This window comes from Trichosurus vulpecula, chromosome 3 (genome assembly GCF_011100635.1).
Source record: "Trichosurus vulpecula isolate mTriVul1 chromosome 3, mTriVul1.pri, whole genome shotgun sequence".
NCBI classification, from domain to species: domain Eukaryota; kingdom Metazoa; phylum Chordata; class Mammalia; order Diprotodontia; family Phalangeridae; genus Trichosurus; species Trichosurus vulpecula.
The window spans coordinates 402,464,674-402,525,621 of NC_050575.1; the positions used below are offsets into that span (position 1 = coordinate 402,464,674).

Sequence of the window (60,948 nt, forward strand, 5' to 3'; positions counted from 1 at the left end):
CAGGGAAATCCAGACAAAGGATTTATATCCCCAACCTAAGCCAGAGTAGAATACAAGGGGTTGAAGTTTCACCTTAGATTACATTCCTTGTTGTTGTTGTGTTTGTCCTTCATTTTCAAAGAAGATCATGACACCAGGGAAATGATGATATGACTTGCAGTTGACTTTGATTTGAATGAGGGAGGACTGTGCAAGGTCACCAGTCTCACTTTCTCCTGTAGAGTCATCTGGGTCCAGGGGCCTGATATTCATCAGGATGAATGGAGATGGCCCAGGGTGCAATGAGAGACCCTTAAAGCCTTTTAAGGTTCTCACTTTGAGTGAAGAAAGGCCCATTCAGTGAATAGGCCTCTTAAAGAAGTGAGTCAATGGACGGCCCCTTTAATTTAAAAAGAAAAATCAGACTGGGAGGGGAAGACCCAAATAGCTCAGATCTTATACCTGCATCTCACTGTAGTTACTCAGATTTAGTCCAGCATTAATCTTTTAAAAAGTCTACTTAGTTGCATTTATACCGATCATCAAACATGATTATAGAAATTTGCCATAAAAGAAGAACAGGGACATAGTTACACAGTAAGGGAACATCCCTAACGTCATGTCAATTCCAAGTTAAAGTTATATAGATAGCCAATTACATTGAGACAGAATTAGATTCAGCCAGGTGGGATATTTTCTATTCAAGAGGAAATGTCATACTGGTGAAATTGAGTTAGGAGAATCCTACTTCAGCCCATGCCAAGAGTTGTTCCCCCAACTTTTCCCATGAGAACTCTATCTGTAGTTCATGGATGTCAACCCCATAGCATTTCTGGCATCATGGATCATTGGCTTAACAGCATTCCTTGATAATCATACCTGGAATCAGACTTAGAATAATATTATTTATAATCCCATGAGGTCTAAAATAGCAAGTTCCAATAATCATAGCTTTTGGTGGATTCAGCTCTCAAGGATCACATTTCCCTGATAATAAGTATTGACTGTAATCTCACACTGGTAACAGTAAGAGATTCATCTTGAAAAATAACAATTTATCTTGATGTAACTAGTACTCATGGTAAATAAATGTTTTTCATCCCTGGGTTCAACATTATATAAATGATTTTGCTTTAAGATGCTTAACAACAAATAACAAAAGACTTGAGATGGGATGTGTAAATATAATCCAAATTGTATATAGAGAATAGCTTATGTGAAATGTCTATATTAAAACATGTTCAGTTAATAACCATGTTCAAATGGACATAAATATAGACTACTGCTCTCAGAATTCCTTTAAACAATGGAAACATCTTTAAGGTGACTCTTAAGTAGTTTGCCTGCATTTCAGGGCATGCTCTACACACAGGTTCTAATCCCAAATTAAATGGCAAACACGAGTAAAATCAGATTTCCCTTTAAGCTAACACAAGATAGCTCATAGCGTACAACTCTCCACTAACATAACTGACTGTACTGAAGTCTTCTCCCTTAAAACATAAACAAAAGAGGTTGCTGACTTTAACCTCACAACTTAGTAGATTCATATCTTTGTTTCACAAGCTTCTCTACCTTTGTCTAATTATACTCATGTCATTCTGGAAGAATGAGATACTTCAAAAACTGAATCTTACATATATGACAAATTCAAGCACCAATTTAACTCTTGCTTAGACCAAGGAATGACTACAAATTCAGATCAAAACAGCAAGATCTTTCCCACTTGAAGATTATTATAGTAATTCAGATGCCTTAGTATTAATCTAACAACCAATAGATCCCATATATTGCAATGGCAAACTTCCACTGCTTGCCCAGCCTGATAATAGAAATTTCCTGTGAGAGTTAGAAGCAGGAACATGGTTATAACAGCATCAGACATTTTTATATGTCTATTGTGGGAATTTATTTTCCTTGACTGTGCATATTTTTTGGTGGATTTTGTTTTTCTTTTTCAGTGGTAAGAGAGGTGGGGATAGGAAATAAATGCTTGTTAATTGAATAAAAATAAAAATTTTGAAAGAATAACTTGAATGTTTTACTTGGACCTCATTGTGCAGAATGATTTGTAAGATTGACTTTGAGAAACAAATTAAAATTATTTATAACTTACAAAGTCTAGTATAAAGTGTGGAATATGGTAAATACATTTTCAAAAAATACTCCAATTCCTCGATTCTATGGGAACTACTCACTATAGATTCATCCAATTTCATGTCTTCCTCATGTTCCATGTGAAGAATGGTCCTTGAATGCCTGGGAATGTTTTTGACTATTGCAGAAATTGTTAACATTGCAAGATGTGCTTGTAGACTTCACCCAAGAGGAATGGAGCCTCTTGGATCCTGCTGAGAAGGACCTTTTCTGGGATGTGATGCTTGAAAACTATGAGAACTTTGTCTCTCTTGGTAAGGATAGCTCTTCTCTCATGAATTGTCTGGCCATTAGAGTGACTTTACATTCTCCTTTCCTAAGTGTTATGGAATGTCTCAAGTGATTTTCTGAGCTCTGACTTGGTGTTTAGAGCTGTCTTGTGAATACATGTAATGTAGGAAAGCCCCTGTATCCTTTGGTGTAAAGAGGCAAGATGTTCCTGCTCCTTCTTCAGAGGAAAGGCCTTGGTTTTTGCAACTGGAAATCAGCTGCCTTATTATGGTCCTTCTGAAGCTGTACTTTAACTACTTTGTGCTCAGAAAAGACAAAAACTTCTCCACTCAAGTCCCTATTCCAATTACTCTTTGGAAACATGGAAGATTTCTATAGTCTTTGTAGGCAATGTGCTGAAATAAACTAATTGTGTTTGAACCTCTGTCAGACCCTGTCAGTTATCTTCCATATCTGATGTGATTGAACAATAATATATAGAATCCTAAGAGTTCCTTTCTAGACTGCTCTCTATTTTCCTAAAGAGAAAGAGGTTAAGATTGAATTCTTACATATCTCTCTGTTCTTAGCATGTTTCCAAATGTTTCCTCATGAGCAAAGACTTCCAGATTCCAAACCACTTCTGATTTCTCATTTGGAGAGAAAAGAAGCACCATGGCTGCCAGTGGAAGAAGTCCTAAAAAGCATTTATGTGGGTGAGTGAATAAAAATCAGGCAAATGGTTATATAAGATTGCAGTCTACATTACAGCTAATCAATAAGGATGCATTACATTTGGAATGTTAGATTGGACCTGATTTTAAAACACCCCTAAGTCTCTGAAGAAGAGTTGTGGTCATCCCTGTTTAGCTACTTCTTCATCTTATCTTCTCCTGATTATCCTGTCCTCATATTTTCCTATAGGCTCAGAAAAAGAGTTATTCCTTGTCTAGAAAGATATCTTGTAAGACTTTTTCAAATATATTGCTAAATATAGTCATCTGCTCTCTCCATCTCTCGTGCACCTCTTCATACATCTTAAAGAAAATGATCTTCATTGTCTACGTTCTGTACTTGTTAAATTGATGTGGCTTTTTTGGAATTAATACTTTTCTAAAAATAAGTGATTTTTTTTTGCCAGAGATTCTCTTTAGTTTAAGAAATCTATTTATTAGAAACAACCTTTTTCCATTTTCTGATTATTAAGGCATTCATGAAATCCTCTATAATTAGCTGTTCTGTTACTGGCTTCATACCCACCTGGGTTTCACTTCCTTTCTAGGAATGTTCTACCTGTACCAGGTTAATGTTCATTCTTCTTCATGAATGTAACAGCATCTAGAACTTAGTATGAATTAATTTTGTCATTGAGCATTGAATATTGACACCTTTTACCTTCCCCCCTCCCTTAGATTTTCTTCCTGAACATAATATATTTGGACTGAAATGCAGTGTGGGATCCATCCTCACTACACAACAGAAAATTCCTGAAAAAAAATGTGTCCATGAATATGACAATCTTGGGAAGAGCTTCACTCTGTTTTCAGACCTAAGTGAACAGAAAAGAATCTGCTTAGGAGAGAAACTATCTCAGCATAAGAAATTCAAGAAGTCCTTCGTTCACCATTTAAAACATATGTATTACCATAGGACATATCCTCAAGGAAAACAATCTAAACATGAAGAAGTTGGCAAGAATTTCAGCATCAATTTACAGGTTCCTGAACCTCAAAGTGTTTATAGTGGTGAGGAGAAAGTTTTTGAATGTAATGAAAGTGGGAAAACTGACCACAGTAAACAATACCTAACTGCATACCAAACAACTCATACTGGAGAGAAGCCCCATAAATGCAAAGAATGTGAGAAAATCTTTAGTTCCTGGATAAACCTTTTTCTACATAAGAAAATTCATAGTGGAGAAAAATCTTTCTTATGTAATGAATGTGGCAAAGCCTTTAAACAGAAGCGACACCTTAAAATCCATAAAATGATTCATGCTGGACAGAAGCCTTATGAATGTAATATGTGTTTGAAAGCCTTCAGTAATAAATGCTACTTAGACCAACATAAAAAAATTCATACCAGCGATATACCCTATAAATGTAATCACTGTGGGAAAGCATTCTGCCAGGAATCAAACTTTATTAAACATAAGTTAATTCATACTAAAGAAAGACCATTTGGGTGTAATGAATGTGGGAAGGCTTTCAGCAATAAACACTACCTAAGCAAACATCAAAAAATTCATATTGGAGTGAAACCCTTCAAATGTAATGAATGTGGGAAGGCCTTCAGCAGTAATAGCTACCTGATTCAGCATAAAAAAATTCATACTGGAGTGAAACCCTTCAAATGTAATCAATGTGGGAAAGGCTTTATGAGTAATAGCTACCTAATTCAGCATCAAAGAATCCATGCTGGAGGGAAGCCCTACAAATGTTACGAATGTGGGAAAGCTTTCAGTAGTAATAGCTACCTAATTCAGCATCAGAGAATTCATACGGGTGAGAAACTGTATAAATGTAATGAATGTGGGAAGACTTTCATTAGTAATAAGCAACTATCACAACATAAAAGAATCCATACTGGAGAGAAGCCTTATAGCTGTAATGAATGTGGAAAAACCTTCAGGCAGATGGGACATGTTGAAACACATAAAAAGATTCATACAGGTGAGAAGCCTTTTGAATGTAATGAATGTGGGAAAGCCTTCATCAGTAATCAACAGCTATCCCGACATCAAAGAATTCATATTGGAGGGAAACCCTATAAATGTAATGAATGTGGAAAAGCTTTCAGTAGTAATAGCTACTTAACTCTACATCAAAGAATACATCCTGGAGGGAAGCCCTATAAATGTAATGAATGTGGCAAAGTCTTTATCAGTAATAATAACTTAATTCAGCATCAAAAAATCCATCCTGGAGAAAACCCCTATAAATGTAATGAATGTGGGAAAGTCTTCAGCACTAATAGCTACCTAATTCAACATCAAAGAACTCATACTGGAGAGAAACCCTACAAATGTAATGAATGTGGAAAAGCCTTCATCTGTAATAGCTACCTAATTCAACATCAACGAATCCATACTGGAGGGAAGGCCTATACATGTAATGAATGTGGAAAAGCCTTTAGCAGCCATCAAAAGCTCACTCTTCATCAAAGAATCCATACTGGAGAGAAACCTTATAAATGTAATACATGTGGCAAAGCTTTCAATAGTAACAGCTATCTCATTGAACATCAAAGAATCCATACTGGAGAGAAACCCTATAAATGTAAGGAGTGTGGCAAAGCCTTCAGGCAAAGTTCATCACTTATGCAACATCAGAAAATTCATACTGGAGAGAAACCCTATAATTGTAATGAATGTGGGAAGGCCTTCAGGCAAAGTTCATCCCTTATGCAACATCAGGTAATTCATACTGGAGAGAAGCCCTACAAATGTAATGAGTGTGGGAAAGCATTCAACAATAATCAAAATTTATCACGACACCAAAGAACTCATACTGGAGAGAAGCCCTATAAATGTAACAAATGTGGGAAAGCCTTCAGCAGTAATAGCTACCTAACTCAGCATCAAAGAATCCATACTGGAGAAAAACCCTATAAATGTAATTCATGTTGGAAAGCCTTTAGCAGTAATCAAAAGCTCTCAAGACATCAAAGAGTCCATACTGGAGAAAAACCCTATAAATGTAATGAATGTGGGAAAGCCTTCTGTACCAATTCTAGATTTGAAACACACAGGGCAATTCATTCTGGAGAGAAACTGGTTTAAATATAGTGAATGCAGGAGAGGCTTTAGGTTTCAGACTTATATAGTATGAATGTGAAGCCATACTGGGAAGAAATCTTAAGAAATAAAATTAATGTGTGAAAGTGTTCAGCAAAAAGGGAAACCTTAATACACACAAGGAAACTCAAGGCTCACGAGAAAGCTTTTTAAGTGTAATGAGTATAGAAGACTAGATTGAAATCTTAAAGAACATGATTCAGTGATCCTAAAGGTGCATTGAACTTATAGAATATTGTAAAGGCTTCATATGGGCATCGGTTAGTACACATCGGAGTTTTCATACTGCAAATACATTCTGGGTAGTGAATGTGTGAAAACTTTCAAATGGAAGTATTATAAGATACTTCATACTAAAAAGAGGAACCTGTTAAATATAATGAATATCATAAAGCATTCAGGCTGAATCAGACCTGTGTACACAAGAAAATTATTATTGTAGAGAATTAAAATTTTTTTCCAGAAACCTTCTGCTAAAAACTTACAAATTATCTGATAATACTGATGAGATTCTTTATGAATAAAAAGCATAGTTCCTGAGAGAACTGATGCTAAGGATTAACTATGCATTTATTATAATGCAATGATGGTTTGAAAAAATTATGCAAAATCAAAATTTCAGAGTTAGAAGAAACCTCAGAGAACATCTAGTCCAAATTTTATCTTAACAAGATTGTGTCACACTCCATAGAAATCCTCACCCAGCCTTTGTTCTTAAATGAGGAGGAACCCACTGGGTTTGCTCCACTTTTAGATAGTGCCTGTTATTAGTAAGTTTTTCCTTATATCAAGTCTAAGTTTGCCTCTTTGTAATTTCCCTCCCTTTTTCCTGGTTATACTCTCTGTAGCCTAAGAGAACAAGCCAAATCCTTCTTGCCTGTGAGAAACCATCATATGCTTGAGGTCAGCTGTGATAGATAGCCTGTTTTCAATTCTTCAGATAAAATATCCTCAGTTTGTCCTCATATAACATAAACTAACACACCATTCACCATTTAGGTTGCTTTCTTCCAGATTCCTTAAACTTATCTTCCTAAAATATGGTATGCAAATCTGATGACAATATTCTAAATCTACCCCACATGAGATGCACATTCACAATACTGTCACTCCTGGTCTTACGCCTTTCCTAATGTAGCCTAAGTCTGAATTTGGTATTTTGGCTGCCCTTTCACCCTTTGACTCCTTAATGAGCCTGTTATCCACTAAAATTCCAGATCTTTTTCTGATGATCTATTTGTAGCCATCCCTCTACCTTGCACTTGTGAATTTGATATTTCGAGCTCAATTGTAAAATTTTCCACTTTTTATTTCATCCTATTCAGTTTCGCCCAATTTGGTCAGAAGTCAAGCTCTTTTGGAATCTTGGCTGTGATTAACTGCTCCTGCCACATCTGTATCAGCTGCAAATTTGATAAGCATGACACATGCATCTTTAGCTAAGCCATTAATTAAAATATTAAACAGATTAGAGCCTAGCACAGACCCCAGGAACATAGCACCAAAAATCTCCTTCCAAGATGACTTAATAACAACAACAACGGTAATAGCTAACACTTATCTAACGCCTACTATGTTCCAGACATTCTGCTAAACACTTTACAGAGAGCATCTCATTTGATTTGCATAACTCCCTTGGGAGGTGCATGCTATTATTATCCTTGTTTTACAGGTGAGGAAACTAAGGCAGAGAGGTTCCATGACTTGCCCAAGATCACTTAGCTAGTAAGTGTCTGAGCATTTGAATTAAGGCCATCTCAACTTCATGGCCAGTGTTGTATGTTGTTACTACAACACCTAGCTGCCTTCAACTTACAACCACTGACATAAAGTAGTTCTTCAGTATAGGAGAGAAAGTGTCTGATTTTGTCACTAGCTATAATATTGTTAGTTGCCTTGAGAGAGAAGAATGTCCATCTTTCTGTTAATACTCAGGTTATAATATCCTAGGTGCTAGAGGACATTAAATGAAACATGGTTTGTGGATCCATGTAGCTCACAGGATCCAGAGATGAGACAGGAGATGTGACATGTACAACAATTATAATATAAAATATCACATGAGACACATGTTGCCCGAGAAGGGAATTCAAGGATGTTGTTTCCTGAGCCCCAACTTCTTTTGTAAAAGAGAGGGGAATTTGACTTCCGTAGAGAGTATAATCCCATAATCAAATCTCCCAGACAATAAAGTAGATTTCTAAGATGGCAGCCACTTTGGGAGTTGCCATGTCATCAACTCTCAAGTTTCAGATTTCCTGAGTGAGAATTCCAGGCACTGAGTCTTCTAGAGCAGTTGTGTCAAACTTGGGTAGAAAATGGATCACTCAACAGTACACAAGGATCCCTGAAGGCTGCATGTTGACTTAAAGAAGCCACATGAACATTATGTTTTATTGTATTTTTATTTATCTTGTTAAATATTTCCCAGCTACGGTTTAATCTTGTTTGGGCAGCGGTGTGTTGTGGTGTTTTTGACATCTCTGTTCTAAAGGGAGAGCTGATGCATCTTACTGTTGGCTGAAGGGGAAAAAATGTCCCTCATGGTTCCTGTACAGCATCCTTCCCTATTTAGAGTGCAAAGTTGCGCTCCAGGAGTCAGAAGTGGCATCTACAGCCAGGCAGTGTGCAGCTACTGTGGACCTTTCTAATTTTGACCTTATATTGTAGAATGCTTACCCTCCTGATGCGACCTGTAATTGTGGAAAAGTGTACCCCAGGAAAGATGACTTGTTGGTCCTTTTCTTACCATTTTTTTTTTAGTAAATAGCTTTTGTTCCTTGACTAACAATTGAAAGGTAAACACATTGGTTGGGGCTTGTGAGCTATAGTTTTAGGAGTTCAGGATTCCTATAGAGTACTTAGAACCTAAGGTTACTGACCCCAAGTACAAGTTGGGAACGCCTGCAGGTGCATTCCTTCTCATGTCTAAACCTGTGATGCTATGATCCATGACTGGGAGATGCACATCTACTGCAGTAGTTTGTGTTTTGTTCTCAACCTGGCCCTATCCTACCTTTCCTATTTCATTCTATGGTTGATCCATCCTGACCTGCTTACTGTTCCTCAGACACAGCCTTCCACCTCCTCTCTCTGCCTTTGCACTGACCATCCCCCATACCTGGAACATTCTCCCTCCTGGCTTCTTAGACTCCCTTTAAGCCTGGGTTCAGATGCTACCTTCTGAGGACCTCAGCCTCTGGTGCCTTTCTCCCCAAAATTACCTTCTGTCAACTGTTTATCTTGTGACCACCTCTATATGTACATGTACTCTTTATTAGAATGTAAGCTCCTTGAAAGCAAAGATTTTTTATTTTATTTTCATCACTAGGACTCACAGTGTTTGGCACATAGCAAGAACTTAATAGATATTTAGTTATTCATTCATTGCTTGTTGTCTAAGTGGAGGAAGATCATTGTTTGGTGGGGAGATCGGGGAAGCAATTCATAGAAGGGTTTGCATTTGTGCTGGATCATAAAGAATAGCGGGAGTTTGAAGGGAACAAACATTAAGCACCTACTATGGGAATAAAAATATATACATATATATGTGTACACACACATAAAATCTAATTTATCCTCACAGCAACACTGGGAGTTAAATGATACTATCCTTACTTTACTGGTGAGGAAACTAAGACAGAGGTTAAGTGATGTACTCAGGGCCACACATCTGGTAAGGGTCTAAGGCAGATCTTCCTTATTCCGGGACTAGCATTGTATGTACTTCATCACCTACTTCCTTGTATTAGGATAGGTACGATATTTGGGTAGAGGTGGCAATGGGAAGGCCATTACAGATTTATGGAGCAATTCGAATAAAGTTGTAGGAGCAGGGCCGCATGAATATTTTTAGCAGAGATTATACTCAAATTTGGGTGGAGCATGGCACATGTGTAGACATAGTGTATGTGTGGGGAATGTAATGTGTACCATTGGTGGAGCTCTGAATTGGCCCAGCGATTCTGGAAAAGCATTTAGATTTGTGCCTAAAAAGTTACAAAAATTTTGCATGCCTTTTATCCCAGCTATGCCACTACTAGGCCTATACCCGAAAAAGATCAAAGAGAAAGGAAGAAAGTTCTACATGTATAAAAATATTTCTGGTAGCTCTTTTCATAGCCAAATGTGGGACCAAATGAATGTTCTCTTACTGGGGAATGGCTAAACAAACCGGTGTGTGAATGTCATGGAACAATTGTGCCATAAAAAATGAGGAAATGGACATTTTCAGAAGAAACTAGGAAGACATCTATGAACTGATACAGAATAAAATGAGCTGAACCGGAACAGTTTACATAATGATACCATTACAGAGAAAAGCAACTCTGAAAGACTTTAGAACTGTGATCGGTGCAATGGTGACCAAGAGTCCAAAAGAATATATATGAGATGTGATTCACATCTTGACAGAGAGGTGATGAACTTAAAAGGTAGAAAGAGACATTTTTTGACATGCTCACTGTGGTAATTGTTTTCTTGGACTATGCAGCACTAAAACATGCTGCCAAAGAGAAATAGCAAAAATACATTACATTATTTTGCTACTAAAATTTTTTTTCAGTATAATGCCTCATTGAGGTAAGGTTGCTATTATTATTATTATTGTTGTTGTGAGTGATTAGGGAGTATTTATTGAAAACACTGTGTTAAGTGTATAGATACCATTTTTATTTTTAAATCATTGTATTGCTAATTCACATGCTATATAACAAAATAGAATTTAAGGAAATAGAAAACTGTGTTTGAGAATTCTTCATATAGCCAGATAGTGAGTGATTCTGCTCTGTTAGGGTTAGTATTCCCTGCTGAAATGCAATGTACCCTACCACTTGGTAGGGTTTCTGCATAATTGCCACTTGTCAAATGGAAACTTTAGATGAGTAGTTTCTAGTCAATACTTTCAGTAATATTACATTATGGGAAGACCTTCCAGTTAAAATGAGACATCGGTTTTTGCATATGCTGCTGAAAAGTGTTAGGAACCCCAGAAATGAGTGGCTTTTACTTGAGATCTTCAGGTTACTTCAGGCTCTACATCTATTCACAGGTGAAGATTTCACCTGAGAGTTGCCTAGTTTATGGAAGGGCTAAGTGATTTACCTGCATAGAGCTAACACAGCCAGAGGCAGGACTGAAATTCAAAGGCCCGGCCTGCCTCCATTATGTCACCATTTCTTCACAGTCCATGGAAGATCCTATGCTTGTAGCTTCCTATTTGATAACAGGAAGGAGGATTATATGGTTTACACAGTTTGGAGCCAACATTGTCTCTGTTTTGCGATTTGTTTTGTTACTTGTATGAGTTGTCTTCATTTACCTTATTATAGTCATCCTATAGTTTTTTCTTCATTCTGTATTACTTGATACATTTTCCCTTGTGTCTGTTAATTCTTCATGTTTGTCTTTCCATACAGTGTACTAATATTCCATCACATTCACATAGCAGTTTATTCAGTTGTTCCCCAATTTTTGAGCCCATCATTTTTCAGATTTTTGCTATTACAAATAGTACTGTTAAGAATAAGGTAATTATGATGCAGAGTTAGATGAGCAGAACTGGGAGAACAATTTATACAGTGACAACATTTATAGAGAAAAACAACTTTGAAAGATACTATAACTCTTGTTGTGATGATAAACCATGAGTCCAATAGGATTGAAGGAGGGTGCCCACCTCCCGCCAGAAAGGAGGGGCCTTAAAATGCAGAATGAGACATACATTTTTGGACATAGCATGGGAATTTGTTTTGTTAAGACTGTACATATTTGCTGGGCAGCTAGGTGGCGCAGTAGCTAGAGGCTGGGTGCGGAGTCAGGAAGACTCATCTTTCTGAGTTCAAATCTGGCCTCAGACACTTACTAGCAGTGTGACCCTGGGCAGGATCCTGTTTGCTTTAGTTTCTTCATCTGTAAAATGAGGTGGAGAAGGAAATGGCAAACCACTTTAGTATCTCGGCCAAGAATATCCCAAATGGGATCACAAAGAAACAACTGAACAACAATATACATATTTGCTATAAAGGTTTTATTTTTTTATTTTCAAAACTTTAATGGGAGCAGTAGTGAGAGACAATAAATTATTATAAAAGTAAACAAATGCTCAAAAATAGTATTTTGGTACATCTTTGTTCCTTTATTTGCATTTTACAGTCTTTTATGGGCTTCTGTGAATCCAATGCATGTTGTGAATTTTCGAGAGACCTTTCCCAGTCCTTCCCACTGCTAGTGCCTTCCCACTAAGGTTATCTTTCATCTACAAGGCATATATCTTGTGTTTATATTGTCATTTGCATGTTCTTTCTCCCATTAGAAGGTGAGTTCCATGAAAGCAAGTACTGTGTGTTTGCCTTTCTTTGTATCCCCAGTGCTTAGCACTGTGCTTGGCATATTAAGTGTCTAATAAATGCTTGTAGATTGACTGAAATAAAAGCCATTCTGTACCAATATCATTTGTTACCATGAGTGCTTTAATGTGAGCTGGGAACCCTTTAACTGCACTTAAGGAAATCTAGACAAGCCATGTTCAGAGATTTCATAGAGTAAACTCTGGGTGGGAGCAATAATCTTAGTGTTATGTCCTAGATCAGACTTAGTTCATGAAAACCCATTGCTTGTGGCACACACCTCAGGTTCCCTTCCATGAAGAATACTGTGATTTAGAATCATTTTCCATGAAATTTTCTATTGGTCCACATAGGCTATTATATATAGCTCCCAAGGCAGCTATTCCTGACCTTGGAGAGGTGGGAAGCTTTATGGCATCATCTACCCCCTGAGGAACTCTCAGAATTTGAAGATAGGTAGTAGGCGAGGTACCAGAGACCTTGGTAGCAGAAGCCAAAAAGACCTGAGTAGGTCTGTTGGCTCATTTTTAGAGGTCCTCATAAAAATGTTCATTCTCCCAGCAGATTCCAGCCTCTCGGGATTGAGAGCCAACCTGTTATTCAGAGGGCAGCTCCAGACACTGAAACCCATTCCCTAAGAAGTGCTGATGAATGACTCTCAGACAATTCATCATGGGGCAGGGCCACTCCCTGACACTTAGCTCAGTGCCACTTATATGTTTGGGTCCTGTCATTTGAATTTCAGCAATCAGTTTCTTCCTTTACACTTTTGTTGTATGAACTTGGTTTGTTTGGGTTTTTTTGTTCCCATTTGCTAAAGGTATTAAGATTTACTCATCCAAATGGGATCAGAGGTCCTTTGGGGCTAGATCAGAAGAAAGGTTCTGGGGAAAACAGACATTTTTTCCTTAACAGTTGGACAAAACCTTATTAGCCTCCTTTGTAGTTCATCTTCCATGTGCTACCGTCATGTCTAAAGGCTGTGTCCTAGGTCCTCTCCTCTTCTGTCTCTAAACTCTCCATGAAGTTAGCTCTCATAGATTCAACTATCTCCATGCAGTTGAATCCCAAATATACATATCCAGGCCTCATCTTTCTCCTAAATTACAATCATATATCTAACTTCCTGCTTGATATCTCTACCTGCATGTTCCATAGGCATTTTAAACTCATGTCCAAAACAGAATTTGTCTCCCTCACCAAACACAGTATTCTTCCTAATTTCATTACTTCTGTAGAGGGCATTAACATTCAACAGGTCACCCAAGTCTACAGCTGTACTAGGAGTCACTTTTGGCTCTTTATTCTCACTTCCTCCACCCATTATTGGTTGCCAGATCTTGTCAGTTCTGTCTCTACAACATCCTTCTCATCCGTCACCTCTCAACTCACATTACTACTCCCCTCATTAAAGCCCTCGTTGCCTACCACCAGGACTATTTCAATAGCCTCCTAGTTGGAGTCCCTGCATCCAGTCTCTTCACCTGTCCAGTTCATCTTCCACATTCTTGCCAAATTAATTGCCTAAAGTGTGTTATAATCCCATTCCTCTGCTCAGAAGATTCAGTGACTTCCCATTGTTTTTAGAATAAAATACAAAGTCATTTTTGACATTTTTTTTACCTCTCCCATCCATCCTCCTCACAGCTGTTAAAGTGATTTTCCTTAAGTTGTTTGGCACAGTGGGTAGAGCCCTGAACTTTGAATCAGGGTGATCTAGTTCATATACTGCCTTAGCTGGTCAAGAAATTTAACCTCTCCCAGCCTTCAGTTTTCTCATTCTTAAAATGAGGAGTTTGGTTTGAAAGACTTAGGAATTCTGATCAGCACAATGACCAATCACAATTCCAGAGGACTCATGAGGAAACATGCTCTCCACCTTCAGATAGAGAGCTGATGGACTCGCAGTGCAAGACTGAAGTACATTTTCTCTTCCTTCTTTCCTCCTTCCCTCCCTCTTTCTCTCCTTCCTTCCTTTCTTTCCTTCTCTCTTTCTTTCTCTCACAACTAATGTAGGAATGTAGCTCACAGGCTAATGTAGGAATTTTTTGTGCATTACTGTACACATTTATAATGGGTTTTGTTTTTCTTGCCTTCTCATTGGTTGAGTTAGAGTGGAAGGAGAGAATATATATTGAAAATAAAATAAAATTGAATTTTTAAAAACGAAGGAGTTGGATGTGGTGGTCTTTAATGTTTCTTCCAGCCCTAAGTATGATCATGTATTACTGCTCCCTTACTCAATAAACTACACTAGGGTAAAATATAAATTCCTTTTTTTGGTTTTAAAAGCCTTCCACAACCTGGCCCCAGCTTACTTTTCCAGCCTCACTATAAATAAATCCCCTTCCAGAACTCCATGGTCCAATCAAACCGTTCTTCCTATTATCCCTAATCCAAGGCATTCTGTCCCCTGTCTCTCCCAAAGCTGGAAAGCTCTCTTTCTTCACCCATGCCTCATATAATCCCTCACTTTTTTTCACAATGCTTACCAAGCACTATATTCTTTCCTGATGTCCCCAGTTGCTATTGCCCTCCCTTCCTCACTGTATTTTATTTAATTAATTTGTATTCTGTTTCTGCTTATATATGTATGTGTATCCTTTAATAGAATTTAAGTTTCTTGAGAGGAGAGATTTTTGCCTTTTATTCATAGAACCTAATACACTGTTTAGTTCACAATAGCTGCTTAATAATTCTTTTTGACTGATTTGATTCCCAAACCTACTTTCCCCACCCCACCCCACCCCCCACCCCCGAATCCTTTGCCTTTCCTTTGCAGCACTGATGACAACATCACTCATTCCCCTAAGGCCTTTGGTTGTTCAGTGGTGCTTTCCAGATTCCTCTTGAAAGTGTCATCTGTGCCCACTTATATTACTAGAATTAGATAATCTAGTTTGACTAGCCTTGGGAATTTCTCTGTCACTTCTCAGATATATGTACTGGTAAATTAATAGACCCATCTTAAATTAATGTCTTTATATATAGCCATGTTGGTACCCATCAGCAGAGAATCTCCAACCACCACTGGAATTTCATTCCACCCCTGGATTTCACATGCCAAAAGTACTCTTTACTTTTTACCAGCCCCTTCTGGTTCCTCCCAGAACCCCCAGTTTAAGTAAAATGCTTATGTCATACATATCTTCATTACTCTCCAGGCTCCAGTCCTGACTCTCTGGACCATCATAGCCCCTACCAGGTATCCATTGATCCTCCTCCTCATTCACACTACCACAACTATTCAGCTTGTATTCCCCCATTAGAACATAAGCTCCTTGAGAGCAAGAATTTTCTTTCTACTTGTATTTGCATCCCTAGCACTTAGCACAGGCCTGGTACACAGCAAGTGCCTAATAAATGCTTGTTGATTCATTGACCACTACTTGGCTCTTCTTCCTCTGACACTTAGTGGATTACTTCTCTCTCCCATCAGCATGTGTGCATACAAACCATGGTTCTTTGAAGTATAAGGAACTTTTCTGTCATCACAGGTCACAACTGCTGAAAGTAATTTTATTACCTGTTCCCAAGTGTTTGGGAGTCTTTGTTCTTTTTCTTTGTTTGAATGAATAAATACAGCATTTATTGAGTGTTTACTATGTGCAAAGGGCTATGCTAAGACCTAGGGATACAAATAGAAAAGCTAAGCTGTCCCTGCTCTCAAAGGGCTCCCAATCTAATGGAAAAGACAACTCATATGGAAGGTTGTTGCGGGCCGCATTAGAGCTGAGCCCTATCCTCCTCGGACCTCCAGGCCCAGGGGCCTGCTGAGATAGACTCGATGTGGGTGGAGCCAGGAGGAGGGATCTCGCCTTTGTTGCCTCCCTAGCAATTCCAGGTCTTTGCCCGGACCTGCCTGACCACATGGAACTTCCGGCTCTCTGTCTGGGCTTGCCAGAGCACATGGAGTTTCCGGTTCTTTGCCTGGACTGCCTGACCGCAGGGAGCTTCGGGTTAGCGCGGGAAGAGAAGGGGAGGAGAGTAGGTGGAGTCGGGGCGGTCCTAGGACCCAGGTGTATTGAGTTTAACCTGTCCTTCACCCACGTAACCAAAGAATGTACCTACGTCACTAAAGATATAAAATGCTGCTTGCTGAAATAATAAACGGAGTCACTCACCATCATTCGGCTCCCGCCCCATTCATTGTCGGCGAGATCAGGTCCTTTCCTAGGCAAAGGCCTGGGGCTTGGGGGGAACCCCGAGTATAGTTGCGAGGCTTCGGGAGCCCGTAACAGGTTTCAACTGCAAATCAGATGGAGACACAAGTGGCAATGTCACGTAATGGGTGCTTTCTTCTACCCTGCATGCAATCCCCTGAGACAGGATAGGATGCCACTCCTGCTCTCCAGCTATCTTTATATTCTTTATAGTTTCTATATTGTTTATATTCTTCTTTGTTTTTACTTGGAAGCCCTTCTTCCTTTTTTCCCTCAAAGAACCCTTTGTTCTCCCCAATAATAAGAATAGGTATTTTTTGAGTCACTTTACCTACTCTCTTTAAGGAGGCAAGTGAGAGAAATGATTATTTTTCTCTTTTATTAATAATAAATTATTACATTTGGATTAAGGTTGTTCCTTCCTATTTCTTCATTCAGAAGCCAGCCTCTGTGGGTTATTCAGCCAGCCTCTGAAGGACATTGCTGACGGATGAAATTGCTCAAATCCTCTGGGTATATGCTTCCGGATCTTGGGTGTGACCTCAACCAAGTGGAAGACCTTACAAACAGAATCCAGTCTAGGTGAGTTCTTGCACGTAAGAAATAAGCTCCTGTCTTTGGAAACTACCATTAGAATTTAGGGTCACCCAGATTATGAAGGGGAAAACCAACAAGTGTTCTGGGTAGATATGGATTCTTTTGCCCAGGTTGCCGGAGGTAGCTGATTCTCATGATCAGGTCATGTTCTAGCAGGAAGAACTGAAGACTTTTGCCTACTTCCTCCTTAATATGTCCACCCCCTCACTGATTATTAAACAACCAGAGTTGATTTCCACCATCAGGGACACCCCTTTTTCCAAAGGCTTTTAAGCATTCAGTGTTTTCCAGGAGGCATCTTTGGTTATGAGAGAAACCACTGATCTCAATTTATTGATTATTTGCTAGCCATAATTACTAAACTGATTATTAATTACCCAGAAACTATGTCTCTTGGACTATTCATTCATCACACAAGCTAACCATCACTTTGGTTATAGATATCAGTGAACTGGCTGTGGCAGAAAGTTAGAGTACAATTTATGTAGCCTACTGCACAATTTTTATTTCATAGCTTTTCTTCTACAGTAGGTACCTCCACTTTCTCTGCTTTTGCTCCCTTCTTCCTTACAGTCTGGCTTCTGACCTCATCGTTCCACTGAAACTGCTCTCTCCAAAGTTACTAATGGTCTCTTAATTGCCAAATCCAATGGCCTTTTTTTCTATCCTTATTCTCTTTGACCTCTCTGCAGCCTTTGACGTGATTGATCATTTCCTCCTTTTTACTACTCCCTTCTTCTAGGTTTTCAGGGACACCACTCTCTCTTGGTTTTCACCCTACCTATCTGACCATTCTTTCCCTGTCTCCTCTTCTAGGATGTGCCATCTAACCATAGGTGTCCCTCAGGCTTCTGTCCTTGGTCCTATTCTCCTTCTGTATTACTTCTTTTGCTGAGCTCATCTACTCCCATGCCCTTAATTACCATCTCTATGCTGATGAGTCTCAAATCTGCTTAACCTAACACAAACTCTGCTACTTCCAATCTCACATCTTCATTGACCTTTCAGACATCTTGAACTGGATGTCCAGCAGACATCTCAAACATATGTCCAAAATGCACTCATTCGTCTTTTCCTCTATACCTTCCTCTCTTCCTACTTTCCCTATTACTAGAGAGGGTAACACCAGCCTCCCAGTCCCTCAGGCTCCCAACCTAGGGGTCTTCCTGGATTCCTCACTCTCTCTCAGCCCCACCCCTATATCCAAGCTGTTGATTTCATCTTCTCAACATCTCTCCTGTATGCCCCCTTTTCTCCTCTGCCACTACCACCAATGCAGTGCAGGCTCTCATCATGCAGAGACTGTTGTAATAGCTTGCTACTGAGTCTGCCTGTCTCAAATCTCTCCCCATTCCAACTACCCTACATTCAGACACTAAAATGATTTGTAGGAATAATATTGAATAAGCTCCAGTGCTGCCTTATTTACTCCAGGTGTAAATACAAAATGCTCTGTTTGGTCTTCAAAGCCCTTCATAATGTATCCCCCTTCTACCTTTCCGGTCTTACACCTTACTCCCTACTATGTACTCTTCAATCCAGTGACAGTGGCCTTCTGGCTTCCATGAACAAGATATTCTATCTCTTGTCTCTGGGCATTTTCTCATGTCATCCCCTATGCCTGGAATGTCATGTTTTCCCTGTACTGACCTAGCTTCCTTTAAGTCTCAAATAGATCCCTACTTTTACTGGGAATTCCTTTACTGGTTGAGGAAACCTCCTTCAATCCCTCTTACTTCTACCTTCTTTCTTCTGTTATTTATTTCCTGTATGTCATCTCTATAGCTTGCTTTGTATATATTTGTTTGTATGCCGTCTCTCCCTTTGGATTGTAAGCTCCTTGAGAGTAAGGACTATCTTTTGCCTCTTGTTGTATTCCCAGCACTTAGCACAGTGCCTAGCCCATAGTAGGTACTTAATGAATGTCATTGTTTTGAGAAATTGTTCCTTGTGTGTCTACCATCTCTAGGTCAAAAAGACTCTACATTAATTCTCACTGACTGCCTTTCTGGAAGAAACTATGAAAGAATTAGCTGAAGATGTGAGATGTATTGTTGCCTAATATTTGGCCCAGACAACTATACGTATTGTTTTGTACCTTCCCCTACTACATCCTATTTCAGTCTCTAAAATCGTATACTATAAAAAGATATTTGCTAAGGAGGTACAAAAACTCACTTATGAAAATAATTCCTCAAAAACTAGGATGGGTCAAGTGAAAGCTAATGACTTCATGAGACATTAAGAAACAATAAAGCAAAATAAAAACAATGAAAAAATAGAGGAAAATGTGAAATTTCTCATTGGAAAAACAACTGCCATGGAATATAGATCGAGGAGAGAGAATTTAAAATTACTGCTCTACCTGAAAGCCACGATCAAAAAAAGAACCTGGACATACATCATATTTCAAGAAATTACCAAGGAAAACTACCCTGATATCCCAAAACCATAGGGCAAAATAGAAATTGAAAATATCTACTGATCAACATCTGAAAAAGATCCTAAAATTAAAACTCCCAAGAATATCATAGCCAAATTCCAGAGCTCCCAGATTGCATTGGGAGAAGGAAGGCAGGGATAGAATGGGTAAATTATCTCACATGAAAGAGGTACAAAAGAGCTGCTACAGTGGAGGGGAAGATGGGGTGGTGGAAGGCAACACTTGAAACTTACAGTCCTTAGAATTGGCTCAAAGAGGGAACAGTTGGATGTAGAAATCTATCTTACCCCTATAGGGAAATAAAAGGGGATGGGGATAAAAGAAGCAGGGGACTGATAAAAAGGGGAGGTGGTGGTCTGTTGCAGCAATTCAGCTAGCAGCTGTTGTGGGGGTGAAAGACCAAAACAAGCCCAACAACAAGGACGCTGCCAGCACAGATTCTTTGATCTGCTTTACTAAGGAAAGTAATGTTAACGGGTTAACAATCTTACTTTAATCCAACATATACATATATCATTCACTTAGTTTAGGGGGAAAAGCCAGCACCCTGAACTTCAGAGCAAATACAAAAAAATTACAAAGATACATTATAAACGACCAAATACAATTCATAGTTACCAAGAAGGCATCAACATCTGGGTTCACAAGCTGGAGGGCTCTTAACTACAGCTGCCCAGAGTCTCCACATCAGCACTCCTCCAAGAGTGAGAGCCCCAAGCAAATAGCTCTGTTCTCTCTTTTTATACAGTCTTTGGACATCATCAAACGTCATCTGAGCAACCAGAACTTAGGTGCATACTATTGGCTCTGGTCTTAGCAACTCCCCTTAGGGCCCTGGGGGCTTCCCGCCTCTCTCAAACTAGGGAACTAGTTTGCTAACCAGCCTGGGGCTTTGCACCTAGTAAAAGAGTGTGGACCTAGGGTTTAGCACCTAGTAAGACTCAATCAAAGAGACTTAATTTATCATTCTAAAACAGTAAGTCCCACCTTATTTAGCAATGCATAGTCAGAACTAAAACACTTGTGAGGAGAGACAGAGTGAAAGGTAAGAAAGAGAGAGAGAAGGATAAACAAGGGAAAAATAGGATGGAGGGGAATGTACAGTTATCATAACTGCAAATGTGAATGGGATGAACTCATCCATAAAATGGAAGCAGATATCCAAATTGATTAACACTCAGAATCCTACAATATACTGTTTATAAGAAACACATTTGAAGCACAGAGACAGACATAGAGTAAAGGTAATAGACTGGAGCAGGATTTTTTATACTTCAGCTGAAGTATAAAAGTATAAAAAAAGCAGGGGTAGCAAAAGCAAAAATAGATCTAATTGAAATAGATAAGAAAGGGAACTATATCTTGCTAAAAGATACCACAGACAATGAAGTAATATAAATACTAAACATATATGTGACAAATGGTACAGTATCTACATTTTTAAAGGAGAAATTAAATGAGTTACAGGAGGAAATAGTAAAACTATATCAGTGAGGGACTTCATCTTTCCCCTCTCAGGACTAAATAAATCTTAACCACAAAATAGACAAAAAAGAAGTTACGGGGGTGAACAGAATTTTAGAAAAGTTAGATATCATAGTTCTCTGGAGAAAACTGAATGGGAATAGAACCAGGTGGAAGGGAACCTGAGGTTTCAAGGCCACATGTGGCCCTCTAGGTCCTTGGATGCAGCCTTTTGACATAATACAAGTTTTACAAAACAAATCCTCTTATTAAGGGGATTTGTTCTGTGAAGTCTGGATCTAGTCAAAGGGCAGTACTTGAGGGCCTAGAGGGCCACAGGTTCCCCATGCCTGAAATATACCTTTTTCTCAGCAGTATATGGCACCTACACAAAAACTGACCATGTATCACATATAAAAACATGACAACAGAATGCAGAAAAGCAGGAATATTAAGTACATCCTTTTCAAATCACAACACAATAAAAACTACATTCAATAAAGGGCATTGGAAGGACAGATTATAAATTAATTGGAAACTAAATAATCTAATCCTAAAGAATAAATGGGTGTAAGAACAAATCATAGAAACAATCAATAATTTTATAAAAGAGAATGACAACAATGAGACGACACACCAAAATTTATGAGATGCAGCCAAAGCACTTCTTAAGGGGAAACTTAGATCTCTAAATGGTTACATCAATAAAATAAAGAGCAGATCAATGCAACTAAAATGCATGCAGCTAAAAAACTAGAAAAAGAACAAATTAAAAATCCCCAATTAAACACTGTTATTCAATATTGTACTAGATATGCTAGCCATAGCAATAAGAGAAGAAAAAGAAATAGAAGGAATTAGAATAGGCAATGAGGAGACAAAACTATCACTCTTTGCAGATGATATGATGGTATACTTAAAGAATCCTAGAGAAGCAACTAAAAACTACTTGAAATAATTAACAATTTTAGCAAAGTTGCAGGATATAAAATAAGCCCACATGAATCATCAGCATTTCTTTATATTATCAACAAAGTCCAGTAGCAAGAGATAGAAGGAGAAATTCCATTTAAAACAACTGTAGACAATATAAAACATGTGGAAATCTGTCTGTCAAGACAAACCCAAGAACTCTGTAAACACAATTACAAAATACTTCTCACACAAATAAAGTCAGATCTAAACAATTGGAAAAGTATCAATTGCTCATGGGTAGAATGAGCCAAGTATAATAAAAATGACAATTTTACCTAAATTAATCTACTTATTCAGTGCCATACCAATCAAGCTACCAAAAGTGATTTCATAGAGCTAGAGAAAATATAACAAAATTCATGTGGAAGAACAAATGGTCAAAAATATCAAAGGAATCAATGAAAAAAATGGGAAAGAAGGTGGCTTAACCATACCAGATTTCAAAGTCTATTATAAAAGTGGTAGTCATGGCTAAGAAATAGAGAGGTGGGTCAGTAGAATAGATTAGATACACAATATATTATAGTAAATGACCATAGTACTTTAGTGTTTGATAAACCCAAAGATGCAAGCTTTGGGGAAAAACTCTTTTATTTCATAAAAACTGCTGAGGAAACTGGAAAATGGTATGGCAGAAACTAGATATAAACCAACATCCTACACCGTATATGAAGATGAGGTCAAAATGGGCACATTCTTTAGACATAAAGGGTCATACCATAAGCAAATAGGAGACCATGTAATCGTTAAGTTGTCAGATAAAAGGATAAAGAAAAAAATTAGGACTAAACAAGAGATACTGAGCGTTACAAAAAGTAAAATGGATAATTTTGATTACATAAAATTAAAAAGTTTTTGTTCAAACAAAACCAATGCAACCAAAACTAGAAGGAAAGCAGAAAACTAGGAAACGATTTTTAAAGAAAGTATCTTTGATAAAGGCCTCTTCTCTCAAATATGTAGAGAACTGAGTCAAATTTATAAGTATACAAGTCATTCCCCAAATGATAAATGGTTAAATGAAATGAGCAGGAAGTTTTCAGATGAAGAAATCGAAGCTATCTATAGTCGTGAAAAAATGCTCTAAATCACTATTGATTAGAGAAATGAAAATTTAAAAAAGTCTGAGGTACCACTTCATACTCATCAGATTGGCTAATATGACATAAAAGGGAAAATGACATGTTAGAGGGTATGTGCGCAAATTAGGACACTAATACTTTGTTGGTGGAGTTCTGAACTGATCCAGTCATTCTGGAATGCAATTTAGAACTATGGCCAAAGGGCTATCAAACTGTGCATACACTTTAATCCAGCAATACCATTACTAGGTCTGTATCCTAAAGAGATTTGTTTTTAAAGGAAAAAGAAATTATTTATATAAAAATATTTATAGTAGCTTTTTGTGGTGTCAAAGAATTAGAAAGTGAGTAGATACTCAGTAATTGGGGATGGCTGAACAAGCTGTGACATAAGATTGTAATGGAATATTATTGTGCTATAAGAAATAACAAGCAGGATGATTTGAGAAAGTGAAGTGAGTAGAATCAGGAGAGCATTATACACAGTGACAGCAATATTGTATGATGGGCAACTGTGACTTACCTAGCTCTTCTCAGCAGTACAATGATCTAAGACAATCCCAAAGAGGAAAAATTCACATCTGGAGAAAGAACTAATGGCATCTGAATACAGATCAAAACATACTGTTTTCTGTCTGTTTCTGTCTCTTTCTGTGTCTCTTTTTTTCTTGCACAAAATGAAAAATATGGAAACGTTTTGCATGATTGCACATGTATAACCTCATCAGATTGCTAATGGCCTCAAAGAGGAGGGAGGGAAAGGAGGGAGAAATAGAATTTAGAACTCGAATTTTAAAAAAAATGTTAAAATTTGTTTTTTTATGTATGATTAGGAAAAATAAAACATTAAAAAAATTTTAAGGAAAAAATAGAAGAGCTGACAATTTTTTTTTGTTAGGTGTGCATACTCAGATACTATAATACTCTGGCAATGATTGATGGTACCATAGACGACCACATTGCTCTTTACATTGGTATAATTGACTATGTTTTGTAAGGTAATAAATATACCATTGTTCCTAGTACTGGTGGTGATCTGAGCTAGAATAGGGCCATGTTGCTATCTTATTAAAGAGTCTAAAATTGGGGAAGAAGAAAGTAGATGACTGTAAATGTCATACTCAGGATTTTTTTTATTTTAATTTTAAATGTATTTATTTAACATATTTAGTTTTCAGCATTGATTTTCACAAGAGTTTGAATTACAAATTTTCTCCCCATTTCTACCCCCCCCCCACTCCAAGATGGCGTATATTCTGGTTGCCCTGTTCCCCAGTCAGCCCTCCCTTCTATCACCCCACTCCCCTCCCATCCCCTTTTCCCTTCCTTTCTTGTAGGGCAAGATAAATTTCTAGGCCCCATTGCCTGTGTATCTTATTTTCTAGTTGCATGCAAAAACTTTTTTTTGTTGTTTTTGAACATCTGTTTTTAAAACTTTGAGTTCCAAATTCTCTCCCCTCTTCCCTTCCCACCCACCCTCCCTAAGAAGTCAAGCAATTCAACATAGGCCACATGTGTATCATTGTGTATAACCCTTCCACAATACTCATGTTGTGAAAGACTAACTACATTTTGCTCCTTCCCAACCCATCCCCCTTTATTGAATTTTCTCCCTTGACCCTGTCCCCTTCCCAAAGTGTTTGTTTTTGATTACCTCCACCCCCATCTGCACTCCCCTCCATCATTCCCCCCCCCTTTTTTATCTTCTTCCCTCTTCTTTCCTGTGGGGTAAGATACCCAATTGAGTATGTATGGTATTCTCTCCTCAGGCCAAATTTGATGAGAGCAAGATTCACTCATTCCCCCCTCCCCTGCCCTCTCCCCTCCTCCCACAGAACTGCTTCCTCTTGCCACCTTTATGCAAGATAATCCACTCCATTCTATCTCTCCCTATCTCCCTCTCTCAATATATTCCTCTCTCATCTCTTAATTTGATTTATTTTCTTTTAGATATCTTCCCTTCATCTTCAACTCACCCTGTGTCCTCTCTCTCTCTGTCTCTCTCTCTCTCTCTCTCTCTCTCTCTCTCTCTCCATATATATATATATATATATATAATATATATACATACATACATATTCACACATATATATACACATACATAAACATATATATATATATATATGCATATTGCCTTCAGCTACCCTAATACTGAGGTCTCATGAATCATACACATCATCTTTCCATGTAGGAATGTAAACAAAACAGTTCAACTTTAGTAAGTCCCTTGCAATTTCTTTTTCTTGTTCTTTTTCTTGATTACCTTTTCATGCTTCTCTTTATTCTTGTGTTTGAAATTCAAATTTTCTATTCAGCTCTGGTCTTTTCACTGAGAATGCTTGAAAGTCCTCTATTTTATTGAAAATCCATATTTTGCCTTGGAGCATGATACTCAGTTTTGCTGGGTAGGTGATTCTAGGTTTTAATCCTAGCTCCATTGACCTCCGGAATATCGTATTCCAAGCCCTTCAATCTTTTAATGTAGAAGCTGCCAGATCTTGGGTATTCTGATTGTGTTTCCACAATACTCAAATTGTTTCTTTCTGGCTGCTTGCAGTATTTTCTCCTTGATCTGGGAGTTCTGGAATTTGGCGACAATATTCCTAGGAGATTTCTTTTTGGGATCTATTTGAGGAGGCGATCGATGGATTCTTTCAATTTCTATTTTGCCCTGTGGCTCTAGAATATCAGGGCAGTTCTATTTGATAATTTCTTGAAAGATGGTATCTAGGCTCTTTTTTTGATCATGGCTTTCAGGTAGTCCAATAATTTTTAAATTATCTCTCCTGGATCTATTTTCCAGGTCAGTGGTTTTTCCAATGAGATATTTCACATTGTCTTCTTTTTTTTCATTCCTTAGTTTCTGTTTTATAATATCTTGATTTCTCATAAAGTCACTAGCTTCCACTGGCTCCAATCTAATTTTTAAGGTAGTATTTTCTTCAGTGGTCCGTTGGACCTCCTTTTCCATTTGGCTAATTCTGCCTTTCAAGGCATTCTTCTCCTCATTGGCTTTTTGGAGCTCTTTTGCCATTTGAGTTAGTCTATTTTTTAAGGTGTTGTTTTCTTCAGTGCATTTTTCAGTATTTTTTTGGGTCTCCTTTAGCAAGTCATTGACTTGTTTTTCATGGTTTTCTCGCATCCTTTTCATTTCTCTTCCCAATATTTTCTCTACTTCTCTAACTTGCTTTTCCAAATCCTTTTTGAGCTCTTCCATGGCCTGGGACCAGTTCATGTTTTTCTTGGAGGCTTTTGGTGTAGGCTCTTGCACTTTGTTGACTTCTTTAGGCTGTATGTTTTGGTTTTCTTTTTCACCAAAGAAAGAATCCAAAGTCTGAGACTGAATTTGGGTGTGTTTTCGCTGCCTGGCCATATTCCCAACCAACTAACTTGACCCTTGAGTTTTTCAGTGGTGTATGACTGCTTGTAGGCTAAAGAGTTCTATGTTCCATGTTTGGGGGGGATGCGCCAGCTCTGCCACACCAGCACTCCTCCTTCCCCAAGAACCCCCAACCCGGACTGGGCTTAGATCTTCAGCAGGCTGTGCACTCCTGCTCTTATCTGCCACTTAATTCCTCCCACCAGGTGGGCCTGGGGCCAGAAGCAACTTCAGCTGTAGCTGCCCCACCTCTGCTGCCCCAGGGGCGGTGGCCGAACCATGAACTCCTTCCACTCCCACAGCTTTTCCCACTAACCTTCTCCGATGTCTTTGGTGTTGGTGTTTGTGGGTTGAGAAGTCTGGTAACTGCCGCAGCTCACTGATTCAGGGCGCTAGGGCCCACTCCGTCTGGCTCCTGGTCTGGTTGGTCCTTGCCGCTCACGCTGGGCTCTGCTCCACTCCGCTCCCAGCTCCATGTGGGATAGACCTCACCCAGAGACCATCCAGGCTGTCCTGGGCTGGAGCCCTGCTTCCCTCTGCTGTTTTGTGGGTTCTGCCATTCTAGAATTGGTTCAGAGCCATTTTTTATAGGTTTTTGGAGGGACTCGGCAGGGAGCTCATGCTAGTCCCTGCTTTCCAGCCACCATCTTGGCTCTGCCCCCCACGATTTTTTTAAAAAATGATCCTTTCTAAAGAAGGAGGAAGAAGATAAAAAAGGGGGGATGATAGAAGGGAGGGCAGATGGGGGTGGAGGTAATCAAAAACAAACACTTTCGAAAAGGGACAGGGTCAAGGGAGAAAATTCAATAAAGGGGGATAGGTTAGGAAGGAGCAAAATATAGTCTTTCACAACATGAGTATTGTGGAAGGGTTTTACATAACGATACACATGTGGCCTACGTTGAATTGCTTGGGTGAGAAGGGAAGAGGGGAGAGAATTTGGAACTCAAAGTTTTAAAAACAGATGTTCAAAAACAACAAAAAAAAAGTTTTTGCATGCAACTAGGAAATAAGATACACAGGCAATGGGGCGTAGAAATATATCTTGCCCTACAAGAAAGGAAGGGAAAAAAGGATTGGGGGGGGGGTAGTAGGGTGACAGAAGGGGGGGCTGACTGGGGAAAGGGGCAACCAGAATATATGCCATCTTTGAGTGGGTGGGAGTGTAGAAATGGGGAGAAAATTTGTAATTCAAACTCTTGTGAAAATCAATGCTGAAAACTAAATATATTAAATAAATTAAATAAATAAATTTTAAAAGAAGTTTAAGCACCACCCTCAAAAAAAAAATAAAATGATCCTTTCTTTAACAGCTTGTTGCTTCTCAATATTCTCATTGTTCATATCTAATAATTGACCTGTCTCCCCCATGAGAATGAGAGTTTTGAGGGCAGGGACAATGTTTTCTCCTTTCCTTGTATCTCCCACATTTAGCAGTGTTTGGTAACTAGTAAACACTTAATAAATATTTGTTGACTGACCAAGAACTGTAAATACAGGTAGATATTCATCTATTGGGAAATGAATGTAAAGGAATATTTCATTCCATCTTAAGAAACTCTATGAGGGATGCAGAGAATCATGGAAGACATATGAATTGTGAAGTAAGTGAAGCAAAGTGAAATAAGCAAAACCAGGAAGATAACATACACAATTACTATAACAACATTAAGTGGAAAGAATAACAAGACTATAGAAACTGAATGCTATAAAATTTTAACAATTAAACTTGGCCCCAAATATGAAATATGAGAAGGCAATTCCCTATGGTCATGGACCACTATAGATAATATTTTATCATTTTGGTTCGTTTTGCTGAACAGGCTTCACCGTAACCCTCAGATGTTTATTCTTTGTTATAAAGGCTGGGTTTTTGGGAGCAGAGTAAGGCAAAAGGGATACATTGGGAAATGAAGGTGAGGAAAAAGCAAAAGCTAGCCATAAAAATTTATTAAAAAAAAAAAAGTAAAGTACTCCTTTCTACTTTCGAAATTGGGTAATGTCCTTTGTTGGATTATAGGATTATTGGTCTAGAGCTAATCAGAACTAAAGAGGCCAACTAATACAATTCTCTAAATTTATAGGTTAAAAAGTTATGACCAGGGGAGGCTATATGATTTACCAAAGGTCAAGGTAGGAAGTGGTGGAGCTGAGATGCCTGCCCAGATATGCAGGTCCTCCTGACTCCATAGTCAGCCCTTTTTCCCACTCACTCATGTTGCCTCCACATATATCACTACCCAACGTGGCTTAGCCATCCTGCTTTTACCGGATATCTACTCCAATGCTTTATTTCCAATTGACTGATTCTCTTCTAATCATAGCTACATCAGTTTTGTCAATGCAAAAGCTTAAAAAAAAAAGTTACCTTTTGAATTGATAACCTGATATCTGCTAGAGTGCATTCTGGGTTTTTCAAGTATTTTTATTTTGGTCAAAATTGGGTCATTTTTCCTAGGAATGGATATCCTTGGGTTATACTAGAAGAACTCTCAGCTGTGGCCCCAAGAAGCTGCGGCATGTGCGGGGGCCATTTTGGTAAAGTACATTGGCACAGGGGCTAAACCAGGCGGAGGGTAACTGACCTTCTGTGAGTTAAGGGGCTGGGGGGGGGGGGGGGGCTACTCCAAAGCTTAAAAAGACTTCCCCCGCCCCCCACAATGGGCGGATGAGAACAATGTGTTCCAGCGGCTACCAAGGCGGCTGAAGGAGGCGCTGGCTGGGGAAGCTTAGAGCTTGGTCAGACGTGGAAGATGCCAAGGGCATCCACGGCATGCCAGGCCATTGCCACTCCTCTTGATTTTTTGCACTAGGAGGACTCTGGAAGAGAGGGAGGCTGACAGGTTTGGGCAACTCGGCCTCACTTAAACTAAATCCACCCGAGTCAGGGCGTCGCCTTTGATGTCATTGGTCCTCCGAAAACAACAACGAGAGGCCAATGAGGGGGCCAGGGCAGAAATAGCTGCTGGACTACAATTCCCAGAAGGCTGCGGACTGGACGGGCTCATGGAATGAGGCTGCGGTTTCCCAGAAGCCAACCCGCGGCCGACCGGATGCACCTGGGCGCCGGCGCAGCCTCTGGATTCCCGGTGGATTCTGGGAATCAGAGTTCGTTCCTGAATATGCGCAGGCGCAGTTCCAGGAAGTAGGGATTCTCGCCAGTCTTTTTGTTTTGTTTTTGTGATTTAGAGTGAGTGTGAGCGTGACCTTGACCGTAGGTGTACAAGCGAGCTCGTGTCTGCCTGCCCTTCCTTTCTCCCTCCTCCCTCTCCCCCTTCTCTGGACGGAAACCGGCTGAGCCCCTTTTCTCCTCGCCTCGCCCCCTTTCCCCCCTCCCCCGGGCTGGGGCGGGGGCGGGGGAAGGGCTCGGGGGCGGGGACCGCACAGGATGTGGGGGTGGGGCACTGCAGGATTGGAGAGGGGCTAGGGCTGGCTAGGGCTGGCTAGGGCTGGCTAGGGTGGGGGCGGGGGGGCCACACTGAGTCCAACTGCGGGACCTCCCACCCAGGAAGGGATGGGGGAGACGAGCCGGAGTTCCGGCCGTCCCAGGTGTCGCAGGTGAGTCCCCCGGGGTCCCAAGTGTGGCGGTGCTGGGGACGGAAAATGAGAGCCCAGAAGCCGGGACTCCCCACTCGAGCTTCTTCTCCCCAAGTGAGGGGCATGCGGGTCAGGACCAGCTGGGTCCGAAGCTCCGGGTGCCCCGAATCTCTTTCACCACCAATACCTCTGACTTCCCTGGATTGTTCAGAGGAGATCTTGTGTGTAAAGGCTTTAGTGAATATGTGGGTCCAGGTCCATCACCCCATCGTATGTGTCACGTACAGTTCTGGAGACCTTTCCTTTGGCCAGGGGTCCCAGCCCAGTTTTGTGTCCTGGATCCCCTGGACAGTCTGATGAACCTTCTCAAAATCATGGTTTTAAAAATACACCAAACAAAAATACATTGGAAACCAATTGTATCCTAATAGACTTCTTTTCCTTTCAAGGTGCTAGACCCCCACTGAATAGACCCTTGCGGGGTGTTCAAGGATCCCAGATTAAGAACCTCTGATTTAGTGTCTTTCCTGATAAGTTGTGCCAGCTCCCCAAAGACCATTTTTACGTTTTCAGGAATAATGTGAATCTGTGTGAAACACAACCAGTGCTGTATTCAGTCATCTCCTAACAAGCGATATTATTTGTTACTTTTAAAGAATTGCTGGCAAGTACTTTCAATACGTTATTGTCTACCTTAAATGATTGTGGCTTTAATGAAAGTGAACCTGATTCCATTTTGTTCTGATGGTGCTAAAACAACACTGGGAAGAAGGTCTAGACAGTAGCTAAAAAGTTGCTAAAATGACTTTTAGGCTTTGTTTAAATCGAATGCAATTATTCATTGACAATCATCTGAACTAAGACAAGTTCATTGTTTAAAATATTTCTAGATACAATTTATTCTATCACCAATCTAATAAAAACCAAACTGAGCTAGAAACAGTAGCTAAAGAACTTGACATTGAAACAGTTAAAATTGATTCGGTACTGGAAGGAGGATGGGTGGCATGTAATTTATGAGCAGCTACTGCTCTATGGCACACATGTCCTGCATTATATATGCATTTTTCTCCTTATTCTAGTTTGGCAAAGTGATTAGCTGACATTAGCTAACAAGATTTTCCTTTAAGGACTTACACTCTTAAAGAATTTTCACCCTTTTCAACTGCATTTCAATTGAGATCATCTGACATTTCAGCAAGAGCAAAAATTAATCAAGCATATAATGGCTTTGGAAAATTTAAAGGTTTTTTTTTTTTTACTGGAAAGCACAAATCTCACATTGAAATCTGTCAGGTAAATTTAAAGACATTCTATTTAACAAAAATAATAAATTTAATGCTTTTCCTAGGAATGTTTTACTAGGAAAAATGTCATTCAGCACACAAACTTACATCTTTTATTGGGACAGAAAGGATGAAAGCATTTTTAATTATCTTGATTTATTTGAACCATCTACTTGGTCTTAGAAAAAACTCACTTCAGATAACTGGCGAAAAATGTATCATGGGAGTGAAATTTTAAAACACAAAATTGATTTGAACAATTCCCAGGATTTTGTATGTAATGTAGAAAGAACAATGTTCAAATCCCTGCTGCCATACAGAAAACTAACAAGATAACACTATTGCATTCATTAGTGCTAGAGAGGAAAGAGGTTTCAGTTTAATGAATATAATTTGTTGGAGGGTGGAAAATTATTTAACAGATCACATATCAGATATAATGACAATAGGTTTATGGGGAAAGGAGTTAGTGGATTGCGTTAAACTACATTTGTCATTTCATGGTTGCAAATATAGGTTGGCTAATGATACAAGGATTGACAAAAATCAATGAAAACATTCGCTGAGAAACAAATGGCCATATGGAATTTACAATAAAGAGTATTGTATATTTTATCATTATAAATTGTGTGACATACATCCTTTATATTAGTAAAATTTGTAAGAAATTTATTTATGTTAATATATAAATAGATACATTTTTTCCAGAAGGCTGTTTGTTAAGCATTTACAAGCACAGGCCTGCTTTTCACCCTCATCATCATGGCCCAGTGGAAAGAGGATCATATTTGGATTAAGAAGACCTGGTTTGAGTCTTGGTTCTGCTACTTAACTGTCTTCTTCATGTATTAATTGATTTAACATTTGTTAAGTACCTACTATATGCCAGAAGCTAGAGATACACAGATAAAAATGACACAGTTGCTACCTTAAGAGGGCTTACTTTCACTGAGAGAACATTTACATATGTCATGGGTGACTTGCTATACACATAAACACACACACAAACATATTTAAGATAAATACAATATAATTTTTTATTGTGAGCATGAGCAGCTAGGAGGCATCAATAAAGACTTCATGTAGCTGGTGGAATTTAAGTTCAGTTGTGAAGGAAACAAGGAATTCTAAGAAGCAAAGATGAAGCTGGAATATATCCCATGTGTGAATATGGGTGAGGAGCAAGGCCATGGGTTGGAATAGTAGTTTAGGGTCAGGTTGAAGAGGACTTTAGAAGCCAAACATAGGAGTTTATATTTGATCTGAAAGTTGACATAGGCAAACCTGGAGTTCATCGAGGAGGGATACAACCTGGTCAGACCTGTGCTTAATGAAAAGATCACTTGAATTTTTTAGGTTACATCCTCTAAAATAAGGGGATTGGCTGAGATGATTACTAGGGTTCTCTCTACCATTTTATTTAGTCTCTCAGTTTTCAGTTCTTTTCATTTTTATTACCTGTTTCTTTTAAGCTGGGTTAGTGGATAGAGGTCAAAATTTGGAAATCAAGAAGCCCTGGGTTCAAGTCCTTCTTCATATATTTACTAGCTGTGTGACTTTTGGCAATATAAGTGTGTCAGGTACAATCCTGTTATATGCTATAACAATTTACATTATTATGTATCATGTATGTTAAACTGAGCCTTAGTTTACTCATTTGTTTAGAGGACCAGATTAGATAATGTATACAGAGTACTTTGTAACCCTTAAATTGACATACATAAATGGCAACAATTAGTATTTTTCAGGGCCTTGAAGGTGAACTCAGCTTTATCTTTTCATTTTGTGTTATATGTATATGGGTACATGGCATATATGCATAGTTTTCTTTTTGAAATTAAATTTTCATTATGAATTTAAACAATAAATATAAACATTTCACTACATAAGTAATAAAAAGGGATTGTAACGAAACTTCGAACTCATTAGGTATTATTTTTATTATTTTTGTGACTATTAAATTTGGCATGATACTAGCAAAGCTGCACTGCTTGTTGTTGTACCCATATGAACTTCCTTCTCTCATCTGTGTGTCTTTAAAATATTTATTGAAGCTTTCTTTTTTTTTGTATCTCTGTTTCTGCCAACCAACTGCTTCCTCCCAATATAATCATTCCTCTTTAACAAATAAATATTATCCAGCAAAACAAATGGGCACATTGTCTAAAATTTTATACTTCATTTTGTGCCTCAGTGGAACAGGCTAGATACAGAAGAATCAGAAATAATTGAACCCACTAGGAAACTACTTATTAGACAAGAAATTCTGGGATAACTGGATAGAATTATGGAAGACATAGACATGGACCAACATAATATACCATATTCCAAAGCAAATTCAAAATTGACATGTGGCTTGAATATTAATGATCATGCACCCCAAAAAATCAGAAAAGAAGCAGATCTTTTATTTTTTACAGGAATGGCTAGTGGGCACCTTAGTAACCAAAGATTTGACAAGAGGCAATTCTAGAAGAAAAAAAAAATGTCATTCACATGAAATTGAAGGCTTTTAAGTTATTTTCCTGTTGTCATGCTTTTGCTCATTTTACTGTTTCCTATGAGTTTTTGTAGTTGGCTCCAAATCTGTCTTTTCTTGCAAAATTTCAAACTGAAATTCATAATAGTTAGCTTCATAGCTAACTTAATAGCTCCCTCATCAGTAGCCTGCCTTTCTGTAGCTCTCCTAATACTGATTGAGCCCAGGTTGTCATGAGGATTAAATGAAATGATATTATGTTAAGTATTTGTAGTCCTTAAAGTGATACATAAATGCTAGCTATTATTATTCCTATGTTTTCTTATCTTTGCCAGGTTATATGGTACATTTTCATTTATTTCTTTTTTAAAATAATTTAGACCATGTTTTGTATGGCCATTCAAGGGCTATAATTCTTTTAAAAATATCTTGTTGGTCTCCTTAGACCACGTATCTATTGTGGCACAGTTATGGTATTAAATATTTGTTTCAGCTCTCTGTACATTTTAGAAATCGGGTTTTATCAGTGATGTCCCACAGGCTTTCAAAGATCACAGGAAGTAAGTAGCTCATCAATTTTAAAATCTTTCAGTAGCTTTGGGCCTAGTGATTTGAATTTTTGAAAAGTAGTTTGGTGTGTCCTCATACTTCAGTCAGTAAATAAACATTTATTAAGCACCTATTATGGGCCAGGCATGGTTTTAAGCTCTGGGGATAGTTAAAAAAAAAAAAAGGTAGCTCCTGACCTCAAGGAACTTACACTCTAATGTAAACAAACACACAAAAAGTTGAAAAGTGTATGTGGGGAGATGTCACTTCCCCATTACCCATTTTTGTTTTTTTCCTGTCTGATCATGAAGGTTTTTTTTAATATAGAAATATATTTCATCAAATATTCCCAATTGCATTTTTAAAAATTAATATTCATTTTAAATAATTTTGAATTGCAAGTTCCCTCTCTCCCACTGCTTCCCTACCCTTTTAGAAGGCAAGCAAAGAATATCAATTATAAAAGTGGAGTCATGCAGAACATTTCCATATTAGCCATGTAGCAAAAGACAATAACACAAAGAAACCAGAAAAATAAAGTGAAAAGAATATGCTTCAGTCTGTACTCAGAGCTCATCAGTTTTCTCTGTGGAGATGAATAGCATTTTTTCTTCATGCCTCCTTTGAAATTACCTTGGATTATATTGTCTTGATTAGAGTAGCAATGTCTTTCAAGGTTGATCATTGTTGTGGTTTCTCCTTCATGGTCATTGTTACAATATTGCTGTTACTGTTTACAGAATTCTGGTTTGGCTCACTTCACTTTGCATCAGTTCATAGAAGACTTCCCAGGCTTTTCTGAAAACCATAACCTTCATCATCTCTTACAGCACAGTAGTATTCTATCACAGCCCTATACCAAAACTTGTTCAATCATTCCCCAGTTGATGGGTATTCCCTCGATGTACAAATATTTGCCACCACAAAAAGAGTTGCTGTAAATATTTTTGTACAAATAGAGTCCTTTTCCTTTTGATCTCTTTAGGGTACAGACCTAGTAGTGGTATTGCTGGTTCAAAGAGTATACACAATTTTATATCCTTTTGGGTATAGTCCCAAATTGTTCTCCAGAATGGTCCAACTAGTTTATAACTGCACCAACAGTGCATTAGTATCACGAAGTTTCCTCCAGAGATTTCAGCAGATAAATTTCATGCATATACTGTGAGGAATAGAGGAGAATGGAAATAGTTTTCTTAATTCAGTAAAGGGGTGATTGAGCCATAGAGAACTTGGTTTGCATACACAATATCATGTGGAATTTAGGGGGAATTTCTGTAAATTTGACTCGAGTCAACTAACTCCCTTTCTTGGAGTCCCTATCCCTTGGAACTTTCTAGAAGCAGTGGCTTAGAATCCAGGCCTTGGCCACTAATACCTGTGGCTCTTCCCTTTGATTTTAGGTAAAGGTAGATTTGTTATTGGGTAAGTTTGCCTTCTTCCTCTGTAGAGGACCATGGGACTGATGCCCAGCTTAGGCGCTTACATTTCTAGCTTGGTGACTTTAGGAAATGCAAGATAAGATTGATTTTCTGCTTAACATATTTCTCCTTCCCCCAGTTTTAGCTTCTCACGATATTGATGAAAAAGTAAGAAGATGGCGAAGAGAATGGCCTCGGAATGCCTAACGGCCTTGTCTCAGGTGAGCTATTTTGTTATCTCTCTTCTGAAATGCAGTCTCATTCCTAAAAGTATGGTCACATTTCCTTCGTTTTTCCTCCTCCTTCTTTCTTCAGACAAATTGTACTCAGGGACTTCAACATCAATTGTTCTTTTTTAGAAGACTTAGACCTTCCTTATGTCTGATGTAGGTCTGACATATTTTTTTTCAATCAACCGATATCTATTCTCTCTCTCTCCTACCTTGCCACTTTGAATACCCCTCTCCCTTGGAGAAAAAGTAAAATAGAACTTTTGTAACAAACATGCATAGTCAAGCAAAACAAGTAACTATTATCCAGGTCCAACAATTTGTGTCTCATTCTACATACTTAGTCCTTCACTCTCTGTCAAGAGGTGGGTAGCATTTCTTATCATTAATCCTTTGGAATCATGTTTATGTTGGAATATATCTTAAGAATCTTGTAAACCAAATATGATAAATGAGTTATCTAAAGCACAAAGAAGTGATGTGCTTCATGCAAACAAGCAATAAGCATTTATTAAGTATCTATAATGTGCCAGGAATTATGCTGAGTTCTCAAAAAGAGGCTAAAAATGAACTTCCTGGCCTCAAGGAGCTCATAATCCATTGGAAGAGGAAGGAACAATAAGCAAATATGTATAAGCAAGCTATATGCAAGATAACTAGGAAATAATTAAAAGAGGGAAGGCACTAGAATCAAGAGGGGTTGGGAAAGCCTTTCAGTAGAAGATAGAATTTTAGTTGGGACTTAAAGGAAGCCAGAGAGGTTAGTAATTGGAGCAGGGAGGGAAAGCATTCCAAATATGGGGGACAGTCAAAGAAAACGATCAGAGCTGAGAGATGGAGTATCTTGTTTGCAGAACAGCCAGGAGGCCACTGTCACTGGATCAAGGAATATATGTCAGGGAATAAGAAGACTGGAAAGGTAGGAGTTGACTGCGTTATGAAGGGCTTTGAAGGTCAAACAGAATATTTTGTATTAGTTCCTGGAAGTGAAAGGGAGCCATAGTTTATTTAGTGGGTGATGATGCTATGTGCAACAACACAATAAAGAGTTTGGAGTTCGAGCCCGAAATCAGAAAAGGCATTTATTATTCTTTCTCATGAGAAAGGATGCCACCCAAGTGGTAGAGGTTGGGGGTGCCTTAATTATATTTTACATTTATTCGGTCTGAATAAATGGGTACATCCCCTAAACAGAGTACAGAGAGTACAAAGGACTCAGATGGACCCAATCCTTTTATAGACCCTCCCTTCGAATCTCCCACCAGGCTCTTCATTGGCCAGATGCAAATCCCTGACTGCCTACATCATGCCCTTCTCAAATGGCTTGTTTAAGTGTGTGTACAAGCCTCTGACCTTTCACCCTAGAGCTCTGATTAGAATTAGTTCTAACCAGTCACCCAACTTACATTCTGCTAAAGCTGAGGGGGGAAAGGGGAGGAAGAGGAATGCTTTCAACTCTGTGGAAACAAAACTGCTCCCCACCCCATCTCTTACAATTCCCCCTCTTCTTTTATTCAAATTTTTGTTTCCACATCTTTAATACTCCTTTACTCATCTGAATTTTTTCCGTAACCATCACCCCTTTAAGTAAATATGGTAAGAGGTAAAGGTTGATCAATGCATTGACAAATCAAAGGGGTCAGACCCCTTTATAAATACAGATACAGAAACCCAAAAGAAAACAATAATGCAATTGTCCCTTTAAGATTCAAAAGTCTTTTCCCATACAGCTGTCTGGCAGGGGACATCATCAATGAAGTTTTCTGATACTTGGTATTTGTTCCAGCCATCTCCAGCACAGCATCTCAGCATCTTCTTCTTCTTGTCTTCTTGTAGAAACCAGCTTTCTTTCCATTCTCCTACAAAAGTGACTTTAGCACAATTTTTATGTTACCATTTCTAATCCTTATACCCTGATCATTTTTACAAATTCAGAATTGGAACCTTGGCCAATTGCCATGTTTAAGAAATTCACATCAGGGGAAGATATCTAAAAGAAATAAAATCAAATTAAGGGATGAGAGAGGAATATATTGAGAGAGAGAGAGATAGGGAGAGATAGAATGGGGTAAATTATCTCGCATAAAAGTGGCAAGAAAAAGCAGTTCTGTAGGAAGAGAAGAGAAGGCAGGTGAGGGGGGAATGAGTTAATCTTGCTCTCATCAGATTTGACCTGAGGAGGGAATACCATACATACTCAATTGGGTATCTTGCCCCACAGGAAAGAAGAAGGAAGAAGATAAAAAAGGGGGGATGATAGAAGGGAGGGCAGATGGGGGTGGAGGTAATCAAAAACAAACACTTTTGAAAGGGGACAGGGTCAAGGGAGAAAATTCAATAAAGGGGGATAGGTTAGGAAGGAGCAAAATATAATTAGTCTTTCACAACATGAGTATTGTGGAAGGGTTATACGTAATGATACACATGTGGCCTATGTTGAATTGCTTGACTTCTTAGGGAGGGTGGGTGGGAAAGGAAGAGGGGAGAGAATTTGGAACTCAAAGTTTTAAAAACAGATGTTCAAAAACAAAAAAAAAAAGTTTTTGCATGCAACTAGAAAATAAGATACACAGGCAATGGGGCATAGAAATTTATCTTGCCCTACAAGAAAGGACGGGAAAAGGGGATGGTGGGGGAGTGGGGTGACAGAAGGGAGGGCTGACTGGGGAACAGGGCAACCAGAATATACGCCATCTTGGAGTGGGGGGAGGGTAGAAATGGGGAGAAAATTTGTAGTTCAAACTCTTGTGAAAATCAATGCTGAAAGCTAAATACATTAAATAAAAAAAAAGAAATTCACATCAGAACCCAGTTTCTTGTATTTTACATTAACCCATTATTACTTTCCTCACCAGGAGGATGAGATTTCACTAAGGAATTAACAACAGTCTCCAGTACATACATAAATACATTAAATAACCAATTTTTAACATAGTACCTATGAAATCTTAACCTTTTAGTCATGCCATGTTTCTTTGATGGCATTTACAAAATAAACCACAAGCCATTCTTCTTTCAACATTATTAATTGTAACAAAGCTTTAGACAAGCATGGTATTAACCAAATAACAAAATGATATTCTCACAAGCCTTTGACTTAATTTTCTCCATACCATTACCGAGAATTAAGAGACCCTAACTTATGTAAGACCTTATGCAGGGCCCTTATAAACTACCCTAACTTACACAGGACCACACACAGGAACACTAGTCCCAGTCCTATAGTAACCTAAGATGTTCCATAATCAATTATTTTAATAGATTTGTTACTGTACTTACAAAACCTGATTATAGAAATTTGCCACTGAGAGAGTAGGGACTTACAGTAAGGGGATGATATTTCCCCAACTTCCTGTCAACTCCAGGCAGAAGTTGTGTAAAACTGCAAGCTGCATTGAGCCAGGCTTAAAATCTACCAGGTTTCAGTTAAGGGATCAGGTCAAGAGGGTCCGACCTCAGCACAGGCTGAATAGTTGCCCTCTTAATGTTACCATGAAATCATACCTGCAGTTCATACCTGTCCCTCACAGGGCTGCTGGCATCATGGATCAGTGACTCAGATAGCCTTCTTTGATATTCACACCTGGAGTTAAACTCAGAAACAGTCAATTAACAGTCCCATTAAATCTTTAAATAACAAGTTCCAATAATCAGTTTAAGATATGACTATAATCTCACATTGCTCAAGGAACATCTCAGAAGGGAGCCCTAAATAGCTTGCATGCATTTCCTCCCTTGTTCATAAAATCTTCCCATTAAGATCATAAGTTATTGCTCTAACACATTTCCGTCAGTTTCCCAGGCTTTTCTATTCTCCTCTAACTATGTCTGATTGTAATAGTAAGGTGGGATTTTTTTGCTGTTCTTCTCTTAAGTGCCTTTAAGGATTCTGGCCTTTGTTTGAATGGGACAGATAAAGTGGGATTTTGTCTTGGAGTGTTACTCAGCATTAAGACAATCAGAGATTCATTGATTTGTATATGATGTGATACTGGGATGGGGAACTTTCCTACACCCAGCCTGGGTGAGGTCAGAGCCCTCAGAGCTCTGAAAAAGATAAAATTGAGGAGAGCTTGGCTTTTGACTTTTGGGGCACACTCATGGAAGGAGTGTTGAGACTCTGGGCAAGCTGCAAACTGCCCCCCAGCTTTGCAACCCAGATGTTGGTTCTTCTGTGGTAACTATGAATTGATTTGAATCAGACAAGGTCTGTCTGTTGATATTTATAATTTCTGTTTGTATTTGCCTTGAAGTTCAGGGGGCTGATCTTTTACCCCTGAACTGTAAATGATTTTTGTATGTTTGATTAAACTGAGATCGTTAACTCCTTAAAGTTACTTTCCTTAGTAAAGCAGATTAAAGAACCTGCGTTGGCAGGTTTCAGTGTGCTGGATATTGGTGGGTCTTACACCCCTACAGCAGCTGCTGGCAGATTGTTGCTACACTGATCTGAAAGAATGAGATATTCTTCAAGAATTGAACCATGTAACTATGATAGGTTCAAATACTAACTCTATCTTTATGTTTTAGACTATGGAATGAATTCAAATCCAAACAACCACATTTAACTTTTCCCACCAATGCAAAAATATTCCACAACTTATCTCTATTTAAGGAATACTGAATTATTTTCCCCAAATTGAAAATGTCTCTGACTTAATCCCAGTAACTAATTATACCATTTGTCTTAATACCCAGTTGCTCTTATATCACTCTGAAACATTTTAAGGACCTTATTCCACATAGATACAAAGTAACTTTAAATCCCAGTCTTAGTCTATGGGATTATGATTCAACATTGCATTTGTATTCTTACTTCACAAACTTCTTTTTCCCTTTGTCTAATTATTCCCATTAATATTTAAAAAGAATATTATCCTTCATATAACTATACAAGAGTACCAATTTACCCAATCATTTGATTAAAAACAGCAAGATTTCACATATTTTCATTGATCAAATTTTCCATTTTTCCCCATAAAACCGTGTAGGTTTGTAGGTATCACAACTTCACTTCACAATAGTAACAGATTCTGACAGATACCTTTCCTTTTTTCACTAACTACTTATTTTTGATTACAGAGACCTGCCATGAAAAAAAAGGCAACATCATATCATCTCCCCCAGAGGGTGCGTTCTTTTACATCAGATGGCAAATTTTGATACTTTACCAGGGCCCACATCTCAAAATCTAATCTTATCCTAAAACCCCATCACTAGGAATCAGTTCTGCTGACTTTAAAAAGCCAGGTTTGGAGGTAGGCTGGCTTCTGACCCCTGTTGTTCTCTTTCTTTCAGTAAAACTTAAATCCCAGTAACTGCTGCCCCTCCCCCTTTCTTCCCTTCTACCAAAGAGTAGGTGTTCCCAAGGAATGCCAATTGACAGGCCTACATTCTGGGAGGGGAGCTATATTAAAGTGAGTTCTGGAGTAGACCTAGGTCACTGGATCCTGATCAAAGAGATATCAGTTTCCACCCCACTCAACAAAAAGGGACGTTAACATTTGCCCAGAACTGTCTGGGTATCCCTATGGGGCATATTCAGCTTGTGCATAACCCCCTAGCATCCGGTCCCAACCAGAGACTTATAAAATTCAAGATTTTACATAGGGTTGATATGAATTTATGTCCAAAATCCTTGTTTTAGTTAACAGCCTCAATTCTTGATTAAGTACAATCCTTAATCTAACAACATCTAGATTATAAGGGGAATTGCTGTTCATAAATTTCCAAAGTACTATAGCATTGTACATTATTGACAAAAATTAATTTCAACAGTAATTCAATAACAGCTTTTTAACCTCTTCATCACTTTTCTCTGATAGTACAATTCTTAACATTTAAACCATACAAATGTATGTTTAAACCATGCAAATTTAATGCCTTAAACATTTTTATGTATTTATTCTTTCGGGACTTGATTTCATCAGTGGATTTTTTTTTCCATTTTTTCTTTTACCTCCCTAATTTGGTTTTTAAAATCCTCCTTTAGCTCTTCCAGTAGTGCTTTTTGGGCTTGAGACCAGTTCACATTCCCTTTTGAGGTATCAGATGTGGGTATAGTGTCATTGCTATCCTCTTCCAAATTGGTATTTTGATCATGCCTGTCTCCATAAAAAGAATCAATGGTCCTCAGTTTTTTTGTGTTCTTCTTCATGCTGGTTAGCCTTTTCCTGCCTTTACAATAAATTTCTGCTTTTGGGGCTCAGGGCTCTCTGTCCCAGCTTTCTTATTCTGGGAATTTTGAGTCTAGTTGTTGGCTTTGTGAATTATAGCCTTCAGTTTCCTGAGATGTGGGGGAGGGGTCTGGCTGCCTGAAGTCTCTTCCCCTGGGGTTGCTCTCCAGCACTGTTGCTCTTCAGCAGTGGTCTCAGCTCTTTGTTGTTTGAGCTGGTGTCTGGCACTTCCCCTGGGGGAGCAAGAGTACATCTGGGCTCCTGGTGTTGACCTCTGCTGGCTCTGCCCCTCTAGGACTCAGGAACTCCTACCACTTGGCCACTGAAGCCCCACTTCTATCTCCTCTATTCCAGCGTTCTTTTTTTCCGAGGAATTCTCTCGGTGAGGGGGGGAGGGATTAGAGCTGTTTACCTGGCCATTATATCTCCCGGAAGTTCAAGAAGACACGTTTCATACCTTTGGGCTGCAAGCCTCAGGAGTTGATGTCTCATGGCCGGTGGTGTTGCGCTGCCTCTCATCACTTCCACAGACTTCCATCCTGTGTTGGGAGGCCTGGGGATCTCCGCTGGTTTTGGGTGCCCAGCTTTCTCCCAGTCTGTCTCCCACATGGGTTTCCCGGCTGGCTGCTTCAGCTTTGGTGCTGTTTGGAGCAGCTCAGCAGGCTGAATGCTCTCCAAGCCTACAGATTCGTTCCTTTGGCCTTTCAGACTCTCCTGGCTTGGAAATTTGCCCCACTCAGACTTCGCGTGGTTTCTAACTCTCTCAAATCTGCTCAAATTCACTTTTTTATAGGAATCTGACAGAACTTGTGAGAGAGCTGCGGTAAGATGCTGTTTTCATGCCGCCATCTTGGCTCCTCATTTTTATGTATTTAAAACTTGAAACTACCCATTGTTCAGCCTTCCTTTACATTTCAACCATAAGACAAAATAGCTCATAAGTTGTTGCCCTTTACTAACATAACTAGTGTACTGGAATCCCATTCCAGCTTAAACAAAGCAAAGAGGTTGATGGATTTATGTCCTTGTTTCACAAGCTTGTTGATTCTTCTCTAATTATACTCGGTCTAGAAGAATGAGCTACTTCAGGAATTAAATCTTTTACATATGATAAGTTCAAACACTAATTTTAACTTTTTCTTAGGCCATGGAATGACTACAGATTCACAGTAGGCCTTCTAAAAATCACACAAGAGATTTTTCAAAACATTTCTAGAAGTATTTCCTCTTCTTTAAAAAAAACAGTTTAAAATTTTATCCTGATGTTAAGAGGAATAATCACTAAACTTTTATGAAGAAAATTAGTTGAAAAGTTTTAAATGATAGAAATCTCTTTCTTCTTAAAGCAAAAATAAACCTTTAAACTTTGGAATTCATTAAAACTAAGTTGATGCAAAAGTCCTTAAGTAACACAAATTTCCAAAGTATTATCAAGAAACTAAAATCCTAGTTATTACAGAATCCCTAAATATCACAAAGTTCCTTAGTCAAAAAGGTGTTTGTAATGGAGAGTAATGGGGTACAGTCTCTGGGAACCCCCTTGAACCTGATGGGGGAGAGTCTCTGGGAACCCCCTTGAGCTCTCCTTGAATCTTCCCACTAGATCTGGCCTTCCCCTGAGGCCATAAGCCTTAGATTATCTAGGCCCAAATCTCTGTCTGGCCTAGCCCTCTATTGTCCAGTTGCTTCCCATCCCATCAAAATCCCATTCTCTTGTTTCCTGGAGTCTTGACCTCTAGTCACCCTAGTCACATCAAGATCCTCCTTAGACTCCTCCTCAAGACCCTCCCTAAACCCCTCTCATCTTCATACACACCAATTCTTTATTCCAAGTTAAAATACTTTTAATGGACTAGGAGTCCAGGATCTCATCCCTAGGTGAATTACTTTGGACTGGCCTAGAGGCCCTTCTAGGAACAAAGGAGCTATTTCTTTTTAGATATGTAATTTTCAGGGGGCTAGTTTAGTTTCCTATCTCTAGCCACTAGTATGTGCCTTCAAATCATAATTTTATATAATCTTTGTGGACACAAAATTCAATCATACCTTACACAGGCAAAGCTTATTCTATAATCATACAAATCAGTATCTTTACTATACAACCTTGGATTACTAACCAATCAGCCTTATTTTCCAATCAGGCTACAAGTTTCTTTCAGCCCCAGCTCTAGATTGACCCACCCACAGTCTTCCAATGTGGGGTGGGGGAGGGGTGGCTAAGAGCACACAGGCTCAAAGCCACATGGATTCAGCCACTCAAATTCCCTTATCTCTAGTTTCTCTCTCTTTCTTCCCCAATCTTTACTGAAACATTTTACACTCTGTGTTCTCACTCCAGTTTCAATCTCTTTTCTAATCTTGACCCAAACTACCTCAAACATTTCAAATAAATGAAAGAAAAATTATACTTACCAAGCTTCTTTTCCAGGTGAAAAGTTAAATGTCTAACAATTTAACAATTTAATCACATTCCAAACAGAATACTGAATCCCCAAAGTGATCATTCCACCATCATATAGAAGATCCCCTTTATTTCTGCAGTTTTAAAACACTTTGCTTGATGTCAGATACATTGAGTTAATGCAAACATACAGATTTTTTTTTTTTAAATCTTGAGGACCTAATCAAACCTTAATTCAGAGCTCCCAGCCCTCTTCTATCAGCCCTCTCTTCCTCTGAGCGGGCTGCTTTGGCTCTGATTCCTTATCAGTTCTAAAACCTACAGCTTTTCGTAATTCAATTTCTAGTCTGGTATTCCAACTTGGCCAGTGTTGGAACCAAAAAATCTTAATTTCCCAGTAAAAGCCTAAGACAAATGGGAGTTCTTTCTTGATCTTGAATCCTGAAGTTAAAAAAAAAACTTAAACACACAGACAAGATATTAGATAAGACACTGCACACAAACAATTCAGAATTTGAATTCAGTCACAATTTCTGAGAGCTCTCGTCCTTTATATGTTATTGCGATTTACCCATATTGTTCTTGTCCTCCCTCAACCCCACAAACTCAACTGGGCCAGTCTCAAGAGAGACTCCCTGTTTCTTGTTCTAGGTTTCTTGGGTTCTTCCCTCAACACTGCAAACTCAACAGAGCCAATCCTTACAAAGATACCCTGTTTCTTGTTCGGGATTTCTTGAGAGCCTGCTTGAGGGTGTAGAGCAAAATTTCCCCTATCTTGGAGACTGGGAAAGAGGCTTGTCAGCCTGCCTTACTCCCTGCAGATCAAGATCTGGCCAAACTGTGCTGGTCTCTTGGTCCAGATATCTGGGTGCTGAGGCTTAGAGTCTGAGAAGTCTTTGTCAAGAGTCCCCTGAGAGTGGCCCCCCAAAACCCAGGCCTCTTGGTCTCCTCAATATCTAGCCAGACTCAACCGACTCCACCCTCACAATGTCACCCAAGCTTCCCTTACTTGGGTTCGAGCACGAGCTTACGTAACCAAGATGGGTCACAGAGAATGTCGGTTGTCCACCACGTTTTCTGCTCCAGGCTCAGCATCTCTTCGGGCCCTACTCCCCGCAGAGGAGAATTGTCCTCACCTGAGGGCCACTGAGAAATGGTCAGTGCCAGTCAGTCAGGGCTGAGAAGTCCTCCCCTCCCCAGAGAGATGTCTGGGAAAATCTCAGTAGGACCTCCAAAACTGTGTGCAACAACACAACAAAGAGTTTGGAGTCCGAGCCCGAAATCAGAAAAGGCATTTATTATTCTTTCTCATGAGAAAGGATGCCACCCAAGTGGTAGAGGTTGGGGGTGCCTTAATTATATTTTACATTTATTTGGTCTGAATAAATGGGTACATGCCCTAAACAGAGTACAGGAGAGTACAAAGGACTCAGATGTACCCAATCCTTTTATAGATCCTCCCTCTGATTCTCCTGCCAGGCTCTTCATTGGCCAGATGCAAACCCCTGACTGCCTACATGATGCCCTCCTCAAATGGCTTGTTTAAGCCTCTGACTTTTCACCCTAGAGCTCTGATTAGAACTAGTTCTAACCAGTCACCCAACTTACATTCTGCTAAAGCTGAGGGGGGAAAGGGGAGGAAGAGGAATGCTTTCAACTCTGTGGAAACAAAACTGCTCCCCACCCCATCTCTTAGAGTGGGGAGTGACATGATCAGATCTGCTTTAGGGAAATCACTTTACAAAATAAACCCACTCACAAAAGTCAATACCATTTTTGCATAATAATAGCAAAATTCAGGAGGTAGTAATAAAAAGGGAAGTCCCATTCAAAATAACTACAAAATTCATAAACTGTGTAGGAGCGGATCTACTATGTAGCACACCCAATACCTATATGAAACACTACAAAATGAGTCTTAAAGAAATGAAAAAAAACAAGCCAAGTTAAGTAAAGGTCTCTGAGAAAGGAACAAGCATATACTATAGAGTTAACCAGTAACTGGTTTTGTCTTGGTTAGTTTTTCACCCAAAGTAATAAGAGGGCACCAAAAAAAAATTACTTAACAGCCCCATTACATCCCTGTGTGTGTTGGGTGAAAGCTGTTTTTCACATGAAATCAAATCTTTAGCTCTCAAATCTGGAAACTTAATTTTCAAGTCTTCTATATCCCACCTTTTTGTAATGAAAGTATTAAAGTGTTGTCAGACGGCATAAAAATGCATTCAAGAAAAAACACAAAGAAGAGCTCCATGATGAAGACAACACAATATTGAAAGCATAGGGGAAATACTTTTCTACAGTAATAATCTATTTTCATAGTCATGGAATTACTGAAAGGGGTAGTGAATGTGATCTCTTGCTTTGTTGAATTAAAAAAATGGTAATGAAAATTTCAGTAGGTAGAATCAAGTGTACCCTCAAAGCTGTCTCACATGAGCTTCCTCATATATATATATATATATATATATATATATATATATATATATATAGAGAGAGAGAGAGAGAGAGAGAGAGAGAGAGCCATATAAGAGCCTTTAATAGGTGCAACAAGAGACATCTTTATTTATCAGCCCTTCACTTATCAATATCAAGCTAGCCATAAAAAGAGTCATATGTTAGTGAAAAGTATTTAACATGGTCCTGGGCTACAGTAGGTCACATTGGCACCTCAAGATCAAGCCTGGAATGAAATGAGACAAGTGTCCATCTAACTATTAGCAAAACACTTAGCAATAGCAGAGAAAAGACTCTAAAGACAGGACAGTTGAGTGTAGTTCTCTGAACTCTATTACCCAAGATGGTCTGCTGGTCAAGCCTAAGGAAACTATTAAATGGCTTTTTGTTAAATGGTTTTCATGGCTTTCTGTACTCAGGAAACTAGGAGGGCATCTCAGTAACACAGGCCTTAATCCTTTCAGGGAATAAAGTCTCAAGGATGGTTTCAATAACTTTTGTTATTTTTTGAATAAAATTTTATAAAAAAGCCTCAATTTTCCCAGTAGAGTGAGCCAAAGTCTTCTGCTGGGATTGGGGGAGAGGGATATTGAGGGATATTTAAAAGCTGCTGTGGCAAGTGGCATAAAGACTCCTTTAGGAGGAGTAAAAGAATAACTACAGTAAGAAGTCAGTCTAAGCCACCTCTATTTGTGGTTGACTGTTGTCACTATTTCAGTGCTTATATAGGAGCAGAGAAGTAAAGACTATGAGTAAGTTGTTTCAAATCTCTGTATTAATTTTGTATACTTTATATATTTATGTACTATTCACACAAGTTGTTCTTATTAGAATGTAACCTCTTTGAGGGCAAGGACTTCTCCTTTTGCCTAATCTGCCTACCGCTTCCACTGTGCTATCTGGAACTCTCACTGGATAATTATCAAATTTCTCATCTAAAAAGACTTCTAGCTGCTTCTGTCTTTTGGCACTTATTGAGACCTTGTGCCCCTCTGGACGACATTGTGCTCTTGACACTGCACCACGTAGCTGCCTCTGCTGCATTTAACACTATTTATTACCATCTCCTCCTAGATATACTCTCTTCTTTGAATGTTCATGACACTGTTCTCTCTTGGGTCTCCTGTTTGTTTTCTCTTTCTTTGTCTCCTTTGCTGGCTCTCCATCCATGTCACAGCCACTAAGTATAGGTTGTCCTAGATGTCCATTTCTCTTCTCTCCAGACTTGTTCACTTAGTGATCTTATCAGCAATAATAGATTGAGTTATCTATGCATATGATTCCCAGACCTATATGTACAGCCATAGTCTTTCTTCTGAGGTCCAATCTCATATCACCAACTATCTACCACAAATTTCTACAGGCTGTCCTAAAGGGATCTCAAACTTGTCATGTCCAAAGCAGAATTCACCATCTTTTCTCTAAAACCCACCCCTCTTCCAAGTTTTCCTTTCAATTTCAAGGCTACCCTTAGTTCCCCATGTTTGCATCATTATTTTCATCCTAGACTCCTCACTCATATACATTCTATACATAAGAATCTGTCGACAGATCTTTTTCTTTCTCCACATGTCCCATATTTGTTCTATTATCTCCATTAACAAAGCCACCACTGTAGTATATCTTGCTACTAAAAAAAAGTATTTTAGTATGCTACTGTGATCAGTAAGACCGCTATTTATATTTTTGTTATTGGTAATAAATAGGGAATGCATATATACACATATATAAAATGTGTTAAGTACACAGGATTTAAAGGGGGCCCCATTTGTATTTTTAAATCACAAAGACACACATGTTATGTAATAAAAATAAAAAGCCTAATGAAATGCAGCTGAAGTAAATGCTTCTATATGAAGCCTTTCTTGATTCCCCCAACTTCTAGTACCCTCCCTCCCTAATTACCTTGTATTTAAATATTTTATATTCTATTTATATGTGTACCTATCTTCCCTGTTAGAATGAAAGCTCCTTGAGGCATTGGTTCATTCTTTATACCTGTATCCTCAGCACTTAGTAGAGTTCCTGCCACATAGTAGGCACTTAATACGTGCTTGTGGATCGATCTTGTGAAATGCAGTTTGCACTAAGAATTCCAACATAAGGAAGGAGGTGCCTTTATAGGTATCACTGAGACTTGGTGGGATGAGACCTATGATTGTCATATAGCTATAAGAAGGGCTTTACCTTATGAAAATGATGCAGGAAGTGTAACAGAAGTGGCTGGCATTATATATTTAGAAGATATACTTAGATGAAGAAATCCAGGAACCAGAGGAGAAGCTTGGATAGGACAGGTGAGTAAAGATAAATAGAAGAAAAAACAGACTTAGAATGATCATGGAAATGCACTACAGATCACCTGTATGGAAAGAGAAACTATATCTGGAATTAGATAATTCACATGCTTGGAATGGAGGTATGGTGTGGTGGTGATGGGGACTTCAATTTCTATTTTTAAAAATGGAGGAGCCCATAGTTTACAAGCTCTGTTCTTTTTCATAATTTAGATTTAGAACTAGAAGGAACCCTGGAGGTCGTTGAGTATATCCCATCATTTTACAGATAAAGAGGCTGAAGCTCAGCAGAATTTAAGTGATTTACCCAGAGTCACTCAGCTCACTAGTGACAGGATTGGAGCCCGGGACTTCTCCAAATTCAACACTTTATCCACTGCACTTGCTCAAAGTTCTGTGAATTCAACCTTTGTCTCCCAGCTCTCCCTTTAGAATTTGGTGGGAGTGGAGGGAGAGGATGAGTGTCCATGACCCTTTTCTTTAATTCTTGGAAAAGGGGACTTTGAATTCTCCTTCTATTGAGAACTAAGGAGCTCATAACAAGATTTCAAGTGAACAGCTTCTTCCCAGTCTGTTTTGTAGCTGCAAGGAAGAATTGATTTCCAGCTTAACATCATTCTTTTCCCTCAGTTCTAGCTGTGTACTGATGAAGTACAGAAACAAACAGAAGCTGTATAGCTCTGACCTTGGGAGCCGTGTCCCGTCTGAGGCTCACAGGGGAATAATGAGGGGAAGCCCAGACTAAAAGGGAGCTTTTAAGTGTGTCACTGAACATGCAGAGTTTCCAGCTGGCTAACAGGAGCTGAATCCAGCAATAGTCTACTGGAGCTCCAACTAAAGTTAAGACCACATTTGTGTTGTTCAAACCCAAACCCAGGTCATGAATTTATAGTCCTCAGATTAGGAAGTTAGTGCTCAGAATTTGCCCTGGATGAAACTGCTTTGAGTGGATTGAAAGCTTACAGGTATCTAGCCTGAGCTGTCCCTGAGATTCTGGAATAACACAACACTTCCCTGAGAAAGCAGTATAGAAGGATGCCAAAGAACACAAATCAGACCAAGCATGATCCAGCTATTCTCTCTAGAAGTGTGGTGAGCCTGTCCCTAACACAAAGTCCAAGGTCAGGAAGAATAATATCCATTTCTTAATTGATAAATGGTCAAAGGAGATGAAGAAATTCTAGTTATCAATAGCCATGTTAAAAAATGCTCTAAGTCACTATGAATTGTAGTAGTGCAAAAGGCAAGCCTTGAGTGAGATCACCTCACAGATCTCAGATTGGCAAAGTTGATAGGAAAAGGAGAAAGAAAAATATTGATAAAACTGTAGGAAAGCAGGTATTGTTGGTAAACTTGCAAATTGGAACTACCATTCTACAAAGCAATTTGGAGCTATGTCTAAAAATTTAGCTATTAAACTATGTATGTCCTTTGGACAAAAATGATACTTTTCTAGGCAAATACTTTAAGGAGATCAAAGAAAGGAAAATGATCCATAAATACAAAAATATCTCTAGCAGCTCCTTCTGTAAAACAAAGAACAGGATGCTGAGAGTACCCACGAATTGGGGAATGGCTGAGCAGTTTATTCTATATAAGTGCAGTAGAACACGATTGTTCTATAAGAAATGATGAAAGGGATGGTTCAGAGAAATGTGGGAATACTTATGAACTTATGAAAAGGAAAGTGAGCAGAACCAGGAAAACAATTTATACACCAGCAACAATATTGTAAAGACAACTTTGGAAGATTTAAACACTGATGATTGTAATAACCAACCAGAATTCCGTAAGACTAATGATGAAGAATGCTACCTACCTCTTAATGGAAAGATGATGGACTCCAGACTCAGAATGAGAAACACATTTTTATGTGGCTGCTGTGGTAATTTATTTTTCACCCTCAACAGTAAGAGAGGTGGTGATATTTAATAAATGCTTGTTAAATAAAGAATTTTAAAAGAGTAACTTGCATGTTTTACTTGGGCCTCATTGTGCTGAATGATTTATAAGGTTGACTTTGAGCAAAAAATTGAAATTGTTTATATAGCCTAGTATAAAGTAGAGAACATGGTATGAAAATTCTCAAGAAATACTTGACATCAAATATTCCAATTTCTGCTTCTATGGGAACTACTCACTTTGGTTCAGCTAATTTCATGTCTTCCTCATGTTCCATGTGAAGAATGGTCCTTGAATGCCTGGGAATGTTTTTGACTATTGCAGAAATTGTTAACATTGCAAGATGTGCTTGTAGACTTCACCCAAGAGGAATGGAGCCTCTTGGATCCTGCTGAGAAGGACCTTTTCTGGGATGTGATGCTTGAAAACTATGAGAACTTTGTCTCTCTTGGTAAGGATAGCTCTTCTCTCATGATTTGTCTGGCCATTAGAGTGACTTTACATTCTCCTTTCCTAAGTGTTATGGAATGTCTCAAGTGATTTGCTGAGTTCTGACTTGGTGTTTAGAGCTGTCTCATGAATACATGTAATGTGGGAAAGCCCCTGTATCCTTTGGTGTAAAGAGGCAAGATGTTCCTGCTCCTTCTTCAGAGGAAAGGCCTTGGCTTTTACAACTGGAAATCAGCTGCCTCATTAAGGTGCTTCTGAAACTGTACTTTACTTTGTGCTCAGAAAAGACAAAAACTACTCCACTCAAGTCCCTATTCCAATTACTCTTTGGAAACATGGAAGATTTCTATAGTCTTTGTAGGCAATGTGCTGAAATAAACTAATTGTTTGAACTTAAGTCAAACCCTGTCAGTTATCTTCCATATTTGATGTGACCGAACCATAATATATAGCATCTTTAAGAGGTTTTTTCTAGACTGCTCTCTATTTTCCTAAAAAGAAAGAGATTAAGATTGACTTCTTAATTATCTCTCTGTTTTCAGCATGTTTCCAAATGTTTCCTCATGAGCCAGGACTTCCAGATTCCAAACCACTTCTGATTTCTCATTTGGAGAGAAAAGAAGCACCATGGCTGCCAATGGAAGAAGTCCTAAAAAGCATTTATTTGGGTGAGTGAATAAAAACCAGGCAAATGGTTATATAAGATTGCAGGCTACATCACAGCTAGTCAGTAAGGATGCATTACATTTGGAATGTTAGACTGGGCCTGATCCTAAAAGACCCCTAAGCCTCCAGAGTATTGTGGTTGTCCCTGTTTAAGTAATTCCTCATGTTACATTCTCCTGATCTTTTTGTCCTGATAGTTCCCTACAGCCCCAGAAAAAGAGGTATTCCTTTTTTTTTCCAATGCTGAATCTTCCATCTGTGCTTGAGTTCCTGTCCTTTTTTGCTCTTTCCCGTAATCTTTTCTTGAATGCTCAGAGTCTCTTCTTCCAAGTTCCCTTCTGCTCACAGATGTTTGTTAAAAGAACAAACCTTTGCATTTCCTGTTGTCTTTTTTTCTGTATCCCAATTCATTTCCTTTCATTGCCATTCATCTCCACATCACAACTAAGATTTTTTACCCTTTCTCTGTAATCTGGTCCCTTTTCTTTCTTCAAATGCTATATAATTGACTTCTATTCCTTTTGTTCCATGGGAAATAATTAAGATTCTCCACCCCCTGCCATCATAAGATCCATAGCTTATTCATAGACAGTATTTTATGGTTTACAAAGTGCTTTTCCAAACAGGGAGGTGGGTAGTAAATATATTTATATCTCCACTTTATAGACAAGGAGACTGTGTGAGAATCTGTGATATTTTGACTTGCCAATGGTCAATTGATTATTGGTAACAGCCACCATATTGTAGGCTTTGATATCTCAAACCCATCATTTTTTCCCTTTGAATTATCCCTGAGACACCTCAGGATCTGTTGATCCTGTTAGAATTGTCCAATCTGCAAGAAAAGCCACTGAGGCAGAGCTCTGAGCCAATGGCACTTTATTTAAGGGTCCATGGCCCCCCTAATGAAGTGGACCTTAGATCTTCCTCACAATCTGAGATGCCCCCTTTCTCCAGAGCTTAAGTTTTATAGTGCTTGATACTCAGACAATACAGGTGGAACAGACCAAAAATACAGTCTTATTCATGGATAGACCTTGCCCTTAACCCTCTGGGAGGGTCTACACAAAATACAGAATCCCATCGGTTGACAAACAGGCTAGCGCACAGACTTTAACAGACCTAACTTGACCTTTCAGGAGGTCCTACTAAGGCTATGAGCACACCAGTGGGCTGGGCTGATAAACAAAGTTCAAAACACCTACATAGGCTGATGGGCTGGTAGAAAGACAGCTTCATTGTATATTATCTGCAATTGTTAAATTGATGTTGCTTTTTCTTTTTTTTAAATGCTTTTCTAAAAGTAAGTAATTTTTCCCCCAGAGAGTCTCTTTATGTTAAGAAATGCATTATTTAGAACTAACCTCTTTACAAATTCATATAAGCCATTCATGAAGTCCTCTGTAATTAGATGTTCTCTTACTATCTTCTTACCCACCTGGGCTTCATTTCCTTTCTAGGAGTGTTCTTCTATCTATACCAAATTAATGATCATTCTTCTTCATGAATGTGACAGAATCTAGAACTTAGTATTATTTAATTTAATTTAATTAATCTAATTGAATAATAGCACTTTTTATCTTCCCCTTCCACCAGAATTTTTTCCTGAACATAATACATTTGGACTGGGATACATCCTCACTACACAACAGAAAATTCCTGAAAAAAAATGTATCCTTGAATATGACAACCTTGGGAAGAGCTTCACTCTGTTTTCAGACCTAAGTGAACAGAATAGAATCTACTTAGGAGAGACACTGTCTCAGCATAAGAAATTCAAGAAGCCCTTCATTCGCCATTCAGAATGTCTGTATTACCGTAGGACATATGCTCAAGGAAAACAATCTAAACATGATGAAGTTAGCAAAGACTTCAGCATCAATTCACAGGTTCCTGAACCTCAAAGTATTTATAGTGGTGAGGAGAAAGTTTTTGAATGTAATGAAAGTGGGAAAACTGACCACAGTAAACAATACCTAACTGCATACCAAACAACTCATACTGGAGAGAAGCCTCATAAATGCAAAGAATGTGACAAAATCTTTAGTTCCTGGATAAACCTTTTTCTACATAAGAAAATTCATAGTGGAGAGAAATCCTTCTTATATAATAAATGTGGCAAAGCCTTTAAACAGAAGCAACACCTTAAAATCCATGAAATGATTCATGCTGGACAGAAGCCTTATGCATGTAATATGTGTTTGAAAGCCTTCAGTAATAAATGCTACTTAGACCAACATAAAAAAATCCATACTAGTGATATGCCCTATAAACGTAATCATTGTGGGAAAGCATTCTTCCAGGAGTCACATTTTATTAAACATAAGTTAATTCATACTAAAGAAAGGCCATTTGGATGTAATGGATGTGGGAAAGCTTTCAGAAGTAAATACTACCTAATTCAACATAAAAAAATTCATTCTGGAGTGAAACCTTTCAAATGTAATGAATGTGGGAAGACATTCAGCAGTAAGAACTACCTAATACAACATAAAAAAATTCATACTGGAGGGAAACCTTTCAAATGTAATGAATGTGGGAAAGCATTTATGAGTAATAGCTATGTAATTCAGCATCAAACAATACATGCTGGAGGCAAGCCTTTTAAATGTAGTGAATGTGGGAAAGCTTTCAACAATAAACAATACCTAAACAAACATCAAAAAATTCATACCAGAGTGAAACCCTTCAAATGTAATGAATGTGGGAAGTCTTTCAGCAGTAATAGCTACCTAATTCGACATAAAAAAATTCATACAGGAGTGAAACCTTTCCAATGTAATGAATGTGGGCAAGGCTTTATGAGTAATAGCTATCTAATTCAACATCAGAGAATCCATATGGGTGAAAAACCCTATAAATGTAATGAATGTAGTAAAACTTTCATTAGTAATATACAACTATCACAACATAAAAGAATCCATACTGGAGAGAAGCCTCATAAATGTAATGAATGTGGAAAAGCATTCAGGCAGATGGCACATCTTGAAACACATAAAAAGATTCATACAGGTGAGAAGCCTTATGAATGTAATGAATGTGGGAAAGCCTTCATCAGTAATCAACAGCTATCACGACATCAAAGAATTCATAATGGAGGGAAGTCCTATAAATGTAATAACTGTGGAGAAGCCTTTAGTAGTAATAGCTATTTAACTCTACATCCAAGAATTCATCCTAGAGGGACACCCTATAAATGTAACAAATGTGGCAAAGTCTTATATAATAATAGCCTAATTCAGGATCAAAAAATCTATCCTGGAGAAAACCCCTATAAATGTAATGAATGTGGGAAAGCATTCAGTAGTAATAGCTACTTAACTGTACATCAAAGAATCCATACTGGAGAGAAACCCTATAAATGTAAGGAATGTGGCAAAGCCTTCAGGCAAAGTTCATCACTTCTGCAACATCAGAAAATTCATACTGGAGAGAAACCCTATAATTGTAATGAATGTGGGAAAGCTTTCAGTCAAAGTTCATCCCTTATGCAACATCAGGTAATTCATACTGGAGAAAAACCCTACAAATGTAATGAGTGTGGGAAAGCATTCAACAATAACAAATACTTGTCACGACATCAAAGAACTCATACTGGAGAGAAACCCTATAAATGTAATATATGTGGGAAAGCCTTCAGTCGTAATCAAAGGCTCTCAGGACATCAACGACTCCATATTGGAGAATTGTAAATGTAATGAATGTGGGAAAGCCTTTTGCACCAATTCTAAGTTTGAAACACACAAAGAGTTCATTCTGGAGAAAGACCTGTTTAAATATAATGAATGCAGACGAGGCTTTAGGTTTGAGTCGAGACTCACATAGTATGAATATGAAGCCATACTGGGAAGAGATCTTAAGAAATAAAATGAGTGTGTGAAAGCCTGCAGAAAGGGAAACCCTAGTAACATAAGAAAACTCAAGGTTCATGAGAAACCTTTTATATGTAATGAGTGTAGAAAACTTTATTGAAACTTTAAAGAACATAATTTAATGCTTCCAAGTGTGCACTGAACTCATGAAATGTTGTAAAGGCTTCCTATGGGCAACAGTATACATCAAGTTTCCATACTGAAAATAAGTTTTTGGGTAATCAATGTGGGCAAACTTTTAAGTGAAAGGGCCATAAGACACTTCATACTAAAGAAAGGAACCTATTAAATATAATGAATGTTAGAAAATATTCAAGCTGAATCAGACCTCTGTACATAAGAAAATTATTATCATAGAGAATTTAAAAATCTTTTTCCAGAAAGCTTCAGCTACAGAAAAAAATTTACAAACTCTCTGATAGTACTGATGAGATTCTTTATGAATAAAATTCACAGTTCCTGAGAGAATTCATGCTAAAGTTTAACTCTGCATTTTGTTATATTGGAGTAATTGTTTGAAAAATTATACAAAATCACAAAATTGCAGAGTTAAAGAGGACCTCAGAGCACATCCAGTCCAAATATTGTTTGGAGAAGATTGCCCTATACGCCATACAAATCATCACCCAGCCTTTGTTCTTTAATGAGGAGGAACCCACTGAGTTCCTGAGGGAGTCTGCTCCGCTTTTGGGTAGTGCCTGCTATTAGGAAGCTTTTCCTTATATCCAGCCTACATTTGCCTCTTTGCATTTTCCATCTGTTTTTCCTACTTATACTCTCCAGGGCCCAAGAGAACACACCAAATCCTTCTTGCCTGTGAGAAACCATCATATGCTCAAGGTCAGCTATGAAAACCTGTTTTCAATTCTTCTGATAAAACATCCTCAGTTTATTCTCATATAACATGAACTAACACACCATTCACCATTTAGGTTGCTTTCCTCCAAATTCCTTAAGCTTATCAAAGTCTTTCCTAAAATATGGTATGCAGGGGGCGGAGCCAAGATGGCGGCTGGTAAGCACGGACTAGAGTGAGCTCCGTACCCGAGTCCCTCCAAAAACCTATAAAAATGGCTCTGAACCAATTCTAGAACGGCAGAACCCACAGAACAGCAGAGGGAAGCAGGGCTCCAGCCCAGGACAGCCCGGATGGTCTCTGGGTGAGCTCTATTCCACACGGAGCTGGGAGCTGGGAGCTGGGAGCTGGGAACGGAGTGGAGCAGAGCCCAGCCTGAGCGGCGTGGACAATCCAGACCAGAAGCCGGGCGGAGGGGGCCCTAGCGCCCTGAATACGTGAGCAGTTACCAGACCCCTCGACCCACAAACACCAAAGACTGCGGAGAAGGTTAGTGGGAAAAGCTGCGGGAGTGGAAGGAGTTCGCGGTTCGGCTTCCAGCCCCAGGGGCAGCGGAGGTGGGGCAACTACAGCTGTTGTTACTTCCGGCTCCAGGCCCACCTGGTGGGGGGAATTAAGTGGCGGATCACAGCAGGGGTGCACAGCCTGCCGAAGATCTGAGCCCAGTCTGGACTGGGGGTCCTTGGGGAAGGAGGAGTGCGGCTCTGACAGAGCTGGCACCTCCCCCCCAAACGTAGAACATAGAACTCTGTAATCTACAAGCAGTCATACCCCACTGAAAAAATCAAGGGTCAAGTTAGTTGGTTGGGAATATGGCCAGGACGCGAAAACGCGCCCAGATTCAGTCTCAGACTTTGGATTCTTTCTTTGGTGACAAAGAAGACCAAAACATACAGCCTAAAGAAGACAGCAAAGTCATAGAGCCTACAACCAAAGCCTCCAAGAAAAACATGAACTGGCCCCAGACCATAGAAGAACTCAAAAAGGATTTGGAAAAGCAAGTTAGAGAAGTAGAGGAAAAATTGGGAAGAGAAATAAGAAGGATGCGAGAAAACCATGAAAAACAAGTCAATGACTTGCTAAAGGAGACCCAAAAAAATACTGAAAAATACACTGAAGAAAACAACACCTTACAAAATAGACTAACTCAAATGGCAAAAGAGCTCCAAAAAGCCAATGAGGAGAAGAATTCCTTGAAAGGCAGAATTAGCCAAATGGAAAAGGAGGTCCAAAAGACCACTGAAGAAAATACTACTTTAAAAATTAGATTGGAGCAAGTGGAAGCTAGTGACTTTATGAGAAATCAGGATATTATAAAACAGAACCAGAGGAATGAAAAAATGGAAGACAATGTGAAATATCTCCTTGGAAAAACCACTGACCTGGAAAATAGATCCAGGAGAGATAATTTAAAAATTATTGGACTACCTGAAAGCCATGATCAAAAAAAGAGCCTAGATACCATCTTTCAGGAAATTATCAAGGAGAACTGCCCTGATATTCTAGAGCCACAGGGCAAAATAGAAATTGAAAGAATCCATCGATCGCCTCCGCAAATAGATCCCAAAAAGAAATCTCCTAGGAATATTGTTGCCAAATTCCAGAGCTCCCAGATCAAGGAGAAAATACTGCAAGCAGCCAGAAAGAAACAATTTGAGTATTGTGGAAACCCAATCAGAATAACCCAAGATCTGGCAGCTTCTACATTAAGAGATCGAAGGGCTTGGAATGCGATATTCCGGAGGTCAATGGAGCTAGGATTAAAACCTAGAATCACCTACCCAGCAAAACTGAGTATCATGTTCCAAGGCAAAATATGGACTTTCAATAAAATGGAGGACTTTCAAGCTTTCTCAGTGAAAAGACCAGAACTGAATAGAAAATTTGACTTTCAAACACAAGAATCAAGAGAAGCATGAAAAGGTAATCAAGAAACGGAAATTGCAAGGGACTTACTAAAGTTGAACTGTTTTGTTTACATTCCTACATGGAAAGATGATGAGTATGATTCATGAGACCTCAGTATTAGGGTAGTTGAAGGGAATATGCATATATATATATATGCATATATATATGTTTATGTATATATATAAGAGAATGTGTATGTATGCATGTATCTATGTGTATATGTATGTATGTGTATGTATGTGTATATATATATATGTAAAAGAAAGAGAGCAGACACAGGGTGAGTTGAGGATGAAGGGAAGATAGCTAAAAGAAATAAAATGAAATTAAGGGATGAGAGAGTAACTTACTGAGAGAGGGAGATAGGGAGAGATAGAATGGGGTGGATTATCTCCCATAAAGGTGGCAAGAGGAAGCAGTTCTAGGAGAGGAGGGGAGTGGGCAGGTGAGGGGGGAATGAGTGAACCTTGCTCTCATCAGATTTGGCCTGAGGGGGAATACCATACATACTCAGTTGGGTATCTTACCCCACAGGAAAGAAGAGGGAGGAAGATAAAAAAAAAATAAAAGGCAGGGGGATGATGGAGTGGAGGGCAGATGGGGGTGGAGGTAATCAAAACAAACACTTTGGAAAGGGGACAGGGTCAAGGAAGAAAATTCAATAAAGCGGGATGGGTTGGGAAGGAGCAAAATGTAGTTAGCCTTTCACAACATGAATATTGTGGAAGGGTTATACATAATAATACATGTGTGGCCTAGGTTGAATTGCTCAACTTCTTAGGGAGGGTGGGTGGGAAGGGAAGAGGGAAGGGAATTTGGAACTCAAAGTTTTAAAATCAGATGTTCAAAAACAAAAAAACTTTTTGTATGCAACTAAAAAATAAGATACACAGGCAATGGGGCGTAGAAATTTATCTTGCCCTACAAGAAAGGAAGGGAAAAGGGGATGAGAGGGGAGGGGGGTGATAGAGGGGAGGGCTGACTGGGGAACAGGGCAACCAGAATATACGCCATCTTGGAGTGGGGGGGAGGGCAGAAATGGGGAGAAAAATTGTAATTCAAACTGTTGTGAAAATCAATGCTGAAAACCAAATATGTTAAATAAATAAATTGCATTAAAAAAAAATATGGTATGCAAATTTGATGGCAAAATTCTAAATCTACTCCACATGAGATGCACATTCACAATACTGTCACTCCTGGTCTTACTCCTTTTCTAACGTAGCCTAAGACTGAATTGGCTATTTTGGCTCCCTTTGACTCCTTAATGAGCCTGTCATCCACTAAAATTCCAGATCTTTTTCTTATGATCTACTTGTAGCCATCCCTCTACCTTGCACTTGTGCATTTGATATTTTGAGCTCAATTGTAAAATTTTCCATTTTTTATTTTATCCTATTCAGTTTGGCCCAATTTGGTCAGAAGTCAAGATCTTTTGGAATCTTGGCTGTGATTAGCTGCCCCTGCCACATTTGTATCAGGTGCAAACTTGATAATCATGGCACATACACCTGTAGCTAAATCATTCATTAAAATATTAAACAGATCAGGACCTAGTACAGATCTCAGGAATATTGTACCAAAAATCTTCCAAAATGACATCGTAATAATAATAGCTCCATTTATATAGTGCCTACTATGTACCAGGTGGTCTGCTAAGCACTTTGCTATGTAGGAAAGCCTTCAAGAGTATCTCATGATCCTCATAACTACCCTGGGAGGTACATGCTATTATTACCCTCATTTTACAGGTGAAGAAACTGAAGCAAAGAGGTTTAGAGACTTGCCAAAGATCACACAGTAAATGTCTGAAATTTGAGCTTAGGTCGTCTTGCCCTCATGGCCAGTTTTGTATCTGCTGCACCACTT

General features: G+C 38.7%; 2 protein-coding genes across 2 annotated transcripts; both read left to right on the forward strand.

The window, feature by feature from the left end:
* Positions 1-4,347: 4,347 nt before the first annotated feature.
* On the forward strand, positions 4,348-6,127 carry LOC118842721 (zinc finger protein 347-like). Its single transcript, XM_036750097.1, has one exon. It carries the CDS (start codon positions 4,370-4,372, stop codon positions 6,125-6,127), a length of 1,758 nt encoding a protein of 585 aa, XP_036605992.1. The 5' UTR covers positions 4,348-4,369.
* A 23,949-nt stretch (positions 6,128-30,076) lies between these two features.
* Positions 30,077-56,335, forward strand: LOC118842722 (zinc finger protein 260-like). Its single transcript, XM_036750098.1, has 6 exons — positions 30,077-30,150; positions 36,004-36,085; positions 51,652-51,778; positions 52,320-52,445; positions 54,040-55,617; positions 55,699-56,335. The coding sequence occupies exons 2-6, from the start codon at positions 36,041-36,043 to the stop codon at positions 56,133-56,135; spliced, it is 2,313 nt and encodes a 770-aa protein (XP_036605993.1). The 5' UTR covers positions 30,077-30,150; positions 36,004-36,040; the 3' UTR covers positions 56,136-56,335.
* Positions 56,336-60,948: the final 4,613 nt, after the last annotated feature.

What these genes read in the sequence shown, in the direction of transcription:
- LOC118842721 (XM_036750097.1), top strand. Translation starts at nt 4,370, where the DNA reads ATGTGTTTGAAAGCCTTCAGTAATAAATGCTACTTAGACCAACATAAA.
- LOC118842722 (XM_036750098.1), top strand. Translation starts at nt 36,041, where the DNA reads ATGGCGAAGAGAATGGCCTCGGAATGCCTAACGGCCTTGTCTCAG. An exon ending in TGAGAACTTTGTCTCTCTTG is followed by an intron (nt 51,779 to 52,319) that starts GTAAGGATAGCT and finishes CTCTGTTTTCAG; the next exon opens with CATGTTTCCAAATGTTTCCT. An exon ending in CCTAAAAAGCATTTATTTGG is followed by an intron (nt 52,446 to 54,039) that starts GTGAGTGAATAA and finishes CCCTTCCACCAG; the next exon opens with AATTTTTTCCTGAACATAAT.